This window comes from Zea mays, chromosome 1, assembly GCF_902167145.1.
Source record: "Zea mays cultivar B73 chromosome 1, Zm-B73-REFERENCE-NAM-5.0, whole genome shotgun sequence".
Taxonomy (NCBI): Eukaryota; Viridiplantae; Streptophyta; class Magnoliopsida; order Poales; family Poaceae; genus Zea; species Zea mays.
In genome coordinates, this window is record NC_050096.1 from 230,132,382 (window position 1) to 230,204,470 (window position 72,089).

At 47.9% G+C, this 72,089-nt stretch overlaps 2 pseudogenes; both read left to right on the forward strand.

Moving 5' to 3' along the window:
- Positions 1-25,897: 25,897 nt before the first annotated feature.
- On the forward strand, positions 25,898-39,229 carry LOC109942125 (TORTIFOLIA1-like protein 3; annotated as a pseudogene).
- A 175-nt stretch (positions 39,230-39,404) lies between these two features.
- On the forward strand, positions 39,405-56,982 carry LOC109942126 (aspartate aminotransferase, chloroplastic-like; annotated as a pseudogene).
- Positions 56,983-72,089: the final 15,107 nt, after the last annotated feature.

The window sequence follows — 72,089 nt, forward strand, 5'->3', positions numbered from 1 at the left end:
AACTTTTTAGGAAAGCCTAATATGGTACTTAGAACCCTTGGGTGAAGTTTGGTATGTTTTGAACATTGTTTGATCCCAAAACCCCAAAACCCTAGTTCCTTAGAATAAAACTACCTAACCCTACTGGGGTGTTGACCTAGAAGACCCTAGTTTCCCTAGTGCACCGTGAAGGAAAGTTGTATTCAAGATACAACTTGATGTATCCCTATTATCATTGCATTTTCATAAGCATCACATGAGCATTCATAGTTATATATGGCTATGTATAGAAAACGAGGAAGAAGTAACCATTGAAGAAGAAGAGACTGCACCACCAACTGAGAATCCACCTGCCGGGAACTATTTTTATTTTGATATCTGTGGAACAGAGCCCGACTCCCCTACAACACAAGGCAAGCCCCGGTGCATTTACCTTTTCTTGTAATTTTAAACTCTTTATCACTTGAATGATGCATTAGGTGATCGGAGTTGGGTGTTAAGCCAATTGCTGCATTTCCTTCCTTAGAACTGTTTATTCTTCCTTGATCACCTGTTTTATTAAAAGGTTTTCTGATGCTTAGTCTGGCTTTAGAAAACAAAAAGGTTTTGTTTTTCACAAAAGATGATGCTTCAGATGGAATGGGAGGTTTTCAAAAATAAAACTTGATGGTGGATCCATCATGGTCGTGATGGGTTCAACATCGGACAAGATGTACCTCTGCCAGGTACTAAACTTTGGGTTTTTAAATGATGAAGCTGAGACCGGGCGGGTGACTTGCACGAGAAGAGAGTCTCGGTGTAGTGTCTCTGTCTGAGTCGATTAAGGACCGTACCGATGTAGGCTTGATGATCGAGGACCCTTTAATTGGTCACATGCCTCGTCATGGGTAAGCTTTGCCTTGGGCAAACTAATACTAGAAAGGCCAACACACAATGGGAGTGGAGAGATGGCGAGAGCAGTGTATACCCTCCGTGGCAAGAGGCTGGACGGTGGTGTATCTGTAATCTCGGTTGGCGTGAACCCGGTCTGGTCTTAAGAAACTTGGTGGCGAGTTGACATATGCAAGGGTTAAATGCTACATATGTCGTGTGATTAGAGATCCTCAGCTGAGTATTAATCGATTCGGATCGCCGTTACTTCTCGGATATAAAGACTTGGTCACTGACTTACACATAGCATTCTAGTAAACTGAAAGGGGTGATAAAAGACGGCTAGTATAGGCCAAGTGCTTGAACTAGGGTAGAAAGAACTCTAGTTACAGGTAATGACTTAACATGTTAATAAAACTAGATTTAAGGATCCACTATTGGTAAGCACTTCTGCAAAAAGAGTCTTTGATATTCGATCAGCCTTACCTTGACTCCCTCTAGCCAGCATATCCTTGAGAGTCTTCTTTTGACGGGTAAGACTTGTGTCGGGGACCATAATTAGGGGTACCCTCAAGACGCCTAATTCTCAGCTGGTAACCCCCATCAGCATAAAGCTGCAAAGGCCTGATGGGTACGATTAAGTCAGGGATCAGTCCACACGAGTGACTCGATCACGCTTCACCCAGCCTAGCCTCGGCCAAGGGCAGCCGACCTCGAGAGACTTCCGTCTCGCCCGAGGCCCCCTTTTTATGGCGGACACATCACCGGCTCGCCCGAGGCCTTGGCTTCGCTCAGAAGCAACCTTGACTAAATCGCCGCACCGACTGACCAAATTGCAGGGGCATTTAACGCAAAGGTGGCCTGACACCTTTATCCTGACACGCGCCCCCGGCAGAGCCGAAGTGACCGTCGTCACTCCACCGCTCCACTGGCCAGTCTGACAGAAGGACAGCGCCGCCTGCGCCACTCCGACTGTAGTGCCACTCGACAGAGTGAGTCTGACAGGCAGTCAGGCCTTGCCAAAGGCGCCACGGCGAACTCCGCCCCGCCCGACCCCAGGGCTCGGACTCGGGCTAAGACCCGGAAGACGGCGAACTCCGCTCCGCCCGACCTAAGGGCTCGGACTCGGGCTAAGACCCGGAAGACGGCGAACTCCGCTCCGCCCGACCCCAGGGCTCGGACTCGGGCTAAGACCCGGAAGACGGCGAACTCCGCTCCGCCCGACCCCAGGGCTCGGACTCGGGCTAAGACCCGGAAGACGGCGAACTCCGCTCCGCCCGACCCCAGGGCTCGGACTCGGGCTAAGACCCGGAAGACGGCGAACTCCGCTCCGCCCGACCCTAGGGCTCGGACTCGGGCTAAGACCCGGAAGACGACGAAACACCGCCTCGCCCGACCCCAGGGCTCGGACTCCGCCCTGGCCTCGGCCGAACGACTTCCGCCTCGCCCGACCCCATGGCTCGGGCTCGGCCACGGCAACGGAAGGCAGACTCAACCTCGGCTTCGGAGGAATCCCCACGTCGCCCTGCCTAGGGCACAGACCGCCACGTCAACAGGAAGCGCCATCATCATCCTACCCCGAATCGACTCGGGTCACGGAGAACAAGACCGGCGTCCCATCCGGCCAGCTCCGCCGGAGGGGCAATGATGGCGCTCCACAAGCTCTATGACGACGGCGGCCCCCAGCTCTCTTACGGAAGCAGGACGACGTCAGCAGGGACTCGACCGCTCCAACAGCTGTCCCTCCGCCAGGCTCCGCCGCACCTCCGACAGCCACGACATCACGCCAGCAGGGTGCCCAGATCTCTCCGGCTGCCACATTGGCATGTACCTAGGGCGCTAGCTCTCCCTCCGCTAGACACGTAGCACTCTGCTACACCCCCCATTGTACACCTGGATCCTCTCCTTACGACTATAAAAGGGAGGACCAGGGCCTTCTTAGAAAAGGTTGGCCGCGCGGGACCGAGGACGGGACAAGCGCTCTCTTGGGGCCGCTCGCTTCCCTCACCCGCGTGGACGCTTGTAACCCCCCTACTGCAAGCGCACCTGACCTGGGCGCGGGACGAACACGAAGGCCGCAGGACTTCCACCTCTCTCACGCTCGACTCCAGCCACCTCGCCTCTCCCCCCTTCACGCTCGCCCACGCGCTCGACCCATCTGGGCTAGGGCACGCAGCACACTCACTCGTCGGCTTAGGGACCCCCCTGTCTCGAAACGCCGACAGTTGGCGCGCCAGGTAGGGGCCTGCTGCGTGCTGACGAACAGCTCCCCGTCAAGCTCCAGATGGGCAGTCTCCAGCAACCTCTCCGGCCCGGGACGGTGCTTCGTTTCGGGACTCTTGAGTTCATGTCCTTCGACGGCAGCTACGACATGATACTTCTTCCACCGCCGCGCGACTACGACAATGGCAGCCGACAACCCGCCCGCCGGCGGCGGAATCGACGACGTCTTCCCCGCGTGGCGGAAGGGCAACATTCGGGCTCGCTCCGTTCTCTCCCCCGCCAACGGAGGAGGAGGCGGGGCCGTCAAGGCCAGGTGGGAGGCCGCGCTTCGTCGGCCGTCGAGCGAATCGACGCCCCCGACGCCCCGACGGAAGGCACGCCGGACGTCGACCTCGCGTTCAAGACGGAGGCAAGCGCCGTCCCCCCGCGGCACGCTGACCCCGAGCAAGAAGACGACGCCGGCGCGCTCGCGGAAAGCCTGCAGGACGTCGCCCTCGAACCAGAGATGACGGTGCAACCGGTCCCCGATGTGACTACGTCGCTCCTCGTCGACCAAAAGGTACCGACTAACTCCCATCTTGCGTCATTTCGACTCGGCCTCAACCCGCCAAACGACCTCGTTTTGGCGGGCGCCCTCATTGAGGCGAGTGCAACCCCACTGAGGTTCCGTATGCGGTCGCCTTGGGGCCGACTAACGGACGTCTCGACCTACGGGCCCTCTGGGTCCGAGGAAGATGACGATCCCAGCATCGGTTGGGATTCCTCCGGACTTGGCAACCCCAGTGCCGTGCGGGACTTCATGACCGCATGTGACTACTGCCTATCCGACTGTTCCGATGGAAGCCGCAACCTTGGCGACGAGAGCTGCGGCCCAAGCCGCGAATGTTTCCACATCGAGCTAGGGGATCCCTCCGAAGGCAACCATCTTGGCATGCCGGAGGACGGTGATCTCCCTAGGCCGGTGCCTCGCGCCGACATCCCACGGGAGCTAGCTGTGGTCCCCGCTCCGGCGGGGGGTTACGACCCACAACTCGAGCAAGTCCGCGAGGCGCAGGCCAGGCTCAACGAGGGAACAGGAGCGCTTGAGCCGATCCGTCGGGACGTCGGACAAGCATGGGTGGGCCAACCCCTGGCCGGAGAAATACGTCACCTGCCCCAAGGCCTCCAGCACCGCGTCGCCAACGATGTCAGGATCAGGCCGCCGCCCGCATCCAGCGGGGTTGGTCAGAACCTGGCAACCGCAGCAATGCTCATCCGCGCGATGCCGGAGCCGTCAACCACCGAGGGTCGGCGAATCCAGGGAGAACTCAAGAATCTCCTGGAAGGCGCTGCGGCCCGGCGGGCCGAGAGCACTGCCTCCCGAAGGCAAGGTTATCCCTCGGAACCTCATGCCGCGACTTCCCGATTCATGCGGGAAGCCTCGGTCTACACCGGGCGCACGCGCAACACCGCGCCTGCGGCCCCGGGCCACCTCGGCAACGAGCACCATCGACGCGACCGTCGGGCTCACCTCGATGAAAGGGTGCGCCGAGGCTACCACCCCAGGCGTGGGGGGCGCTACGACAGCGGGGAGGATCGGAGTCCCTCGCCCGAACCACCTGGTCCGCAGGCCTTCAGTCGGGCCATCCGACGGGCGCCATTCCCGACCTGGTTCCGACCCCCGACTACTATCACGAAGTACTCGGGGGAAACGAGACCGGAACTGTGGCTCGCGGACTACCGCCTCGCCTGCCAACTGGGTGGAACGGACGACGACAACCTCATCATCCGTAACCTCCCCCTGTTCCTCTCCGACACTGCTCGCGCCTGGTTGGAGCACCTGCCTCCGGGGCAGATCTCCAACTGAGACGACTTGGTCCAAGCCTTCGCTGGCAATTTCCAGGGCACATACGTGCGCCCCGGGAATTCCTGGGACCTTCGAAGCTGCCGGCAACAGCCGGGGGAGTCGCTCCGGGACTACATCCGGCGATTCTCGAAGCAGCGCACCGAGCTGCCCAACATCACCGACTCGGATGTCATCGGCGCGTTCCTCGCCGGCACCACTTGCCGCGACCTGGTGAGCAAGCTGGGTCGCAAAACCCCCACCAGGGCGAGCGAGCTGATGGACATCGCCACCAAGTTCGCCTCTGGCCAGGAGGCGGTCGAGGCTATCTTCCGAAAGGACAAGCAGCCCCAGGGCCGCCCATCGGAAGAAGCTCCCGAGGCGTCTGCTCCGCGCGGCGCCAAGAAGAAAGGCAAGAAGAAGTCGCAATCGAAACGCGACGCCGCTGACGCGGACCTTGTCGCCGCCGCCGAGTATAAGAACCCTCGGAAGCCCCCCGGAGGTGCAAACCTCTTCGACAAGATGCTCAAGGAGCCGTGCCCCTACCATCAGGGGCCCGTCAAGCACACCCTCGAGGAGTGCGTTATGCTTCGGCGTCACTTCCACAGGGCCGGGCCACCCGCCGAGGGTGGCAGGGCCCGCGACGACGACAAGAACGAAGATCACCTAGCAGGAGAATTCCCCGAGGTCCGCGACTGCTTCATGATCTATGGAGGGCATGCGGCGAATACCTCGGCTCGGCACCGCAAGCAAGAGCGCCGGGAGGTCTGCTCGGTGAAGGTGGCGGCGCCAGTCTACCTAGACTGGTCCGACAAGCCCATCACTTTCGACCAGGCCGACCACCCCGATCATGTGCCGAGCCCGGGGAAATACCCGCTCGTCGTCGACCCCGTTGTCGGCGATGTCAGGCTCACCAAGGTCCTGATGGATGGGGGCAGCTGCCTCAACATCATCTACGCCGAGACCCTCAAGCTCCTGCGCGTCGATCTGTCCTCCGTCCGAGCAGGCGCTGCGCCCTTCCACGGGATCATCCCTGGGAAGCGCGTCCAGCCCCTCGGGCGACTCGACCTCCCCGTCTGCTTCGGGACACCCTCCAACTTCCGAAGGGAGACCCTGACGTTCGAAGTGGTCGGGTTCCGAGGAACCTACCACGCCGTGCTAGGGAGGCCATGCTACGCGAAGTTCATGGCCGTCCCCAACTACACCTACCTGAAGCTCAAGATGCCGGGCCCCAACGGGGTCATCACCATCGGCCCCACGTACAAACACGCGTTCGAATGCGACGTGGAGTGCGTGGAGTACGCCGAGGCACTCGCCGAGTCCGAGGCCCTCATCGCCGACCTGGAGAACCTCTCCAAGGAGGTGCCAGACGTGAAGCGCCACGCCGGCAACTTCGAGCCAGCGGAGACGGTCAAGGCCGTCCCTCTCGACCCCAGTGGCGACACCACCAAGCAGGTCCGGATCGGTTCCGGGCTCGACCCCAAATAGGAAGCAGTGCTCGTCGACTTTCTCCGCGCAAACGCCGACGTCTTTGCGTGGAGTCCCTCGGACATGCCCGACATACCGAGGGATGTCGCCGAGCACTCGCTGGATATTCGGGCCGGAGCCCGACCCGTCAGGCAGCCTCTGCGCCGATTTGACGAGGAGAAGCGCAGAGTGATTGGCGAAGAGATCCACAAGCTAATGGCAGCAGGGTTCATCAAAGAGGTATTCCATCCCGAATGGCTTGCCAACCCTGTGCTTGTGAGGAAGAAAGGGGGGAAATGGCGGATGTGTGTAGACTACACTGGTCTCAACAAAGCATGTCCGAAGGTTCCCTACCCTCTGCCTCGCATCGACCAAATCGTGGATTCCACCGCTGGGTGCGAAACCCTGTCCTTCCTCGATGCCTACTCAGGGTATCACCAGATCCGGATGAAAGAGTCCGACCAGCTCGCGACTTCTTTCATCACGCCGTTCGGCATGTACTGCTATGTCACCATGCCGTTCGGTTTGAGGAATGCGGGCGCGACGTACCAGCGGTGCATGAACCATGTGTTCGGCGAACACATCGGTCGCACAGTCGAGGCCTACGTCGATGACATCGTAGTCAAGACAAGGAAGGCTTCCGACCTCCTCTCCGACCTTGAAGTGACATTCCGGTGTCTCAAGGCGAAGGGAGTCAAGCTTAATCCTGAGAAGTGTGTCTTCGGGGTGCCCCGAGGCATGCTCCTAGGGTTCATCGTCTCCGAGCGAGGCATCGAAGCCAACCCGGAGAAGATCGCGGCCATCACCAGCATGGGACCCATCAAGGACTTAAAAGGGGTACAGAGGGTCATGGGATGCCTCACGGCCCTGAGCCGCTTCATCTCACGCCTCGGCGAAAGAGGTCTGCCTCTGTACCGCCTCTTAAGGAAGGCCGAGTGTTTCGCTTGGACCCCTGAGGCCAAGGAAGCCCTCGGCAACCTGAAGGCGCTCCTTACAAAGGCGCCTGTCTTGGTGCCCCCGGCGGACGCAGAAGCCCTCTTGGTCTACGTCGCCGCGACCACTCAGGTGGTTAGCGCCGCGATTGTGGTCGAAAGGCAAGAGGAAGGGCATGCATTGCCCGTTCAGAGGCCGGTCTACTTCATCAGCGAAGTGCTGTCCGAGACTAAGATCCGCTACCCACAAGTTCAAAAGCTGCTGTATGCTGTGATCCTGACAAGGCGGAAGCTGCGACACTACTTCGAGTCTCATCCGGTAACTGTGGTGTCATCCTTCCCCCTGGGGGAGATCATCCAGTGCCGAGAGGCCTCGGGCAGGATCGCAAAGTGGGCGGTGGAAATCATGGGCGAAACGATCTCGTTCGCCCCTCGGAAGGCCATCAAGTCCCAGGTGTTGGCGGATTTCGTGGCCGAATGGGTCGACACCCAGCTGCCAACGACTCCGATCCAACCGGAGCTCTGGACCATGTTTTTCGACGGGTCGCTGATGAAGACGGGGGCCGGCGCGGGCCTGCTCTTCATCTCGCCCCTCGGAAAGCACTTACGCTACGTGCTGCGCCTCCATTTCCCGGCGTCCAACAATGTGGCCGAGTACGAAGCTCTGGTCAACGGATTGCGGATCGCCATCGAGCTAGGGGTCAGACGCCTCGACGCCCGCGGTGATTCGCAGCTCGTCATCAACCAAGTCATGAAGAACTCCCACTGCCGCGACCCGAAGATGGAGGCCTACTGCGACGAGGTTCGGCGCCTGGAAGACAAGTTCTTCGGGCTCGAGCTCAACCACATCGCTCGGCGCTACAACGAAACCGCAGACGAGCTGGCTAAGATAGCCTCGGGGCGAACGACAGTCCCCCCGGACGTCTTCTCCCGGGATCTGCATCAACCCTCCGTCAAGCTCGACGACGCGCCCGAGCCCGAGGTACCCTCGGCTCAACCCGAGGTACCCTCGGCACAGCCCGAGGTACCCTCGGCCCGCGAGGGCGGGGCACTGAACGTCGAGGAAGGGCAGAGCGGGGCCACGCCAGATCAAGATTGGCAGGCCCCGTACCTGCAATATCTCCGCCGAGGAGAGCTACCCCTCGACCAAGTCGAGGCTCGGCGGGTAGCGCGACGCGCCAAGTCATTCGTCTTACTGGGTGACGAAGAGGAGCTCTACCATCGCAGCCCCTCGGGCATCCTCCAGCGATGCATCTCCATCGCCGAAGGTCGGGAACTGCTGCAAGAAATACACTCGGGGGCTTGCGGCCACCACGCAGCACCCCGAGCCCTTGTTGGAAATGCTTTCCGGCAAGGCTTCTACTGGCCAACGGCGGTGGCTGACGCCACTAGAATCGTCCGCACCTGCGAAGGGTGCCAATTCTATGCGAAGCGGACGCACCTGCCCGCTCAGGCTCTGCAGACAATACCCATCACCTGGCCCTTCGCTGTATGGGGTCTGGACCTCGTCGGTCCCTTGCAGAAGGCGCCCGGGGGCTACACGCACCTGCTGGTCGCCATCGACAAATTCTCCAAGTGGATCGAGGTCCGACCTCTGAACAGCATCAGGTCCGAGCAGGCGGTGGCGTTCTTCACCAACATCATCCATCGCTTCGGGGTCCCGAACTCCATCATCACCAACAACGGCACCCAGTTCACCGGCAAAAAATTCTTGGATTTTTGCGAGGATCACCATATCCGGGTGGACTGGGCCGCCGTGGCTCATCCCATGTCGAATGGGCAAGTAGAGCGTGCCAACGGCATGATTCTACAAGGGCTCAAGCCTCGGATCTACAACGACCTCAACAAATTCGGCAAGCGATGGATGAAGGAACTCCCCTCGGTGGTCTGGAGCCTAAGGACGACGCCGAGTCGTGCCACGGGCTTCACGCCATTTTTCCTGGTCTACGGGGCTGAAGCTATCTTGCCCACTGACCTGGAATACGGCTCCCCGAGGGCGAGGGCCTACACCGAACAAAGCAACCAAGCTAGCCGAGAGGAATCGCTGGACCAGCTGGAGGAAGCTCGGGACAGGGCCTTACTACACTCGGCGCGGTACCAACAGTCCCTGCGACGCTACCACGCCCGAGGGGTCCGGTCCCGAGAACTCCAGGTGGGCGATCTGGTGCTTCGGCTGCGGCAAGACGCCCGAGGGAGGCACAAGCTCACGCCCCCCTGGGAAGGGCCATTCGTCATCGCCAAAGTTCTGAAGCCCGGAACATACAAGCTGGCCAACAATCAAGGCGAAATCTACGGCAACGCTTGGAACATCAAACAGCTACGTCGATTCTACCCTTAAGATGTTTTCAAGTTGTTCATATACCTCGCACCTACGCAAAGTTTAGTCGTCAAGGAAGGGTCGACCTAGCCTCGGCAAAGCCCGACCCTCCCTCGGGGGCTAAAAGGGGGGAGACCCCCTCTGCGTCGAATTTTTCCTCGAAAAAGGATCTCTTTTTAGCAGGATTTTTCTTTCGTGCTTCTTGACTACTTCGGAAAGCGGATCCTGGAAACGACGGAGTACACGTAAGCAGCCAAGGCTGACCGAGCCGAGGGACTCCTACGCCTCCGGGATACGGATACCTCACTCATCACCTTCTGCGATAAGTAACTTGCGCTCGGATAAAGCGACTCCGTGGACCGAACAAGTCTTCACGTTCGGAAGCTCTCCTGCCGAAGCAGTCCTTCAAGCTTTCTCGACTAAGTCGGGGACAGGGCCTCATGGACGGGTGAAAGTACGCGTAAGCGGCAAGGCCGACCGAGCCGAGGGATCCCCACGCCTCGGGGATACGGATACCTCACTCGTCCCTTCCGCGAAAAGCAACTCTCGCTCACACAAACATCCCTGTTACCGACAGAGTCCAGATGCTCGAAACAAGAGGAAAAAAGGCGCAGCTTCGCAAGCGTGGCGAGGGTGTGTTTTTTCTGGCCTCGGCGGCCGCAGAAAGCACACGCTACAAGATGATCTGATCCTGCAGGCTCGGGTCTTCACGCTGAAGGAAGCCGTAGCACCCTCGGCATCGACGACGTCTTCAGCAAAGCCCGACCCAGCCTCGGGCGGCGACGCGGCCCAGGGACTCCTCCGGGAATCCGGCCCGAGCAGGCGGCTCGACCGGTTACCCCTGGGGCCTCGGTCAACCGGCTTCCAAGGGCGCCAGCCCGACCCGAGGCCTCGATTGATCGACTTTGGCGTCGGCTCCGCTGACGGACAACACGACTAGGCTCCGGCCAACCAGGTTCCCATTCTCGAGCCAACTCCGCCTCTGTTCATACTGATATCACTACCCCTGGCCTCGGTCCACCGAAGGGCGGCCGAGGGGTCTCTTTAACTAAGCTAGAGGAGCCCCAGACAACAAGGCCGAACGGGCCGAGGGACTCCTACGCCTCCGGGATACGGATACCTCACCCGTCACCTTGACACGGGGCGACTCATGCTTAGTAAAGCGGTTCAGATAATCAACAGGCGAGACTTAGTGCTCGAAAATGAGGAAAAAACACGGCTCCGTGCCGAGATTACATACATGTTCAGGCCCCGACAGCCGCAATGAACAAAAAACACTGACATTCGAGATGCCACTACCAACAGAACTCCGGTTCCCCCCTCCGCAGGAACGAACAACCCCACTCCAAAGGGGAAGGCCTGCGGAGTAACAGAAGAACGATGAGCGGCCCGCTGCCACCCATTCCAACCGCGACGACAACCACCCCTGCCCTAGACAGCGAAGCGGCTTAGGCAGCAGCTTTGGGGCAGGTGTCACGGCAGGAGGGCTCTCCCCCGCTGAGAACGAGAACCAGCCATTCAGGCAGGGAGACGGAGACCCAGGGCCACTAGCGCCCTACCTATCCCTGCATGGCTGGAGGAAGTCTCCGTGGGGCTCAAGGACGCCCTTCACCCCCGGGCGCGGGGGGAAGAAAAGGGCAGCCGACCCACGCGGGGGCGGCCCCCCGACTCGCCTCATCTTCCATCTTGGCCTGGATGACGAAAATCCTTGAGGCCGAGGGAGGAGTAGAGGCCGCGGCCTGGCCCGCTTTCCCCACCGTCGAACTAGAGGTCACTATCTTGGGTGACCGCCGGTGGCGGGGTGTGGCCAGGCTGCGTGATGAAAATCCTTGAAGCCGAACGATGGCTGAGAGGTACCAACTCCCATGGAGTTGCGTTCCTCCAACGAGGAGGCGGAAAGGCGGCGGATACCCCCCATCCGGGGGCTTGGAAGATGGGAAGACACGACGCTTAAGGGAGGAAGAAGACATGGTTGCCTTCCGAAAGGAGTCTCCCTCCTTTTAAAGGCAACTCTCCCTACGTGCGCCCCCAGGCGCCACGGGCTGAGTCTTCTCCAACACGCTCCAAGGCCCTCCCCTGCGACTCGGGGGCTGGGTCCCGCATGTCATGCAAGCCGGCTTAGGGCAGAAGAAGCCAAACCGCCGCGCGTGGTGCGCACGACCGTCCAGCGGTTACAAGCGACCCCCCATTTTCGCCCAGACCAACGGGCAGAAGGGGCAGGCAGCCATGCAGGCGGCATGCAACCGCGCCAGATGGACGCGCTTCTCCAACTTCTGACACGCCAGCTTGGGAACCCAGGCCCACGCGTCGAGCAACCGGCGCGCCAGTTGCTGCATGCACGCAACCGCACCGCCACTTGTGCCACCATCGCGCCTCTTCGGTTGCGGAGCCAATGCCGCGACTCGAGGCGACCCAACAGCGCCAGCCTGGCGCGTCGGTCAAAGCGACCGAAAGTGGGCTGGCAGTAATAGCGGTGGCAGGCGGGCGGGCGCAGCGGTCACGTCGTCAGCCAGGCTCACGTCCCATCCTGGGACAGCAAGAGAGCCTCCTCTCACGGCGTGGAGACGGTGCACCCGTGACTCGTTCCTCGAACGGATCGCACGCGCGCAACGGCCGCCCCGCCAACCACTCGCCCCGTCACATTTACTCCGCGGCGGGACAGGTGGCGTCTCTGACGGGAGGAGCGCGCGACGCTTCACCTTCACCATAATAACCGCGTCAGAAAAGGTACGCCACGTCGTCCGATTTCGTATCTTTTTCCGTTTTCCTCTTTCTCTATCTCTTGCAACAGGGACTGGGAAAGGGGGATACCCCGAAAGGGACCCTTCTCCGCGAAGGAACCGGGCTCCGAGCCCCCCACTACTGATCAGGGGTTCGAAGGCTGGCCCTCCGAAGGGTTCAACAGTCGCCTCAGATCGCGTGGGCCCGACACCCACTACTGGTCAGGGGTTCGAAGGTCGGCCCTCCGAAGGGTTCCATGGCCGCCTCAGGCTACTCGGGCTCCGCGCCCATTACTGATCAGGGGTTCGAAGGCTGGCCCCCGAAGGGTTCACAGTCGCCTCAGACACCGAGCGAGGGATGACCAGGGGTACATTCGATACATAACCGAGGCTCGGGCTGCGCTCCCGAGGTACCCTAGGACATTTCCGAGACCAGCGGGAACGATCTTGTAACGGAATCCCATCGGAGGGAGGCATCGAGCCCTCGAACCCCGTCGCCAGGGGACCAGGTCCGGCAAATCACCCGCAGGTACTTTTGGGCGTGCCTCTGGGCCCCTAGCCGACCCCCAACGAACGGGGCACGGACGTCCACTCGGATTACCCGCTTGCAGCTCACCGGAGACACCATGTTCGGTGCCCATCGAGGGTAACATGGCGCACTCCCCCCCTCCTCCTTGCGGAAAGGCGACGTAGGGGCGTATGTAAAAAGTCGAGTCTGTCCCTGATCGTCCTCTCGCCCTGTGCAGAGGCTCGGGGGCTGCTCTCGCAAAAACCGGCTCCGGCCAAATCGTTGACAGCGTCAACATACCAGCCCGAGAGCTTGGGCCCCGACCGTGCACCCGGGCTACGGCCAGTTCGCATGAGGGAACGACCAGACCAGCCGAAGCGTTACGCAAGGTATTAAGACATCGAAGGAGTGTAACCACTCCTCCGAGGCCTCCGGGGCTACACCCGGCGGGTGCGCTCGCGCGCACCCACCGGAACGAAATGCAACCGAGAAAGGCTGGTCCCCTTGCAAAAAAGTGCGACAAAAGCCTCCAAGCGAGTGCTGACACTCCCTTCGAGGCTCGGGGGCTACTGTCGAGGACCATAATTAGGGGTACCCTCAAGACGCCTAATTCTCAGCTGGTAACCCCCATCAGCATAAAGCTGCAAAGGCCTGATGGGTACGATTAAGTCAGGGATCAGTCCACACGAGTGACTCGATCACGCTTCACCCAGCCTAGCCTCGACCAAGGGCAGCCGACCTCGAGAGACTTCCGTCTCGCCCGAGGCCCCCTTTTTATGGCGGACACATCACCGGCTCGCCCGAGGCCTTGGCTTCGCTCAGAAGCAACCTTGACTAAATCGCCGCACCGACTGACCAAATTGCAGGGGCATTTAACGCAAAGGTGGCCTGACACCTTTATCCTGACACGCGCCCCCGGCAGAGCCGAAGTGACCGCCGTCACTCCACCGCTCCACTGGCCAGTCTGACAGAAGGACAGCGCCGCCTGCGCCACTCCGACTGCAGTGCCACTCGACAGAGTGAGTCTGACAGGCAGTCAGGCCTTGCCAAAGGCGCCACGGCGAACTCTGCCCCGCCCGACCCCAGGGCTCGGACTCGGGCTAAGACCCGGAAGACGGCGAACTCCGCTCCGCCCGACCCCAGGGCTCGGACTCGGGCTAAGACCCGGAAGACGGCGAACTCCGCTCCGCCCGACCCCAGGGCTCGGACTCGGGCTAAGACCCGGAAGACGGCGAACTCCGCTCCGCCCGACCCCAGGGCTCGGACTCGGGCTAAGACCCGGAAGACGGCGAACTCCGCTCCGCCCGACCCCAGGGCTCGGACTCGGGCTAAGACCCGGAAGACGGCGAACTCCGCTCCGCCCGACCCCAGGGCTCGGACTCGGGCTAAGACCCGGAAGACGACGGAACTCCGCCTCGCCCGACCCCAGGGCTCGGACTCCGCCCTGGCCTCGGCCGAACGACTTCCGCCTCGCCCGACCCCATGGCTCGGGCTCGGCCACGGCAACGGAAGGCAGACTCAACCTCGGCTTCGGAGGAACCCCCACGTCGCCCTGCCTAGGGCATAGACCGCCACGTCAACAGGAAGCGCCATCATCATCCTACCCCGAATCGACTCGGGTCACGGAGAACAAGACCGGCGTCCCATCCGGCCAGCTCCGCCGGAGGGGCAATGATGGCGCTCCACAAGCTCTATGACGACGGCGGCCCCCAGCTCTCTTACGGAAGCAGGACGACGTCAGCAGGGACTCGACCGCTCCAACAGCTGTCCCTCCGCCAGGCTCCGCCGCACCTCCGACAGCCACGACATCACGCCAGCAGGGTGCCCAGATCTCTCCGGCTGCCACATTGGCATGTACCTAGGGCGCTAGCTCTCCCTCCGCTAGACACGTAGCACTCTGCTACACCCCCCATTGTACACCTGGATCCTCTCCTTACGACTATAAAAGGGAGGACCAGGGCCTTCTTAGAAAAGGTTGGCCGTGCGGGACCGAGGACGGGACAGGCGCTCTCTTGGGGCCGCTCGCTTCCCTCACCCGCGTGGACGCTTGTAACCCCCCTACTGCAAGCGCACCTGACCTGGGCGCGGGACGAACACGAAGGCCGCGGGACTTCCACCTCTCTCACGCTCGACTCCGGCCACCTCGCCTCTCCCCCCTTCGCGCTCGCCCACGCGCTCGACCCATCTAGGCTGGGGCACGCAGCACACTCACTCGTCGGCTTAGGGACCCCCCTGTCTCGAAACGCCGACAACTTGCGAAAGTACACTCTGTACTCAGGGTTTTCGAACCCATGTTGTTGTAGGTGAGGAAACAACAAAGTTTTGCTGTTTTTGTTCAAAGGTGGTGCCCAAGGAAGAGCCCCAACAGTGAAGGCGCGGGAGGAGGTTGGCCTCCCACTTTAAAAACAATGTACTTTTATGCGGGAGGGTGTTTTGCCTCCCAGGTCTGTAATAATAATACTTATGCACTCATAGTACCCTGGTTTTATAATAATAATAATACTCTCTCTCTATATATTGAATGAATGTAAACTAAGTTATTGTAATTCGCTTCCGCTATTCTTTCCTCTGATGTGATGTAATATCTGCGTGACGGGTGAAGCGCTCTTGGGCAAGGTAATGAGGATACAGTTACCGAACTTGTCGAGTGATTACGTGCATCTACAAGGTTGTTCAAGGTCCATAGGACAAGGACAACTGTAGGTGGGCCTAATACCTTGGGAGGTTCCGTCACAGGTTCGAGGAGTCAATAAAATACGCTATTGCGCATAAGATATCACTTGATCCAGATGGAGGCGCAAATGATTGGTTGGTGCAGCATACATCGAGATCAAAAAAATCGTGTGGGGGCAACACCAATTCAGAGTGATGGCGGATGTAGAGGCTGGGAAGTTTAAATGTGAATGCAAACGGTGGGAGCACATAGGTATGGCAGTGTTGTGATATAACATCATATGATGTAATGCTAATAATAAAAGGTGAATGTGAAATGTTGCCCCCTTGTTTAAATGTAGGCCTATTTTGTGTGCATCTTATACGAACATTCATGCACATTCAGCTAGAAAGGATACCTAAGGAACACGTTCTACAGCGTTACACGTACTCAGCTAGGAAAAATGTGATATTTTCAAGAGATGATAGGAAATTGAATGGAAAGGATGGAGAGACAAAATCATATAGGCAGAAAATGTTGCTTAAAAAGCAATGAAGGTGGTAAGCCATGCTAGTATGTCAAAGGCAGGGAGTGATAAGGCCTTGGACGCAATGGATGAACTATTGGAGGTGCTGTTGGAAACGATGAAGGTGAACATGTGTCACAATGTGATAATGAGGAGCATGTGCCAGTACGTTCACTACAACAGGTAATATATGGCAAAAAATAATGGCAATTTATGTATAATGCAAACACATTTGATGATTTAAACATTATTTGTAATATTTACTATAATGCACTAATGAGTAGGATGGAAGCAGAAATATGGATGCACATCATTAATCTGAGTTGCAAATGACGCTTGTTGAAAATATTGATTTTGAAGGGACACAAGATGGGGATGTTAGAAAGGTTGAAATTTTAATTTTATTAAATTGCAACTATTCTATTTATTTAATATTTGTAAATATTTATAATTTGACATCGTAACATGTGTCACATAATATATTTTTGTATGGCATGTAGAGACTGGAATTTGTTGTAGATGGCATAAGCTTAGTGCGACCAAATAACGCAAGGCCAAAGGAAAGGACGATCAAAATTAGTGAGCAAAGAGCTGTGAAACTGGGTGCGAAAGGAGAAAAGAAGAAGAATCAAAAGTGCCAAAAATGTGGCATTGCTGATGGACACAACAGTCGCACCTGCCTGTCCGTGGAGAAAAATAGGGTTAAATTGGCTAGCCTTGCTGATAGAAAAAGAGGACGCCCGCCTGGGTCTAGAAACAAGAATTCAACAATGGCCCCCAGTGGAATGAGACATCGACATCAAAGAAGAATAAAGTGGTTGATTCTGTAGACCATGGATCTGATGATGATTATTTGACATGATTGTGAAACATACATGCAAAAGTTTTATAAAGGATTATATGAAAATGTTATGATCGTGATACTATATGATGATTATTTACGTTAAAAGCTCATTGTATGGATTATATCTATTAATGCAACGTAGTTATTTCCTATGCAATATGCTAACGGTGGATTTGTTTGGCCATATAAGCTGATATTCATTCAATGGCATAAAGTATTTTTATTGAAAAAGGTAAACAACCAGCGCATTGAAGTCACTATGTATATGCTGGCGCATATCATAAAAAACTGAATAAAAAGGCATAAACCATTACAGATAAATGCATAGTCATGACAGAACAGAACTAAAAGAGTACATAACATAACATATATAAATATGTCCATACAAAACATATCCGGTACGACATAGCTAGGAGATTGCTAAGAGAGCATATGGACAAAAGTATTATCTGTATACTAATAGAAGCCAACAGACCATTATATACATAAACCCTATTCAGTGACAGTAACGTAGACTAGGCTACTACTGAGAGAACTTGAATCTTTCTAGATTTGAAAGCATGGAGCTGTTTTTGTTTAGGCGATGGAATATCATGTAATGCAGTACAAGAGAGCGAATGTCCTCTGAATTATCCTGCAAACCAATATAAGGAAAGTGTGAGTTAAACATAATTATACATACATTGTGTCATAACACAAAAAGTCTAGCTATCAATTACGTACCGGATCAATGACTGCATTGATAGCTCCATCCATGTAGTCGTAGTGCTGCATATATCTCATAACGAAGAATCCACAATCATTAAACCCCGCTTTAATTGTTGGGCAGTTCGTGGGGAGTTCAATAGGGTACTTCCAAAAAGTAGGGAGGGCTGATCTTGGTCGAACATTTTGTATGGCTAGATTGAGCCTACTCATTATTAACCTAGCCCATGGCAACTGCCTGCCACCCAGATCCATAGGTGTACAATGGTAACTCTGCTAGGTAGTCCCACCCAGTTATGGCCCATATGGGTTGGAATCTAACACATGTATGCATCCAATCTGAAAATTAACAACATACAAGGTCCAATGTCCTGCGCGTAGCATGAGTACCATTATCTGCATGTAAAAAATGAAAAAGCCAAATGTTGAATACACTATGGTTGATATGCATGAATGTGATTGAAACTTAAATGCAGCAAAATGCAGTGACAGTGTGATGGGTCAGGGAACAGAAATTTACTGATTTGTACTCATCCAGCTTCTTGAACGAAGGCAGTTTGTTCAAAAGGCAACTCTCCAAAATTGAAGGATCAAAAGGACGAGGAGAATTACTATGTTGCTCCTGCTCCTCAAAATTCAATATAGCCTAAATAAGAGAGAGTAGTATTGTGTATTTTCCATATATGCTATGCATTCAATAAAAGTGATATAAAGATATAAGTGATACCCCAACATTAACATCTAGGATGAGCTGGTGAGCATTCATTGGAGGAATATGGTTAGACGCGTCATCGCGGACACACTCAATGAAGCATTGCATAAACACATTGTCGATACACACGCCATCAACAAAAGATTGTTGTATGTCACGACAATTGCCACGATGTTGACCAAAGTCAATGATATTTCTACAATAAAAAAATTGAACATACAACAACAGAAACAACTGTTATTTGTAGATATGAGATACATAATTACATAATATATCTGCAAATACTTAACAGTGACTAGACATTGAATTTAATCTACTACATGAGAAGAATTATTTATTGCCTTCATATATTGAATAAAACTTAACAGTGTCTAGACAATTGCCACGATGCTGATCGATCAGAATACATAAGAATTAGACAATATCTCAGGTCACACAAATTTACGAGTTTCTACCTGTCCATGTCCATGGCCTTAGAACAAAAGTATGTTCGGAGAGCGTGAGCACATTCCATTTTGGATAGGAAGATGCCTGAGGCACTAACATTTCCAATAGGAGTCTTGTCAAAGACTGGGCCAGAGTCATGATGAACTATGCCACCTGGCACGGTGTGACCTAGCTGCACAAATAGAAAGTGAAGTATTCATTCAACATAATATGTAAATGTCAAATGCACTGTAAGGAAAATGGACCCCGGGCCTTTTGGCTAATTGAGTTTTGGTGTTTGATGAACAACACAATCAGTGAACTAATAAGTTTTCTAGTGGTTGTGTTTGTAGTTCACAGGATGCGAAGAGAATTGGACCAAGGCAATGAGGATGCAACACCTCAAAAGAAGACATAAAAAGATGCATAGGAGTCCAATACTCAAGAACAAAGAAGCCCGAAGAAATCAGCGAAGAAATCCAAGACGAGGGCTGTCAGCCAGCGCCTGGTGGCGCACCGGACATCGGTGTCCGGTGTGCACCGGACTGTCCGGTGAGGCACCGGACAGTCTGCGCAGAGAGGCCGCAGACAGGCGCTCTCTGGCTGTAGCACCGGACTGTCCGGTGTGCACCGGACTGTCCGGTGTGCCAACGGGCAGACGGCAACGGTCGGATCCAACGGTCGACTGCTACAGGCGCCAACGGTCGGCTGACGTGGCGTGCACCGGACACTGCACAGTAGATGTCCGGTGGTGCACCGGACTGTCCGGTGCACCCGACGACAGAAAGCTGCTGCTTTCTGTCCAACGGCTAGTTGAGGGTGTGGAGGCTATAAATACCACCCCAACCGGCCATTCTCATGTGTGAGAGCCCAAGCAACATACCAAGACACATAGTGCATATTTCCAAGAGCTCAAACACCCAAGTGCTTAATAGAATCACTCGGTGATTAGCGTAGGTGCTTTGCGAAGTGCTTAGGTTAGTTAGACCGCTTTAGCGCTTGCTCTAGGTGAACCCTAGTTAGTTGAGTGAGTTTTGTAAAACCACACAACCCCTCGGCTCTTGCGTGAGTCGTTGTAATTATACCGAGTGGGGCGAGAGTCTTGCGAGACCGTGACAACCGCGTTTGTGTCACGGCCGCCACCGTGTACCGGAGGGAACGAGGCCCGCGGCGTTTCGGCCGGAAGCTCGATAGTGGAGACGGCGGGGAGCGTCCGAGAGGAGCCGGAAGCGGAGCACCACTTGCTCGTGGAGAAGGCCCGCGGCTCTCTACGGAGTTACTCGACCGAGGTGCTTGGCCCTCGCGTGGGCTTCCCTTTGCGTAGGGGCACCAACGAGGATTAGTCGGGACCTTGCGTGGTTCCGGATACCTCGGTAAAAATACCGGCGTCATCCACGAGAGTTTGCTTCTCTACTTAGCTCTTTACATTCCGCATTTATATTAAGCATTTAAGTTTCTATCTTATTGTCATACTTATTTAGTGTAGATTGAAACTTAGCCTTTGCGGTAGAGATAGCAACACTTAGACAAAACCGAGTTTGCACATTCTAGTTTTGATTATTTGCATAGGTTTTGCTCTAGGGATTTAATTGTGGCCTAGTTTAGCGAAAGTTTTAGAAGTCCTAATTCACCCCCCCTCTTAGGCGTCACCCGTTTCCTACAAGTGGTATCAAAGCCGGTTTGGCTCAATTGAAACGCTTTAGCTTCACCGCTAAAAGAGCCGACACTTTTTAGAGGAAGGGATGGATACCCATAGGCCACCACACTTCGACGGCACTAACTTCCCATATTATAGTGCTAGAATGGCTTGTTACCTAGAGGCCGTTGATCTAGGTGTTTGGAGAGTCACTCGTGACGGGATGAAACCCCTCAAGAACCCCGAGAAACCCACCACGAGTGAAGAAAAAGAAATTCATTTAAATGCTAGAGCCAAAAATTGCTTGTATGAATCTCTTAGCATGGATATTTTCAATCAAGTATTTACCCTGAAAACTGCTAATGAGATTTGGCTAAAATTGCATGAGCTCCATGACGGCACATCCAATGTCCGTGAGCAAAAACATTGCCTAGTCTTAAATGAGTATAATTCTTTTGCTATGAAAGATGATGAGCTTGTTAGAGACATGTATTCTCGCTTGAATCTAATTATCAATGAGCTCAATTCTATTGGCATTAATAAGCTAGGTGATGCGGACATTGTGAGGAACATTATCTCCCTGCTACCACAACAAAGATATGGGAGCATCATCACCATCCTTCACAACATGGAGGACTTAAGCAACATGACCCCGACCATTGTGATTGGGAAAATCGCGGCCTTTGAGATGTCGCGAAAAATGAGTCGGGAAGAGGAGCCAACTTCCTCAAGACCATATGCTTTTGCATGTGATGAAAGGAAGGGCAAAAAGAAGGCTCCCACTCCAAGTTCGTCAAGTGAAGAAGAGGAAGAAGAAGAAAGTGATGATGATGAAGATAATCAACCATGCACATCATCCTCCGAGGACGAAGAAACGATCCGACGCGTCGGAAAGGTAATGGGGATGATCCGCAAGATTAATCTAATGGGTGTGCCCCTGCAGGTCGAGGATCTTCTCTTTAACATTGACAGGAAAAAGCAAAGGAAGAGAGGATGCTTCGCATGTGGGGAGAAGGGCCACTTCAGGGACAACTGTCCAAATATGGCCAAGCCCAAAAAGGAGAGGAGCAAAGGCAAGGCGCTAACAAGTGTTAGAACTTGGGATGATTCTTCAAGTGAAGATGAACCTCCAAGGACGCGCAGCCACCGGTCCTCGTCATGATCATCACGGTCATCACACAAATGCCTTATGGCAAGAGGTAACAAAAGCATTCCATCCTCTAGTGATGAAAGTAGTAGTGATGATGAAGGTGAGGGAAAGCCCTCTCTAGATGAGCTTGCGGAAGCCGTAGAATTTTTCCAGGATGTTTGCACTAAGCAAAAAGCTCAACTTAAAACTTTGAAAAATAAGTTGGTTAGCTCTCAAAATGATTACAAAGGTTTGCTAGAAAAATTTGAAACTTTTGCAAACTTAAATAGTGAGCTATCAACTAAAATTGAGCTATTAGAATCTAGTGCTCCATCCATTGCTACCGATGATAGCCTTATTAAAAAGAATGAAAAACTTAAGGCTAAGTTAGCTAGCTCCCAAGAAGCTATTGAAAATTTGCTAGAGAAAATGGAAATTCTTAGCATACACAACAATGAGCTAACTACTAAGCTAGAAAATATTGGTAGCACCCTAGCAGCATCTTTAGTTGAAATACCTGAAATAATTAAGAAAGATGCTTCTACTTCCTGCTTTGATTTAATTGATGATTCTAACCCCTACAACCAAGTCGTTGTTGAGAATATTGTTGTAGAGACATGTACGGATGAGGTTGCAAAGGAAAATGAACAATTAAAGCAAGAAGTGGCTCGCCTTGGCAAGGCTTTGTATGACAAGAAAGGCAAAGCCAAACAAATCCAACCTCCACAGGATAACACCACTGCGGGAGTGAACAAGCCTATGGAGGGAGAAACTGTGATTTGTAGGCTATGCCACAAGGAAGGCCACAAGTCTTTCCAATGCAAGGCGATGACCGGGGATAAACAAAGACAAAAGCTCAAGCAAAAGCCATCAAGTAAAATCTCCAACACCTACATCAAAAAGGTGAACAAAAAGGATGCTACACCATATTTGATCAAGAAGAAAAAGAACGGAAAGGTGATAGCAATCAAGGCCAACAAGCAAGCCAACAAAGGAAAGGGGGCCAAACGCATCTGGGTGCCAAAAGAGATAATTTCAACCATGAAAAGCACCAAGAAGGTTTGGATCCCGAAAGGGAAGTGAGTGGACCAAAGGTCCTCGGGAAATTTGGAGACTTGGCTAAATTGGGATGTATATCATGGGATACATCATATTGGATCAAGTTTATTGCCAAGTGGGTTAGTGAAAATTTTGGACCCAAATTTCCCACCCATGACTAAGGTAACTAGTTTTATTGTATTCTTCATTTTTAGATATGCGTATCTATTTACCTTCTATCTAGTTTACCTTTCTTGCCTAGTATTACATTTGTTATGTACTTTTGTTTAAAATCATGCATACTAGGTAAATCACATGGTAGGATTGCTTGTTTTCAATTCATATACTTAAGCAAACCTACATGGTTTAAAATGTTTATTTAAGCACGGCACATAGCTTCTATATCACTCCATAGTAAATGATGCATAAATTGAAAATTTTGATTTCTACAAAGTGTATCATTTAACTTATATGTGCCAAAGTTTGGATTATGGATAATTTGCCCCTCTTGATATCAAATCAAAGTGCATGTCTCCTACAAGTATTCAAAACTTGTATGCACACCTTTAGGGGGAGGTTACTCTATAATCTAACACTTTGAGACCAACACCTTTTCAAGTCTATTTCATGTGATAGTCTCATTGTAAGGAAAATGAAGTCCCCGGAGAAAGACAACAATCTTCCACTGCAAAATCTCCAAGAACTCTCATGTCTCTCAAGCTCGCCATTGATCTTCAATTGGTATCTTTTGAGACTACATTCAGTATCATTTACATGTCTTCTCCAATATTTGATTAGACTATATTTCATATCATATACTTCCTTGTTGCTAAAAATGCATATGTACTTAACTCATATTCTGTTACCTATGCATAAGGGAAGTTAGTCTTTTCAAATCATGTCTTGCACCTCTAATTTTCACATGCTTTTTCCTAAGTAGAGGATCTCTGTCAGGGGGAGTATTTCTTCATCTCTAAAGGGGGAGAAAAACTCTTTCTAAAGGAGAATACTCATTTAGGGGGAGTAATCTTTTGAGGAACTCCTACAAGTGGTATCATTCATAGTTTAATTTAATATCCTTCTAGTGATATCATTTGGTACAATTCTTGTTGAGGGCAAGCTTTTATTTACTTCCTACATGCTTTTAATGTCTTCCTTTTCGGTGGTTGATGCCAAAGGGGGAGAAGTTTAGGGACCAAAGCAATGAAAACTATATCAAACACCAAACACCACCAATTTAAAATTTTATATCTCCAAATGGCTTTTCAAGTGGTTTTGGTTATTTGGTCCAAAAATAGGAAGTAAGTGAATTATGGAGTTAGGGGGAGGCTTAAGTCCATAATATCACATTGTGGGGACAATCATGCATCTTAGCAAGTAGATTGCACATTTTCATTCAAATACTTGTATAATTTGCTTCCTTTGGTTGTGTTGTCATCAATCACCAAAAAGGGGGAGATTGTAAGGAAAATGGACCCCGGGCCTTTTGGCTAATTGAGTTTTGGTGTTTGATGAACAACACAATCAGTGAACTAATAAGTTTTCTAGTGGTTGTGTTTGTAGTTCACAGGATGCGAAGAGAATTGGACCAAGGCAATGAGGATGCAACACCTCAAAAGAAGACATAAAAAGATGCATAGGAGTCCAATACTCAAGAACAAAGAAGCCCGAAGAAATCAGCGAAGAAATCCAAGACGAGGGCTGTCAGCCAGCGCCTGGTGGCGCACCGGACATCGGTGTCCGGTGTGCACCGGACTGTCCGGTGAGGCACCGGACAGTCTGCGCAGAGAGGCCGCAGACAGGCGCTCTCTGGCTGTAGCACCGGACTGTCCGGTGTGCACCGGACTATCCGGTGTGCCAATGGGCAGACGGCAACGGTCGGATCCAACGGTCGACTGCTACAGGCGCCAACGGTCGGCTGACGTGGCGTGCACCGGACACTGCACAGTAGATGTCCGGTGGTGCACCAGACTGTCCGGTGCACCCGACGACAGAAAGCTGCTGCTTTCTGTCCAACGGCTAGTTGAGGGTGTGGAGGCTATAAATACCACCCCAACCGGCCATTCTCATGTGTGAGAGCCCAAGCAACATACCAAGACACATAGTGCATATTTCCAAGAGCTCAAACACCCAAGTGCTTAATAGAATCACTCGGTGATTAGCGTAGGTGCTTTGCGAAGTGCTTAGGTTAGTTAGACCGCTTTAGCGCTTGCTCTAGGTGAACCCTAGTTAGTTGAGTGAGTTTTGTAAAACCACACAACCCCTCGGCTCTTGCGTGAGTCGTTGTAATTGTACCGAGTGGGGCGAGAGTCTTGCGAGACCGTGACAACCGCGTTTGTGTCACGACCGCCACCGTGTACCGGAGGGAACGAGGCCCGCGGCGTTTCGGCCGGAAGCTCGATAGTGGAGACGGCGGGGAGCGTCCGAGAGGAGCCGGAAGCGGAGCACCACTTGCTCGTGGAGAAGGCCCGCGGCTCTCTACGGAGTTACTCGACCGAGGTGCTTGGCCCTCGCGTGGGCTTCCCTTTGCATAGGGGCACCAATGAGGATTAGTCGGGACCTTGCGTGGTTCCGGATACCTCGGTAAAAATACCGGCGTCATCCACGAGAGTTTGCTTCTCTACTTAGCTCTTTACATTCCGCATTTATATTAAGCATTTAAGTTTCTATCTTATTGTCATACTTATTTAGTGTAGATTGAAACTTAGCCTTTGCGGTAGAGATAGCAACACTTAGACAAAACTGAGTTTGCACATTCTAGTTTTGATTATTTGCATAGGTTTTGCTCTAGGGATTTAATTGTGGCCTAGTTTAGCGAAAGTTTTAGAAGTCCTAATTCACCCCCCTCTTAGGCGTCACCCGTTTCCTACATGCACAATATCAAGCCAGAAATTATATATAAGTCAAACTTAAATACTAACAGTATTAGGTGTAACAAATTCATCAGGGCAACTCTCGAAGACTCGTCGCACTTCCTGTTGTCTGAGAACTAAATTTTCCACTTGACTAGGAGTCATCTGCGACTCCATCTAGGTGGGTGTCATCAGGGGTTCAGATACAAATTGATCACCAGATTGTGTGGCTGGTTCTACACATTGAAAACTATGAATTAGTGCATCATATCTTACTACTCTATTAAGACCCTAAGGTCAGCGTTCACACATACCTTGTGCCCCCGCCCCCGCCTGTGTTTGTCCCCCCCGCCTCCCCCTCTGCGCAATGCCCCACCTGCCCCCACGCTCGTCAGCATCCTGCTGCTTGAACCATGCATGCCGCCGATTTCGCCTGCCTGAGCCCTGTCCCGAGATGGCCGCGTGCAGCCGCCCTCTCGCCTGAGATCGTGTGGAAGATCTACTCCAAATTGCTCAAAGAGATCTGCATCCTCGCTCGATGGCTGGGATCCATGCCTTCTGCCCCATCACGATTACCAAGAGATCCAGGCTCCTGGCCGCCGCGCTGTGCCGCGTCCCGGACCCGGACTCCTTCGTGCGCGCCGCGCTCATTCTCGCCGCGGCACTGGCCCTGCTCGCCGACGCCGTGCTCCACAAGCCGGACCAGTGCGCGCAGCTGGCCGCCGTGCTCGCCGCTGCCGCCACCGTCGAAGCCTTGGAGCCCACCGACGACCTTGCCTCGTACCTCTAGGGGCTCCTCCCATGCCTCTACAAGCTCCTCCGCAGCGCGGCATTCAAGGCCAAGCCCGCACTTATCTCCCTCATCGGCACTGCCTCGGCAGCCTCCGGTGGTGGAGCCGCCTCCGCCGCCTTGCCTCTCCTCCGCGACACGCTCACTGCGCCGACGATTGGGCCGCCAGGAAGGCCGCCGCCGAGTCGCTCGCTTTGTTGGCCCTCGAGCACGGAGACGACCTCGTCTCACACAAATATTCTTGCATTACCGTATTCGAAGCCAAGAGATTTGATAAGGTCGGTCGGCCACATGAGATCTTCGGCATCCTCGTTAGATCTGCTGCGGCTTCTTGACATTTCTGGCACCTTCTTAGCACAATGCAGGTGAAAACAGTGCGCGAGTCCATGAACCGGTTGATAGAAGCATGAAAGGAGATCCCAGATTTGGATGAGGAGGTCCGCTCCTTACCATCGTCCTAGTCTAGATCTTCTCTCGGAGGTGATGTAGCTATTCATGAAGGTATGTGCTTGGTTCGGGTTTGGACTGCATACCGTAATAAGCACAAATTAAAAAGGGCTATTTAACCGTAAAAGATAGAAAAATAGTCTTTGCTGGGTAGTAAAACAAGGAGAAGAAAAAAGAGCCCAGTGACAGAAGGGCTCTACATGGTTGCATCCAGGCTGCAGGGAATTTTTTCCTTCACATGGGTGTGGTCTGAGGGATAGAATAGATAGAGGCAAACACATGCAGAGGAAATGCTGCTTCGACTTTGCACGACTTGGTTAGTAAAACACAACACACTGAATAATAATAGTTCTCTGAAAATAAAACGTTTTGCAATTTTATAGCCTTTTTGCTTTTTATAGGTACGAACCACAATATGCATGATACTACATTGGCTGGATTTAGTTTTCTTGATGAGAGTTATTCAGACTACGGATATTCTTTTATAACATTGGTTGATTGGATAATTGGACAGATACTGCAAGTGATGGCCGATACCTAGCTGATTCCTCGGGCTCCACCTCTAGCCCTTCAATTACAAGGAGGAACTCATGGCCGATGTTGGGGCGAAGGCAAAGACGCCACCCTTCGCTCGAGGCCTTCGCTGCAGTCGCTGGTCCGACGGAGACAAAACGGGCAGGGACACCCTTCGCTCGATACGACATCAGACGAAGGCCTGCGACGAGGTCATCCCACCGTGCGGCCTCGTCCAGCTCGGAGGCCCACGTGCGATCCGGCCCATTGTAACGGGCCCTGCGTGGCCGCTGCGTGTTACGGGCCTAATTTGTAAAGGCATTCCTGTAATTACAGTCTGTAACCCTGCTTTATGGGAATATTCTGGGGATAACCTAGGTGTCTGAGGGCACATGCGTCCTTAACACAAGGCGTTGGGCGCTCAGATATATATAAATCCCCCCGCACAGTGCCCGTGAGAGGCCAGATTAACAGAGCTATTGCCATCTTGCGCGAGAACCCTGTTAACGTCAGTGTTCACCCTTGTTGGATCCCCTTGCAACTGAGAGCAAGTTCCAACATTTGGCGCCCACCGTTCGTGCTACGAGAAAACCACCCGCGATGGCACCCAAGAAAGCTAACCCGAAGGATGACGAGGCTGCGAAGGCAGCACTACTTGCTACAAGAAAGGGCAAGGCCCTCGCCCTCACCCAATCCACCCACCAAGAGGCCACTAAAGACGACGTTCTCCGCACCTGCGAAGACGACACTCTCCGCACCTGCGGCCCTGAAGGACAATCACAGCCACCCCAGGCTTCGCCCCACTGGGGGGGTGCAGACCTCACCGAGGACGGTGAAGTCCTCGGCGTCTCAGCGTAAGAACAGCTACAGCTGCGCGCCCTGCGCCTCAAGAACCGCAATCTCTAGAGGCAGAAAGAGATACTAGAGGCCAAGCGCCAGCGCGTGTCCGCACTAGCCAAAGTGCGGCAGATGATACGCGACGAAGAGCAGAAGGCCCAGGACCTCGAGCGGGAGATCGCGCTGATGCAGCGCGAAGGCCACCTCGGCCTGCAGCACGGGCCACCCCTGCAGCAGCGCGCACAACTCGAAGACACGCGCGAAGGCCACCTCGGCCTGCAGCATGGGCCACCCCTGCAGCAGCGCGCACAACCGGAAGACCCGCGTTTCCCCCAGCGCGACCACACCTTCCCGCACGCGGCGCCATTCCAAGGGGTCAACTACCTCGACGAGCGAAGTCCCCTGGCGCCACACCAGCAAGTGATGCCTTGGCCCGCTAACTTCCGGGCAGGGACCTATCCCAAGTACAACGACAGCACCGACCCAGCACAATACGTAATGAGTTATCAGGTCACCGTTGCATCTTCCGGAGGGGACGACGCCACAATGGCCAAGTCTTTCATCATCGCCCTCGAGGGCCCAGCTCTCACCTGGTTCACCAGGTTGCCTCCGCTGTCCATTGATTCCTGGAGAAGCCTCCGGGACAAGTTCCTGCTCAACTTCCAAGGGTACCGCCCAAATACCGACGCCTTGGCCGAACTCTCGCTCTGTAAGCAGCTGGAAAAGGAGACTCTGCGGGAGTACTACCGTAAATTTTTAACACTCAAGTCATAGCTGCCCTCAGTCGATGACCAGATCGCTATCAGTGGCCTTCGCGCCGGCGTCCTCTATAGCCACTGCATCAGAGATCCGCCCAAGAACCTCCAGGAATTATATCAGCTCTTTGAAAAATACGCCAAATCCGAAGAGCTCCACCAGCGCAAGGTTGAGTCCCAAAGGAAGCCCAAAGATGCTCCACAGTCCAGCCGCACGTGGACGAGGACTCCGCAGCCAGACTCCGGTCGAGACGGCCGCAATCAACAACAAGTGCACAACATCGCCAACCAGCACCCCGCTGCTGACGCCCCTCGTCGCCAGGAATATCCCCCCCCAGGGCCGCGGAAATGGAACTCGCGGTAGGGGTCGGGGGCGTGCGCAGCCGCCGCGCCGATTCTACTGCCTCTTCCATGGCGAAGACTGCGCCCACCAAACCAAAGACTGCCTAGAAACGAAGGCCACCCGAGACAGGATGGCACGGGCACAGCCAGCCGACAACCCCAGAGTTGTCGCACACACTTACCAGCAACCCCCTCCACCATATATCCACGCCCCCGCCCCGCATCCACCACACCACGCTTACCAACACCATCAGGAAGTACAAATCGTACCTCCCCCACCCCCACCACCACACCAGCAACATCAAAACATCCCCCACGCCCCAAAGCAGGAAGACTTCGCCGATCAGCCGTATCGCGGAGTCATTCACATGATAACTGGGGGGTCCAGCACTGACTTCGACACAAAGCGGCAGAAGCGGGACCACTACCGCAGCATCAACCACGTCGCCGTCACTAGCCCAGTCGTGCAGACAAAGTGGTCCCACATACCGCTAACCTTCGACGCACGAGACGTCGACCTGTGCAGCGCCCTCCACATCGACGCCATGGTTATCAATTGCAGCGTGGCAGGCTGGGACCTGCACAAAGTCCTAGTCGACAATGGCAGTCAGGCGGACATCATCTTCCTCCACGCCTTCGATCGCATGGGCATAAGCCACAGCTTGCTCAAGCCTTCGGACAACCCGTTGTATGGCTTCGGCGGCAAGGGCACCTTTCCTGTCGACAAAATAGAGTTGCCTCTCTCCTTCAGTGTAGCACCCAATGCCCGAAGTGAGCAAGTAACCTTTGATATTGTGGATATGATATATCCATACAATGCCATCATGGGCCGGGGCTCCATCAATAAGTTCGAAGCAGCCATTCACGGACTGTACCTATGTATGAAGATACCAGGTCCGTTAGGCGTCATTACGGTCTACGGCAACCAACAGACTGCGCGCAACATAGAGCGAGACTTCGTGCCCGGTCAGAGAAACGTGCACTGCCTCATGGCCCAGCGCGAGGTCCCCGCGCCCGCTAGCCCAACCGATAAACAGCATGATAAAGCACAGCTACAGGGCAACAACGGGACCAAGACTGTCCCCCTCGATCAGGCCACGCCCAAGCAGACAGTCACTATCAGCGAAGACCTCACTTCGCATGAAGAGGAGAAACTCCTCTGCTGCCTGACCAAGAATAAAGATGTCTTCGCCTGGTCTGCCCTCGACCTGGTCGGGGTCAGCCGATCCATAATTGAGCACAGCTTGGGAATTGACCCTTCGGTGAGACCAAAAAAGCAGCGGCTTCGCAAAATGTCCGACGAGAAGACAGAGGCCGCCAAGGCGGAGGTGCACCGCCTCCTGGAAGCCAAATTCATCAAGCCGGTGGCTTACCCGACGTGGCTCTCCAACGTTGTAATGGTACAGAAAAAGAGCGGGAAGTGGCGAATGTGCATCGACTTCACCAGTCTCAACAAAGCCTGCCCAAAGGACAACTTCCCGTTGCCGCGGATCGACAAAATAGTCGATAGCGCGGCCGGGTGTGAGGTCATGTCACTCCTCGACTGCTTCTCCGGTTACCACCAGATATACATGAAGGAGGAAGACAAGGCCAGCACCAGCTTTATAACACCCTTCGGCACTTATTGCTTCATCAGAATGCCGGAGAGACTCAAGAACGCCGGGTCCACCTTTTCCAGGCTTACCAAAACAGTGCTCGAAGGGCAAGTTGGCAGAAATATATTCACATATGTGGACGACATCGTCGTCGCCAGCAAGAGCAAGGAGGACCATCTCGCCGACCTCGCCGAGACATTCGCGAACATGCGAGACACACGACTCCGCCTAAACCCGGAAAAGTGCGTCTTCGGCGTTCGCCAGGGCAAAATATTGGGCTACCTGGTATCTCACCGCGGCATCGAGGCCAACCCAACCAAGATTTAGGCCATCATAAACATGACGCCTCCGCAGTCCACCAGAGACGTACAGCGCCTGACAGGCAGATTGGTCGCTCTCAACAGATTCATCTCCAGGTCTGCTGAGCGAAGTCTCCCCTTCCTCAAAACACTCCGTGGTGCAAAAGACTTCGCTTGGGGACCAGAGCAGGCAGCGGCCTTCGCCTCTTTAAAACAGTACCTGTCGGAGTTGGCCGTCCTTACAAGCCCCGACTCCTCGCTCCCCCTGTTGCTTTATGTTGCGGCTTCGCCGCATGCGGTCAGCGTGGCACTGGTGCAGGAGCAGATAGTTGAGGGCGTGGTCAGGCAGTGCCCAATTTATTATGTCTCCGAAGTGCTGACACCGTCCAAATGTAACATGACAGAGCTGGAGAAGATTGCCTACGCAGTCGTTATGTCTTCGCGCAAATTGCGCCACTATTTTGAAGCATTCAAGGTCCGGGTCACCTCAGACAGGGGACTCGGCGAATTGTTCAGAAACCCGGAAGCATCAGTGAGGATTGCCAAGTGGGCGGCCGAACTCTCCGGCTACCACATCAATTTCGAGCCCAGGACAGCCATCAAGTCACTAGTCCTGGCAGACTTCGTCGTCGACTAGACTGGGCCAATAGCACAGCCAGACCCGTCCGCAGAGAAGGTTTGGACAATCCACTGCGACGGCGCATGGTGCCATGCGGGGGCAGGCGCCGCGGCAGTCATCACCTCGCCAACCGGAGTCAAGCACAGATATGCGGCTCGCCTCAGCTTCGCTCTGGAATCCGACAGATGCACAAATAACATAGCAGAATACGAAGCAGTCATCCTGGGTCTCCGCAAGCTGAGGGCCCTTGGGGTCACCACCTGCATCATCAGAACAGACTCCAAGGTAGTTGCCGGCCAGGTCGAGAAAGACTATGCAGCAAAGGACCCCGCACTCATGCAATACCTCGCGGCCATCCGAAGTCTCGAGAGACAATTCAAGGGATTCACTTTGCAGCATGTGGACCGGGCCAAGAATGAAGAGGCCGACGCATTGGCCAAGGCGGCCGCCAGAGGTGAGTCCCTGCCCTCCGACGTGTTCTACCATGTCATCGGCACACCAGCCGTCCGGAGCCCCGAAGGGCTCCAAATAACCAAAGACAGCGAGGGCCACCGCATTGTCAACCTTATCATGACCGAAGACTGGCGGGAACCAATAACTCTGTTCCTACAGGGGTATTATCACCCAACCGACATCAACGAGGCCAAGCGCCTCAAGCATCGAAGCCGGGACTTCGCACTGATTGAGGGCCAACTCTACAAGAAGGGGGTCAGTCAGCCAATGCTCAAATGCGTCACCGAAACCGAAGGTGTCCAGATCCTACGCGAAGTCCACAGTGGTACCTGCGGCTCTCACGCAGGGCCAAGGGCCCTAGCTGCTAAGGTGATCCGCCAAGGTTTCTACTAGCCCGCAATGATCTGCGCCGCAAATCGGGTCACAAAGTCCTGCGAAGCCTGCCAGAAGTTTTCCCCTCGATCAGGCAGCCCTTCGCAGTTTACAAAGCTGATCGCCCACACATGGCCTCTCCAGCGCTGGGGCCTAGACATCGTCGGGCCCCTGCCCACGGCTCAGGGGAACCTTAAGTTCGCCTTCGTCGCTGTCAAATACTTCACCAAATGGATTGAGGCAAGGACTGTCTCCACAATAACATCAAAGACTGCCCAAAAATTCTTCTGGCAAAACATTGTTTGCCGCTTCGGAGTACCGTCCGAACTAACAGTCGACAACGACAAGCAGTTTGACAGCCAAGACTTCAAGGATTTTTGCTTCTCCATCGGCACCAAGCTTGCCTTCGCCTCAGTCTATCACCCGCAGTCCAACGGAGTTGTGGAACGCGCCAACGGAAAAATCTTCACAGCTGTCAAAAAGATGCTCCTCGATGAAAAAAGGGCAAGTGGGACGATTTGTTACCCGAGGCGGTCTGGGCACTAAACACGACTGAGTGCAGGGCGACCGGGTTCACTCCTTTCCGCCTTCTATACGGATCGGAGGCCATGACCCCACAAGAAATAAAGCATGGGTCCCCGCGAACAGTTCCTTCAGCCGTCCCCGACGTGGACGAGCCCACTTCAAAGGATCTCATCGATGGAGACCGAGTCTTCGCCCTACAAGCTCTAAACAAATACCAAGCCCAGACAAAAGCATGACACGACCATGCAGTCATCCCAAGGGAATTCAACGAAGGGGACCTCGTACTCGTCCGAACAGCTCGGACAGAGTCTAGGGGCAAGCTGGAACCCAGGTGGGAGGGCCCCTTCATAGTCAAGACGAAAGCTTCCCCTAGCGCTTACAGGCTCACAACGCCAAGCGGCGAAGACCTGGAGCACTCCTGGAACATCGACAACCTCCACAAATTTTTTGTTTGACTCATCAGGGCTGATTCGCCCTTTTAATTCGCAAAAACAATTTTATTCTGGCCCGCACTCTTTTCCTCCCGGGGGGTGAGGTTTTTAACGTGGCGGAGCCATGTAATACACAAGTGAAAAATCCCCCGCAAAAACATGCGTCGAAAAAAGACCGCGACGACGGTCTTCGACATTCGACCAATACGATGTCACCGCGAGGCTCAGCGCTAGCCACCCTCGCGTGCGACAACTCCGTGCAGAAGTCGCCCAAGGGTGCAGCCGGATCAGCACAATAAGTGCGAAAAATCGAAGTCCACCGCGAGGACTTACCGTGCAGAAGTCGCCTAAGGGTGCAGCCGGACTAGCACAATAAGTGCGAAAAATCGAAGTCCACCGCGAGGACTTACCGTGCAGAAGTCGCCTAAGGGTGCAGCCGGACTAGCACAATAAGTGCGAAAAATCGAAGTCCACCGCGAAGACCATCCGTGCAAAAGTCGCCTAAGGGTGCAGCCGGACCAGCACAATAAGTGCGAAAAATCGAAGTCCACCGCGAGGACTTACCGTGCAGAAGTCGCCTAAGGGTGCAGCCGGACTAGCACAATAAGTGCGAAAAACCGAAGTCTACCGCGAAGACTATCCGTGCAGAAGTCGCCTAAGGGTGCAGCCGGACTAGCACAATAAGTGCGAAAAACCGAAGTCTACCGCGAAGACTATCCGTGCAGAAGTCGCCTAAGGGTGCAGCCGGACTAGCACAGCAAGTGTGAAAAACCGAAGTCTACTGCAAAGACCATCTGCGCAGCAGTGCCCGAGGGCACAGCCGGATGAAGCATAACAAATACACCTGACCAAGTACGCAACGCCTTCGCAAGCATAGCCAAATGTGCGGGGGCACACAACTTCATCATACAAGCCTTTACACATGTACAAGCGAGGGCACCACACTCTACATCGGCTCAACCTTCGGAATAATTCCCATCTCCATATAGTTAAATAACATTATCCTAAGCTCCTCACCCTCAAAAAGACTTCGCAATTCCCCTTCACCTATACTCACGGCGGCTGGCAAGAACAACACTTCCCGCCGGCCAGCCCTACTCACACGAAGCTGACCGGCCTCCGCCCCACTCACTCTACGCTTCGCAACCGCCCTTCGCCGCCGGCGCCCGGTACTCGGACCAGGCACATCTTCTGTGTCCGCAGCGTGCGGTGAAGCCTCCGCCGCTGCCACATCCAAGGCCGCAAAGTAGTCCAAGTCCTCCTCCGACGACTCCTCAGTCCACTCAACCGAGCTCCCAGAGTCAGTAAAATCAAAAAACTCAGATGCAGACCCATCAAATTTATTACCATCATCCACGGTCGAAGCCGCCAAAAAGTTAGTAGTGGCGGTTGCGTGCGCAGGCCCAAATTCTTGAACCTGCGCAGCAACCAAAATTCAGCAACATATCCAAAATTCCCTAACTACCCACACCCACTACGCCACCTGCGAAGACCCAGCCGTCGCGGGAGCCTCCGCTGTTGCCTCCGCTGGTGCCTCCGCCGCCACCGTCGCAGGACCCTCAGCCCTCGGCGCAGCGGCTGCGGGGGCATCAGGATTGCCTTCGGCTATCTCTGAGGGCGGGCCTCCGCCGGCCGCAGCGGCTGCAGGGACGTCAGGAGCGCCTTCGGCAGTTTCCGGGGGCGGCTCCAGGGCGGCCTCGGGCACGACCTTCGCCGGGTTCGACTCCGGGTTAGGCAGCGCGCTGTTCAACGCCCCGAAATCATCCACCCTCTCGCCACGCGCCGCCTGAGACACAGCACACAAATTCAGCAAACCCATACATAGCCCACATCCAACAAATATCAAACAAAAGCCAAACGTTACCTGAGCCCTCGCCGTCTCGGCCCGCTCCCTGACCACCTCTCGACCGTGCGGACCCCACATCCGGTCGTAGATGGCTCCGGCGGATTCCTTCACTATAGGGTCCTCAACCTTGTAGATATCTCGCTCGAAATCCTCATCAGCCTGGTCGAAGACCTCATAGTGCCGGCACCCTTCGCGAGAGAGCGCGTTCATCGCCCCCTCGCAGGTAACCAGGGAAGCATAAGACATAAACCCCTCCACGATAGTGGGGAGTGCCTGCAACTCCTCCTGTACCCACTCCAGGCAGTGAAGTCCGGGCTCTCGGTCCGGCACTTCGAACTCAGTGGTCTGCGCGCCCAGCTCACGGTATGAATCCATAAGCTGTTTGCGCGTCCGCTCTGCCTCCGTGCGCGCCGCGGCCTCGGCCCTCTCCACCCGGCTCTGCAGGGCGCTGAGCCGCTCCTCCAACTGCTCGGCGCGCTCCCTGGCAAGATTGCCCTCCGCCCGCGCCAACTTTGCCTCCGCCAGCGCAGCCTGCGCCTGGGCGAGGGCCTCATTGGCCTCCCTCCTCTCCCCCGCCAGTTGGCGCCGGAGGTTAGTCTTCTCCCCCTCCAGTGCGGCCACCTTGTCCGCCAGCTTGCGGCACTTACTGTCGGCGACCGATTTTTCCCGCACAGCGTCAGCATGTTGCGTCCGAAGTCTCTCGACTTCGGCAGACACAACTGCCGTGAGCGCCCCCGACGCCGCGCGGTCTACGAAGGCAGCCGCCTGCAAAACACACGTAAGACCGCGGCCCCAACAAAGCCAAAAAAACCCGAAGTCTAGCTCAACGTACCTGACTTAGTGCCTCCTTCACCTCCTTCAGCCGGCGGGACACAGCGCCCGCCTCGTCCCTGACGGCAGCGAGTGCCGGCATCTCGCCTCCGGCACTAAGAGCGCCGCCCTTCGCCTTTGGCACTACGGCAGCCGCCGTGGTCGCCGCGGCGGGCGCAACAACAACAAGTTGGCCTTCGTCCGACCCTACGACATACCAACGAATCAAAAAAAAACCTCGGGCCAACGGCTTACCACCCAGATAGTCGTCCACACTAATATCGGTGGCGAAGTCGGCGACGTGCTTGCCCGGCGACGGCAACCCTCGGGCCGCCTTCGCGACCTCCGGCACCCTGCTGGGCGCCGGCACAGCCTTCGCAGACTTGGAGCCACCGGCGCCAGCCGCAGCCTCCGGCGCCTTGCTAGACGCAGGGACGGCCGACTTTGCCGCCAGCGGCGGCTTGCCTCCACCGGGGGCAGCAGCCTTCGCAGCCCCTCGTTGCCTCTTCGGCCTGACTTCTTGAAGCCTGACAATCGCCTGGCGCTTCTGTGCGGCTCCCTGGCAATCCTTGTCCATCACTGCCGACACAACAGCAGCAATATTCCGCCCGTAAGGAAACACCTTCCATTTATGAACCATGTGAGATGTAAAAAAGTCTTCGCCGGCCGCGCGGGGGATAGGAACATTCCTAGGCCACCAACCCCCGGTAACCCTCAGCATCCGCGCCGAAGACTCCCGGAGCTCGGGCGAAGACATCCTTCCCCCCGGGGCCGCGCATGTCCTCATCAATTCTCTAGCAAAACCATCGGAAACCCCAAGTCCTCCCATAGCAGTACCTAGTCTCCTCTTCTTAGAGGATGGGGCGGCCACCGGCGCAGGGTCGTCTCCAGACTCTACCACCGGCTTCTTCCCGCGGCGATCCACATCGTCTTGGCCGGGATAGCCGTCATACAGCAGTCGATTCAATTCAAAAACCCAGTTCAAACGGTCATTCGACCCACGGATATCCCAGCTACGCTGGCCCTCTGTCCTCGGCACGTACCGACCAACGATCCGCACCGCCCCATCCTCCGCCTCACGCACAAAGGCGGCCGGATCGCGGCCTTGCAGATCCAGTGCGAAGGCAGGACTTCGCACCAGCTTCCCACCATGGGAAGGCATCTGGCGAGGGCACACTTCGCCCAACGCCCAACCATGCGCCAAAGGCCATACCCCGTACGCCACAAATTCTTCAACCAAATCACGCCCACTGCTCAAGCCGGCGGCGCACCGAAGGGCCCCTTCTTCCGCATCCTCCTCCGCCACCTCAAAGGGCGGGTACGCTGAGTAAAAATGCGAGCACATCTCGGACACAGGGAGCCCCTCATGGTCTTTGACGGTACCCTCCGCGACATAAAACCAGAACTCATTCCAATTGCCCCACTTGTTGCGGGCGCAAGGAACCAACTCGACTACCTCCATCGTGGTCTTGCTGGTCTTCGGCGTAAACGTACAGGACCCAAACTGGGCAACTTCATCTCCAATCATCCTCTTCTGCCAGTGCAGGCAATAGTACTTCGCAAAGACTTCGACTGATGGCTGTCCGCCGTACGAAGTCGTCGCCCAGACATACTTTGACAGAGCCACCACGGCATACGGAGTTAGCTGATGGATCTGAACGTTAAATCTGCGCAGGACTTCTCCAACAAATCGATGCGCAGGCAGGCAGAGACCGGCGGCGAAGAACGCCTCAAACACAACCAACTCGCCTTCCGGCTCGGGGACTTCCTCCGTCCCCGGGACACGAGCAACTCCGCCGCCAAAGTAACCCAGACGCTGCATATCTTGCACGCAGACCGACGACATCCGCGATACACCAAAATCCACCGTATCGCCGGCACGCAACTCCTCCACCACCAAAGTACTCATCGTCTCCTCAGACGAGGCGTCGGCCAGCGGCGTAGCGGCAGCAGAAGAAGAAGAGGTCGGCATCGCTACGTACCGTCGGCGGCGGCGGGCGGTTTGCTTCACTCGAGCTAGAACTCCGGCGAACAAGAGCAAGGAGGGCAGACGGGCAGCAAGACGGTGGAAAAGGCGGCTAGGGTTTTCACGGAGCGCGGAAAGTGAAGTTCAAAAAGCGCCGACCCCCGCCCCCTTTTATAGACAGGGCGCGGCGCTTCGGGAAACCCGCAATCCAACAGGGCGCGGCGCTTCGGGAAACCCGCAATCCAACAGTACGGTGTCAATCAACGGTCATGTCAAAAACCCCCGCGGAACCACTTCGAGCGAGGGCAGCATCTCCGCCATCTAGCGACGTCTTCGGCACCAGGTGACTTTGTCGAACTGGTCCCTCGGAGGGCAAATGTTGGGGCGAAGGCAAAGACGCCACCCTTCGCTCGAGGCCTTCGCTGCAGTCGCTGGTCCGACGGAGACAAAACGGACAGGGACACCCTTCGCTCGATACGACATCAGACGAAGGCCTGCGACGAGGTCATCCCACCGTGCGGCCTCGTCCAGCTCGGAGGCCCACGTGCGATCCGGCCCATTGTAACGGGCCCTGCATGGCCGATGCGTGTTACGGGCCTAATTTGTAAAGGCATTCCTGTAATTACAGTCTGTAACCCTGCTTTATGGGAATATTCTGGGGATAACCTAGGTGTCTGAGGGCACATGCGTCCTTAACACAAGGCGCTGGGCGCTCAGATACCTATAAATACCCCCGCACAGTGCCCGTGAGAGGCCAGATTAACAGAGCTATTGCCATCTTGCGCGAGAACCCTGTTAACGTCACTGTTCACCCTTGTTGGATCCCCTTGCAACTGAGAGCAAGTTCCAACAGCCGACTAACAGACAGCCCCAACCGGATGGATCGAACAATGCCATCAATAGAAAAGGCAACCCTCCTTCAATCGTGGCTAAGAAAAATCTGCCTCCTTCATGCCACAGCACAGACCAATTCAAGAAATCTGAGGACAGGGTTGTTGTTACTACGGCTCCAGACACAACGCCAATTAAAATGGTGGCTGAGAAGAAGCTGCTGAAAGAAGGCAATGTTAGGGAGAGGCTTGAAGCGCGGCGGGTGCTGTTTCAGAAGACTGGTGGCAAAGGTTACAAGAAGGTGGTTGGACAAATCTTGCCTCCGCTACGACATATCTCGCGGACGCGACGCGACAGAGGCTCCTTGGACAAGCGAGCCCAGATCCCACGGGCAAGTGAGCGCGAGTCTGTCTTCCGGCAGTGGCGCAGGAGATGGTGACGGGGAGGTGAGCGGGCATAGCTTTACGAGTGAAGGACATCGAGGCACTGGTGCTGCTTGTCCGAATTGCAGCAACATGGATGAGTGGAGTCGAGGCCATGTATGTGTGAAGTCGAGGTCGTTGATTGATCTGGATGGAGAGGAGATAGGGAGGAGTGGCGCTCGAAATTGAGGCATGGAGGGAGAGGGTCTGGTGGGTAGGAAGGCACCGACGGACCGAGCAGCGTTGTGCCCCGAGGAAAAGAAGACGAAGAGATAGGTATGTCGTATGTTCCTTTTGTCCTTTATTTTCTTCCTTTTTCTTTATTAATTTTGGGGATAACGTTAATGAAAAAACGATAATACATGAGAATATAATGTTGGTAAATAAATTATTGAGAATGGTATACTCTAAGTCGATTCACTCGTTGGTCCGTGACTTACATTTTTTTGTATTATATTATTATATTAATTAATCTACATATATAATTATAAATACCTTACAATATTAATCGTATTTGTTAATTTGGTAACGAGAGACGGTAGTTGCGGCCAGATGGATAAAATATTAGGTAATTGGGTACATCGAAAAGAAATAGCGTAACACTAAGTGCCAAAGAAACTCATATTTAGCAGACTAGCGGTGGAAAACAAGAAAAAGGAGTATTGTTTTACTTCTCATAGTAACATAGGCAATTTGGCTACGCAGTGGCCGGATAGCGGATAATTGATATATAGCTATTGGCTGATCCAATCCCCAATCGTTGCTTATCCAAACCCAAGATTGGGGAAAACAATATGGCAAAGTATTAATACTATTTCCTTTGTGTTTTTTAAAGCTCGACATTGTTCAGTGTCTCCATATAATAGTATAGATTTATATTGTTTTACTTCTCTTTGCTACAACAGGCTTATATCTAGCAACTCGACTCTAGCATAATCGGGCTAGCTTAGCTCAAACAAGAATTGCACACTACTGGTAATCCTATTTTTGTGTCATCCATAATTTGAAACAATTTATTGTGTTTTGCAAACAACGGTGTCTGGATCTATTTGTACTGTTGGGTGAACATTTTGTATTGCATAATTTGTAAAATGGAAAGGTATAAAAGATGAATTACAGATCTAAAATGACTGAATGAAACAAATGTTGGGTGTTTAGCCTGTGCACATCCCTGATCCTAAAAAGTGTATGCTCACTGTCAACTTAAATCACTACAAAAAATCACATTGTAGATGAGTTGATATGTAAGGCTATCCGCATTGTATGTACACAGTTCTTAATTATTTAAGATTATTGTATGAAACAAAAAATGTCTTGAATCAAAACTAACTTGGAGAACAATGAACTTGGTATTCAATTTTTGGGAGTTCTGCTGAATATGATATGTAGCATGCCTCTGAAAAACAGCAATAGCAAATAAGCATGTTGTATATTGATATTAACGTGTAGTCAGGAATATTAATAATACACAATGAAATACATGATCTTGCAAATCATGAAATAAAACTGGGAATATTTTTCTTATAGACATAGCTGCATTAGGTTCATATTTTCAATTATTATATCCTTCTTTTTCCATGTTCATACTTGCTTTGTATGTACTTAAAAAAATATTGGTAATATATCTGGGATGCATCATCATACATGTACTTAAGAAAAATATTTGTAATATATTTGTGATGCGCGTTATTAGTTATTAGTGTTTCTAATTGTAAAGTGGATCTCAATGCGTCATAGATTAATTTCATTTTTATTGGTATGGTTAGAATTCTGCAGTATGATAACCTTACCATTGGAATAAAATTACTGTTTTAGGACACTATACGCTTTAATAAAATATGCAATAGAAATTGACACCTCTTTCTTTCATCAACATGGTGATTGTTCACTGTTCTGTATTCTAGCTGGCTGCTACTTGTTCATAGCAGTAAAATGGTCTAGAGAATAGCATAAATTGATGTACTATAATCATTTCAAAAGGCATGCAGAATTCTAGCTGTGCCAGTAAAAGAGTGAAACTAAATGAAAAAAGGTGATAAACGCCTACAAATCTGAGTATTGCAGTGGTTTACAGAGCACAAACTTGTGTTGTTATTTCTTGTATTATGAACCAAGACTGTTGGGTTGGATTTTGAGGGAATGATAGCTAACATTTAGGTACTTGGATGTTCTTATTTGTCCCGCTGCAGCTATTTTTGCTAGGTATCTTCCATTTTATGAACTTTGTTGGGTCTGAGGAGTAATGTTTTAATAGATTATACCTAAATTCATCTAAAGACTTTTTTTGTTCTGCAAACGAATAATTTGCTTTCAAGAGATTGTTTATGCCATTATATATTCATTTCCCTTCACAATAGGCTGCTCCTGAAGGATCTTTTGTTCTGCTACATGGTTGTGCTCACAACCCAACTGGAATAAACCCAACTCTTGAACAGTGGGAGAAAATTGCATATGTCATTAAATAGAAAAGGCATATGCATTTCTTTGATGTTGCATATTAGGTGAATTGTTTTTGCTTGAGTACCTTGTCTCCTACGTATGTATCACAGTATGTCTTCCGCTGATTGGTAGGTTTTCCTTTTAGGGTTTTGCCAGTGGAAGCCTTGATGAAGATGCATTTCCTGTCAAGCTTTTTGTTAAGCGTGGCGTGAAAGTGTTTGTTGCACAATCTTACAGCAAGAATCTTGGTCTATATTCTAAAAGGATTGGTGCAATAAATGTGTGTGCTCAGCACCAGAAGTTGCAAATAGGTATTATTTTTTTACTGATTGCTTGCGTGGTACCCTCGGCCCAATGTCATTCAGTAGTTGCAAATGCTTAAGCAAGCACAATAGGCAAGCCATTTGTATTTTTCCCTTCATTAACAATCATTTTTTTCTAATAGTTGCTTCAATTATAGAATTGACAAGTAATAGTCTTCCTGTTGCTGCAATTAACTTATCTTCTTATGGCATTCCACGATGCTTCCTTTCAAGGTAAAAAGCTAGCTAAAAAGATTGACACGACCCATGTACTCGAACCCCCCCATTCATGGTGCCAGGATAGTTGTTAATGTTGTTGGTGATCCAACCATGTTTGGTGAATGGAAACAAGACATGGAGCTAATTGATATGCGAATCAAGAATGTAAGATGGAAGCTCTATGACAGTTTGTTTGCGAAGGACAAGACGGCAAGGACGGGTCTTTCATTCTAAGGTAGATTAGCATGTTCTCCTACACTGGCTTGAACAAAGCGTAGGTAACACGGCTTCCACATCTGTTGTTGCGCAGACATCACACGCTAAATTAAGTTCCAATCACCGGTTGCACACTCTTTGTTGTCTGCAGAGTACCATCATATGCGCAATTTCGTTTTTTTGTCTGCAGGGTGACAACATGATAGATAAGTGGCATGTTTACATGACAAGGATGGGCAGATCTCATAAGTTGGGCTGTCTCTGGAAAAGTGTGATTACATGAGTGCCCTGCCACTCTACAAGTTGCAGAGATTATTGCTACCCAAGGGTCGACAACACCCATCCAAATCCAATGTGACCGCTCAGGGTTACCGTGTAGTAGGAAATTTTCGTATGATCGCTGAGTGGTACTCCTCTCACCTAAACATGCACTAACTATTTATTTTATTGAAGATTTTGTATGCCCGTTGCAACGCACGGGCACCTAACTAGTATTTGCATGAATTATACATATATGATGAAAATGACAACTGACCTGGTACAGATTTATTTCAAGGTTGTATCACGTTATCTTCAATGTCTGAACTATATGACTCAGCCCAAAGAACCTCGTCAATCAACTCTCCAAATGTATCAACTAGCTTGTACTGCTTCCTACCAATCTTATTCAGACATTGCTTCATAGTGGCAACTATCTTGCAACCTCTGAGTCATAAGCAAGCAACTTAGCTTGGAACTTTGAGCGTGGATGTACAGGAAGCTACTGGATCTTAGTTGACATCAGATCTTGGATAAGATGCAGTTGGATGCTTATGTTGGGAAGTCGACCATGTTCATTTGGATCTGCCACACTTGATTCTGGCCTTAGTGTAGACTGTAGTAAACAATATATAATAAGAGAAAAAATATGTTAAGAAACAGGCACATAGAGAACAGTGTGGGTATGTAATGTAACCTCAAACTGACCAATAAATGCCGATTTTGTGACGTAACAAGTCTCACTGCTGCTCCAAAACTGATGAAACCAGATGAAAATTAATAATTATGTATATGGATTGACTTGTAGCATCAAGTGAGATCATGAGATAACTACTATAATCAATTGGATTTAAAATAGTCATAGATAAGATTGTTGTAAAAAAACAAAAAAATTCTGATGTGATACACCTAACATAGATGACACCTTATATTGTGCAACATGGAAACACTACAAAACAAATATAGTATCAAAAATTGTGCAACCTGAAAAAATGAATGAATTGGACATAAAAACTAAAATTATGATAGAAGTGAATACTCATAGGGCAATAACCAAATGGTTCGCCACCCTGTCGAGGCTTACGCTTATCAGCCATTGACAACGTCCTTATGATATTCTTGTTAAAATACTTGATGTGGGGAGTGCCACTTTTGTTGTTGGGAGCTGCGGCATGGTGCAAGTGGTCCAAATAATAAAGCTACATAACATATAGATATCATGTGTCATATGCAAATGAAGATAAGTGAACGTAAACACAGAATATATGAATGTATTTTCAGCTTGCAATTGATTAATCTAAGAAAAGATTTACCATATTAAGTATGAAACTTACAAGAACAATGATGGAACACCCGTATATCGTTGCCGAGACGTTACTAGTGCTTCTATTGTGCCATTTCTGGGCAGCTTCACATAGGCCGCTGAAAATGAGATGGCACCAATCAATGTGAGGGAACCGCTCCAATTCTTTCGTCAGTAGAACCTTGTTGTAAGATATCGATCAGCTAGCCGTTGGGAAAATCAGCCGGTTGAATAGTATTAAAAAACATCGGATTGACAGCTCATCATCGTTGTCTAGCCTCAGTCTGTCCTGTAGCTTTGAAATCACAAACTCATCCTTGCTAATACTTAGGGAGGACCGAAGGTTTGCTGCGGCATTCACTTCGTCAATATTTAGTGGCTTCCCACCACCCGAATTTGGAAGACCCAATATCAGATGGACAGTCTACTTGGTGATTTTTAGTTCTTTGTCTGGACCAATACGAAGAGTCATGTCTCTGGGGTCTAGCTTCTGCATGAGCCAACAAAGAAGTGTCCGACATCCAATTGCATCAATCGTCATGTCAAGAATGCTGGATAAACCTTTTCTGACTATAGCTTGACGTTGCCTTTCATTCATTATCTGAATGGACGCAAGAACATCTCCTGGGTTGCATCTGATGTTGAGTCTCTGTAAAAAAATGTGGATAGATTGATAAATATGTTAATAATTAAATATCATAGTATCTGCATTCTTATTTTTACATAGTTCCATGGTCTATTACTGTTTTGGATTGATATGCTAAGGTAATATAGTAAGTTGTATGTTGCAGCACAGGAAGTATGCATTGTGATTGTATGCATGATTAAAATATTGGAAAAGATAAGTTTCTGCAATGTTGTAAACTCACCTGCGTCTTGTTTGGGGCATCCATTTTGATATTACACTTCTTTTTTTGGGGCTCAAAGTCATCATCATCATCCATACTGCACATGGGGAGCTTTTTAGCATCGGCAACAACACCTCTCTTTCTATGTTGCAGAGGATCACCATCACATCGAGTATTTGGAGGGTCTCCGGTGTCTGTCGAGCGCGGGATGTCGACACTGAAGCATTCTTGACTTGACTCAATGATTAATCTCTTCGGATTGGTTGGGAGTCGATCAACCTTCCACATCATTGAAGCAGTTGCCTGCGGAGCAAACAATGTAAAACATATGTGCAACTAATAAAAATGATTAACAGTGAACAAATATACATGCTGATTTTACATTTACTTTATTGACTTACATACATCAACATATAAACAAATGACTATATGAAATAATTGTACACTCTACACACTCGTCCACATTAGAATACCTTAATTATGTTATATGGCCCTAGAAACATAGTAGATAAGTGAACAAAACAACATAAACAAAGCACTTATGTGGCATCTATCATAAAAAAAGAAAAAGAAACATAATGAAAAAGAAATATATCATAAGACTATTTGCATAACCAACTAAAATGACATATTTGATCTACAGCATAGACATGCCTTCATGAATCATTGCATCATAGGAAAAAATATTTTTTATCGATTCGTTTATATGCTAAATGGTGAAATAGATAGTATAATATAATGCAACCAGACTTTTATAAATTGCAAAGACATCAACAAAACAATTATACTTGAGGATGATTATATCAGTATGGTGTAAGCTATGAATGCAGTAACAAATACAACTTAGTAAAAATACATAAACATTAATATTCAGAGATACTTATGGCAATGACATATTAGGTTCTTAAATTTTAAACAAATGAGTTTCATGGATTAAACACAACAGGGCTATAATGTAAACCTATTTAATGCAGCTAGCCTTAAAGTCGTATCATTGCATTGTAAAAATTGCCATATACATTTATGCATACCGACAGAATGTTCATACAAAACAATATTTATCCAATGACTAACTAGCAAAATAAACAAATGAATGCAGTAACAAATACAACTTAGTAAAATACATAAACATTCATATTCAGAGATAATTATGGCAATGTCATATTAGGTTCTTACATTTTAAACAAATGAGTTTCATGGATTAAACACAACAGGGCTATAATGTAAACCTATTTAATGCAGCTACCCTTAAAATCGTACCATTGCAAAGTAAAATGGCCATACACATTTATGCATACCAACAGAATGTGCATAAAAACGATATTTATCCAATGACTAACCAACAAAATAAACATTTATGCATTAGTAGGTGACCTGTGATTTCCTTGTCATCGACGGCCAGAAAATCCATCAGTGGTTGAAACAGAGCAGCCTAGTCGTCGGTGACGAATTTGGGCACCTGGAATACGGCGCGGTTGTTAATGCCTCACAAATACGGCACACGAGCAGTGGATAAGAAAATGGCAGAGATGAATGGGTGAGATTGGGAAATAGCGATGAAGCGCAGAAGAATTAGTGAGGAATGCGAGCACCTTGGGAAGGCGGACGACTGTCAACGGGGCGGGTAGACGACCAATGTCACACGGTGCGCGACGATTGTCAGCGGCGGGGCGGCTCGACGAGAACTATCAACGGCGGCGCCGATTAGGGTTGAGGGCGTGCGGTGGTAGAGGAACGAATAATCGCCCTGGCGACGCCCGATGAATCGCGGCGAGTCATCCAGGTAAATTGACCGCGACAGGAGTTAGGGTATAGAAGTAGTTGGCCACGTGGAAAGTGGGCCTAAGCTGGTTTTTCTGGAACGTGGGTTCAGATGAGGTGCTCTATTTACGCCAAATCAATTTTGTTGCATAAACATTGAACGGAATTGGCATTAACATGTTTTGACTATGGCATGGGTAGTTCACCGCGTGGAAAGTGGGCCTAACCCGGTTTTCTGGAACGTGGGTTCGGAGGTGGTGCTCTGTTTACGCTAAATTGGTTTGGTTGCATAAATAGTGAACGTAAGTGGTCTTAACCGGGTTTGTTGTGTGGCTGGTGAAAGGAAATTAGGCTTACACCTATTTCCTAAATGATTTTGGTGGTTGAATTGCCCAACACAAATAATTGGACTAACTAGTTTGCTCCAGTCTATAAGTTATACAGGTGCCAAAGGTTCACACTTAGCCAATAAAAAGACCAAGAAAAGGGTTCAACAAAGAGAGCAATGGACAACCGAAGTGTGCCCTGGTCTGGCGCACCGGACTGTCCGGTGTGCCACCGGACAGTGTCCGGTGCACCAGGGAACTCGATGCCCAACTCTTCACCTTCGGGAATTTTCAGAGGGCTCCGCTATAATTCATCGGACTATCCGGTGCACCACCGGACAGTGTCCGATGCTCCAGGGGAGAGCGACTCTGAACCCGCCAGCTTCGGAAATCCGCTCCGCTATAATTCACCGGACATGTCTGGTGCACACCGGACTGTCCGGTGAGCCAGCGGAGCAATGGCTACTTCGCGCGCAACGGTCGACTGCAACGCATTAAATGCGCGCCTGCGCGCGCAGAGAACAGAGCACGCGCGGGTGGCACACCGGACAGTCTACAGGCCTTGTCCGGTGCGCCACCGGACAGCCAGGCAGGCCCACAAGTCAGAGCTCCAACGATCGGAACCCAACGGCCTGGTGACGTGGCTGGCGCACCGGACTGTCTGGTGCGCCCATCGACAGCAGCCTTCACCAAACGGCTAGTTTGGTGGTTGGGGTTATAAATACCCCAAACCACCTCACATTCAAGTGATCCAAGTTTTCCACCTTCCAACTACTTATAAGAGCTCTAGCATTCAATTCTAGACACACCCAAGTGATCAAATCCTCTCCCAATTCTACAAAAGCTTTAGTGTTAAGTGAGAGAGATTTGTTGTGTTCTTTTGAGCTCTTGCGCTTGGATTGCTTCTTTTTCTCATTCGTTCTTGCGATCATCTCAATTGTAAACAAGGCAAGAGACACCAATTGTGTGGTGGTCCTTGCGGGAAGTTTGGTTCCCAATTGATTTGAGAAGAGAAGCTCACTCGGTCCGAGGGACCGTTTGAGAGAGGGAAAGGGTTGAAAGAGACCCGGTCTTTGTGACCACCTCAACGGGGAGTAGGTTTGCAAGAACCGAACCTCGGTAAAACAAATCCGCGTGTCACACTCTTTATTCGCTTGCGATTTGTTTTGCACCCTCTCTCTCTCGGACTCGATTATATTTCTAACGCTAACCCGACTTGTAGTTGTGATTAAGTTTGTAAATTTCATATTCGCCCTATTCACCCCCCTCGAGGCGACTTTCAATTGGTATCAGAGCCGGGTGCTTCATTAGAGCCTAACCACTCGAAGTGATGTCGGGAGATCACGCCAAGAAGGAGATGGAAACCGGCGACAAGCCCACTACAAGCCACGGGAAGGCTTCATCGGAAGAGTCCCGCAACAAAGGGAAGGGGAAGGAGAAGAAATCCTCTTCCCACAAGTCGCATCGGAGTGGCGACAAGAAAAAGAAGATAAGGAAGGTGGTCTACTACGAGACCGATACTTCATCACCCTCCACCTCCGGCTCCGACGCGCCATCCATTACTTCTAAGCGCCATGAGCGCAAGAAGTTTAGTAAGATCCCCTTACGCTATCCTCGCATTCCTAAACATACGCCTTTACTTTCCGTCCCATTAGGCAAACCACCAACTTTTGATGGTGAAGATTATGCTAGGTGGAGTGATTTGATGCGATTTCATCTAACCTCACTCCACAAAAGTATATGGGATGTAGTTGAGTTTGGTGTACATGTACCATCCTTAGGGGATGAACATTATGATGAGGACGAAGTGGCCCAAATCCAACACTTCAACTCCCAAGCCTCAACTATACTCCTCGCCTCTCTAAGTCGAGAGGAGTATAATAAGGTGCAAGGGTTGAAAAATGCTAAGGAGATTTGGGACACGCTAAAGACCGCGCACGAAGGAGACGAGGTGACCAAGATCACCAAGCGGGAAACGATCGAGGGGGAGCTCGGTCGCTTCCGACTTCGCCAAGGGGAGGAGCCACAAGACATGTACAACCGCCTCAAAACCTTCGTGAACCAAGTGCGCAACCTCGGGAGCAAAAAATGGGATGACCACGAAATGGTTAAGGTTATTTTAAGATCACTTGTTTTCCTTAACCCTACTCAAGTTCAATTAATTCGTGGCAATCCTAGATATACACTAATGACTCCTGAGGAAGTAATCGGGAATTTTGTGAGCTTTGAATTGATGATCAAAGGCTCAAAGAAGATCAACGAGCTTGACGGCCCCTCCATGTCCGAAGCACAACCGGTCGCATTCAAGGCGACGGAAGAAAAGAAGGAGGAATCTACTCCAAGTCGAACTCCCATCGACGCCTCCAAGCTCGACAACAAGGAAATGGCGCTCGTCATCAAGAGCTTCCGCCAAATCCTCAAGCAAAGGAGGGGGAAAGATTACAAGCCCCGCTCCAAGAAAGTTTGCTACAAATGTGGTAAGCCTGGTCACTTTATAGCAAAATGTCCTATTTCTAGTGATAGTGACAGGGGCGACGACAAGAAGGGGAGAAGAAAGGAGAAGAACAAGTACTACAAGAAGAAGGACGACGATGCCCATGTTTGCCGGGAACGGGACTCCGACGAGAGCTCCACCGACTCCTCCTCCGACGAGGACGCCGCAAACATCGCTGTCACCAAGGGACTTCTTTTCCCCAACGTCGGCCACAAGTGCCTCATGGCGAAGGACAGCAAAAGGAAGAAGGTAAAATCAAGATCCTCCACTAAATATGAGACCTCTAGTGATGAGGAAAATGCTAGTAATGAGGAGGATAACTTGCGCATTCTTTTTGCCAACCTCAACATGCAACAAAAGGAAAAACTGAATGAATTGATTAGTGCTATCCATGAGAAGGATGATCTCTTGGACACCCAAGAGGACTTCCTTATTAAAGAAAACAAGAAGCATGTTAAGGTGAAAAATGCTTATGCTCTAGAAGTAGAAAAATGTGAGAAATTATCTAGTGAGCTAAGCACCTGCCATGAGACTATTGACAACCTTAGAAATGAAAATGCTAGTTTAATTGCTAAGGTTGATTCAAATGCTTGTAATGTTTCAATTCCCAATCTTAGAGATGACAATGTTGATTTACTTGCTAAGATTGAAGAATTAAATGTTACTCTTGCTAGCCTTAGGGATGAAAATGAAAAATTGCTTGCTAAGGCTAAAGAACTAAATGATTGCAATGTTACAATTTCCGATCTTAGAGATAAAAATGATATATTGCGTGCTAAGATTGTTGAACTTAATTCTTGCAAACCCTCTACATCTACCACTGAGCATGTCACCATTTGCACTAGATGTAGAGATATTGATGTTAATGCTATACATGATCACCTTTCCATGATTAAACAACAAAATGATCATATAGCTAAATTAGATGCTAAAATTGCCGAGCATGAACTTGAAAATGAAAAATTTAAGTTTGCTCGCAGTATGCTCTATAGTGGGAGACGCCCTGGCATAAAGGATGGCATTGGCTTCCAAAGGGGGGACAATGTCAAACTTAATGCCCCTCCTAAAAGATTGTCTAATTTTGTTAAGGGCAAGGCTCCCATGCCTCAGGATAACGAGGGTTACATTTTGTACCCTGCCGGTTATCCCGAGAGCAAAATTAGGAGAATTCACTCTAGGAAGTCTCACTCTGGCCGTAATCATGCTTTTATGTATAAGGGTGAGACATCTAGTTCTAGGCAATCAACCCATGCTAAATTGCCTAAGAAGAAAACTCCTAGTGCATCAAATGATCATAATGTTTCATTTAAAACTTTTGATGCCTCTTATGTCTTAACTAACAAATCCGGCAAGGTAGTTGCCAAGTTTGTTGGGGGGAAACACAAGGGTTCAAAAACTTGTGTTTGGGTACCCAAAGTTCTTGTTTCTAATGCCAAAGGACCCAAAACAGTTTGGGTACCTAAAACAAAGAACTAAATTTGTTTTGTAGGTTTATGCATCCGGGGGCTCAAGTTGGGTAATCGACAGCGGTTGCACAAACCATATGACAGGGGAGAAGAAGATGTTCTCCTCCTACGAGAAAATCCTAGATCCCCAAAGAGCGATCACATTCGGGGATGGAAATCAAGGTTTGGTCAAAGGACTAGGTAAAATTGTTATTTCACCTAACCATTCCATTTCCAATGTTTTTCTTGTAGACTCTTTAGATTACAATTTGCCTTCCGTTTCTCAATTATGCAAAATGGGCTACAACTTTCTATTTACTCATGTAGGTGTCACTGTCTTTAGAAGAAGTGATGATTCAATAGCATTTAAGGGAGTGTTAGAGGGTCAGCTATACTTAGTAAATTTTGATAGAGCTGAACTCGACACTTGCTTAATTGCTAAGACTAACATGGGCTGGCTCTGGCATCGCCGACTAGCACATGTTGGGATGAAGAATCTTCATAAGCTTCTAAAGGGAGAGCACGTTTTAGGATTAACAAATATTCATTTTTAGAAAGACAGGATTTGTAGCGCATGCCAAGCAGGGAAGCAAGTTGGTACTCATCATCCACACAAGAACATCATGACGACTGACAGGCCACTGGAGCTCCTACACATGGATCTATTCGGCCCGATAGCTTACATAAGCATCGGTGGGAGTAAGTACTGTCTAGTTATTGTGGATGATTATTCTCGCTTCACTTGGGTATTCTTTTTGCAGGAAAAATATCATACCCAAGAGACTTTAAAGGGATTCTTGAGACGGGCTCAAAACGAGTTCGGCTTAAGGATCAAGAAAATTAGAAGCGACAACGGGACGGAGTTCAAGAACTCTCAAATTGAAGGCTTCCTTGAGGAGGAGGGCATCAAGCATGAGTTCTCTTCTCCCTACACCCCACAACAAAATGGTGTAGTGGAGAGGAAGAATAGAACTCTATTGGACATGGCAAGAATCATGCTTGATGAGTACAAGACTTCGGATCGGTTTTGGGCCGAGGCGGTCAACACCGCTTGCTACGCCATCAACCGGTTGTATCTACACCGAATCCTCAAGAAGACATCATACGAACTCCTAACCGGTAAAAAGCCCAATATTTCATATTTTAGAGTCTTTGGTAGCAAATGCTTTGTACTTGTTAAAAGAGGTAGAAAATCTAAATTTGCTCCTAAGACTGTAGAAGGCTTTTTACTAGGATATGAGTCAAACACAAGGGCGTATAGAGTCTTTAACAAGTCCTCTGGACAAGTTGAAGTTTCTTGTGACGTTGTGTTTGATGAGACTAACGGCTCTCAAGTAGAGCAAAGTGATCTTGATGAGATAGGTGATGAAGTGGCTCCGTGCATCGCGCTAAGGAACATGCCCATTGGGGATGTGTGTCCTAAGGAATTCAAAGAGCCTCCAAATGCACAAGATCAACCATCCTCCTCCACGCAAGCATCTCCACCAACTCAAAATGAAGATGAGGATCAAGTTGATGAAGGACAAGATCAACAAAATGAGCCACCTCAAGATGACGACAATGATCAAGGGGGAGATGCAAATGACCAAGACAAGGAGGATGAGGAACCAAGGCCGCCACACCCAAGAGTCCACCAAGCAATCCAACGAGATCACCCCGTCGACACCATCCTCGGCGACATTCATAAGGGGGTAACTACTAGATCTCGTGTTGCACATTTTTGTGAGCATTACTCTTTTGTTTCCTCTATTGAGCCACACAGGGTAGAGGAAGCACTACAAGATTCGGATTGGGTGGTGGCGATGCAAGAGGAGCTCAACAACTTCACTAGGAATGAGGTATGGCATTTAGTTCCACGTCCTAATCAAAATGTTGTAGGAACCAAGTGGGTGTTCCGCAACAAGTAAGATGAGCATGGTGTGGTGACAAGGAACAAAGTCCGACTTGTGGCCAAAGGATACTCCCAAGTCGAAGGTTTGGATTTCGGTGAAACTTATGCACCCGTAGCTAGGCTTGAGTCAATTCGCATATTATTGGCCTATGCTACTTACCATGGCTTCAAGCTTTATCAAATGGACGTGAAGAGTGCCTTCCTCAATGGACCAATCAAGGAAGAGGTCTATGTTGAGCAACCTCCCGGCTTTGAAGATAGTGAGTACCCTAACCATGTTTATAAACTCTCTAAGGCGCTTTATGGGCTCAAGCAAGCCCCAAGAGCATGGTATGAATGCCTAAGAGACTTTCTTATCACTAATGGCTTCAAAGTCGGAAAGGTCGATCCTACACTCTTTACCAAAACTCTTGAAAATGATTTGTTTGTATGCCAAATTTATGTTGATGATATTATATTTGGGACTACTAACGAATCTACATGTGAAGAGTTTAGTAGGATCATGACATAGAAATTCGAGATGTCAATGATGGGGGAGTTGAAGTACTTCTTGGGATTTCAAGTGAAGCAACTCCAAGAGGGCACCTTCCTAAGCCAAACGAAGTATACTCAAGATATTCTAAACAAGTTTGGGATGAAGGATGCCAAGCCCATCAAGACACCCATGGGAACTAATGGGCATCTCGACCTCGACACGGAAGGTAAATCCGTCGATCAAAAGGTATACCGGTCAATGATAGGTTCACTACTCTATTTATGTGCATCTCGACCGGATATTATGCTTTCCGTATGCATGTGTGCAAGATTCCAAGCCGACCCTAAGGAAGCTCACCTTTACGGCCGTAAAACGAATCTTGAGATATTTAGTTTATACTCCTGAGTTTGGGCTTTGGTATCCCAGGGGATCCACATTTGATTTAATTGGTTATTCGGATGCCGATTGGGAAGGGTGTAAAATTAATAGAAATAGCACATCGGGGACTTGCCAGTTCTTGGGAAGATCCTTGGTGTCTTGGGCTTCAAAGAAGCAAAATTCCGTAGGTCTTTCTACCGCCGAGTACATTGCCACAGGCCATTGTTGCGCGCAATTACTTTGGATGAGGCAAACCCTTAGGGACTACGGTTACAAATTAACCAAAGTTCCTCTTCTATGTGATAATGAGAGTGCAATCCGCATGGCAGATAATCCCGTTGAGCATAGCCGCACTAAACACATAGCCATTCGGTATCATTTTCTAAGGGATCACCAACAAAAGGGAGATATCGAGATTGCATATATTAACACTAAGGAACAATTAGCCGATATCTTTACCAAGCCACTAGATGAACAAACTTTTAACAAACTTAGGCATGAGCTAAATATTCTTGATTCTAGGAACTTCTTTTGATGTCTTGCATACATAGCTCATTAATATACCTTTGATCATGTCTCTTCCATATACTATGACTAATGTGTTTTCAAGTACATTTCAAAAACAAGTCATAGGTGTATTGAAAGGGAATTGGAGTCTTCGGCGAAGACAAAAGGCTTCCACTCCGTAACTCATCCTTTGCCGTCGCTCCGAGCAACTCTCCGTCTTTGGTATAATCTTCACTCATGTTTTATTTGCCAAAGGGGAGAAAGTAGTTTTACCAAGGGCTTATATTTCACTCAAAGTATCCGTTTTTGGCGATTCATGTCAAAGGGGGAGAAAGTATTAGCCCAAAGCAAAAGGACCGCACCACCACCTAATCTTAAAAAAACTAACTAATGATTTTCAATTGGTAAATTTCAAATTGGTATCTTATTGTGTTCAAAAGGGGGAGAAAGTAGTATTTTCAAAATTGATATCTTAAAACCCTCTTGAACACTAAGAGGAGGATTTCATTGAGGGGGAGTTTTATTTAGTCAAAGGAAAAGCATTTGAAACAGAGGGAGAAAATTTCAAATCTTGAAAATGCTTCGCAAAATCTTATTCATCTACCTTTGACTATTTGCAAAAGAACAAAAGAATTTGCAAAAACAAAACATGTGGTGCAAGCGTGGTCCAAAATATTAAAACTAAAGAAACAATCCATGCGTATCTTATAAGTATTTATATTGGCTCAATTCCAAGTAACCTTTGCACTTACATTATGCAAACTAGTTCAATTATGCACTTCTATACTTGCTTTGGTTTGTGTTGGCATCAATCACCAAAAAGGGGGAGATTGAAAGGGAATTAGGCTTACACCTATTTCCTAAATGATTTTGGTGGTTGAATTGCCCAACACAAATAATTGGACTAACTACTTTGCTCCAGTCTATAAGTTATACAGGTGCCAAAGGTTCACACTTAGCCAATAAAAGACCAAGAAAATGGTTCAACAAAGAGAGCAAGGGACAACCGAAGTGTGGTCTGGTCTGGCGCACCGGACTGTCCGGTGCACCAGGGAACTCGACGCCCAACTCTTCACCTTCGGGAATTTTCAGAGGGCTCCGCTATAATTCACCGGACTGTCCGGTGCACCACCGGACAGTGTCCGGTGCTCTAGGGGAGAGCGACTCTGAACCCGCCAGCTTCGGAAATCCGCTCCGCTATAATTCACCGGACATGTCCGGTGCACACCGGACTGTCCGGTGAGCCAGCGGAGCAACGACTACTTCGCGCGCAACGGTCGACTGCAACGCATTAAATGCGCGCCTGCGCGCGCAGAGAACAGAGCACGCGCGGGTGGCACACCGGACAGTCTGCAGGACTTGTCCGGTGCGCCACCGGACAGCCAGGCGGGCCCAAAAGTCAGAGCTCCAACGGTCGGAACCCAACGGCCTGGTGACGTGGCTGGCGCACCGGACAGTGTCCGGTGGCGCACCGGACTGTCCGGTGCGCCCATCGACAGCAGCCTTCACCAAACGGCTAGTTTGGTGGTTGGGGTTATAAATACCCCCAACCACCTCACATTCAAGTGATCCAAGTTTTCCACCTTCCAACTACTTACAAGAGCTCTAGCATTCAATTCTAGACACACCCAAGTGATCAAATCCTCTCCCAATTGTACAAAAGCTTTAGTGTTAAGTGAGAGAGATTTGTTGTGTTCTTTTGAGCTCTTGCACTTGGATTGCTTCTTTTTCTCATTCGTTCTTACGATCATCTCAATTGTAAACAAGGCAAGAGACACCAATTGTGTGGTGGTCCTTGCGGGAAGTTTGGTTCCCAATTGATTTGAGAAGAGAAGCTCACTCGGTCCGAGGGACCGTTTGAGAGAGGGAAAGGGTTGAAAGAGACCCGGTCTTTGTGACCACCTCAACGGGGAGTAGGTTTGCAAGAACCGAACCTCGGTAAAACAAATCCGAGTGTCACACTCTTTATTCGCTTGCGATTTGTTTTGCACCCTCTCTCTCGGACTCGATTATATTTCTAACGCTAACCCGGCTTGTAGTTGTGATTAAGTTTGTAAATTTCAGATTCGCCCTATTCACCCCCCTCTAGGCGACTTTCAGCTGGGGCTCTCTACAATTATTGAGAGCCCATGGCTCTCAGTATATAAACTATATATTTACCCATTCGTCCACGTCACCACTTGCCTTGCCAGCCACACGATCTTCATCTGATGTCAAACGAGGCAGCCTCCGGTTACAGCGTTGAGCCTTCTAGACAAAGTCGTCTTCCCTAGCCACACCAGGTGATTGGTCTCCCACCCTCGCCGCGTCAAATGAACGCCAGCAGGAGCTCCCCACCTCCCTCCCTCATCCCCCCAAAAAAATGCACCCTTGCTCTTGATGCACTCCCCCTTACTGCCCCTCCCCTGCTGTCGTTCCTTTGCCTTCGAGCAGTGATGTCACGACGCACACCGGTAGGAGCTCCTTCCTTCGCTCGTCCCCACCCCCTCCTTAGACGCAGCTCTGCGTCGTCGCCGCATCCATGCACGTCGCCATCTAGCCGCGCGTCGTGCCCGCGTGACTTTGCTGTGCACCTACACCCGCCATGCCACGATGTAAACAACACAGCCTCGCCCCGCTCCACCTCCAGCTTCGAGTCTCGCATGGCACCGGCCTACCAAGAAAGCATCACCCTCGTGTTCTCGCCCGGGTCGGTCGACTTTCTCTTCTGCTTGCGTCGTACCACAGCCGTCGCATCGCCCTTTACATCACATATATTTTCTGCATCTCCAGGCGCTCCTTCAGACCTCGCTATACCTCGCCGGAGCTTGGTTCTGATCCGTGGACAAAGGGGAAGGCGGTGAATAATGGAAAGATAGCGAAGGAGAAGCTCACGGGCGGCAATTCCCACGACAGGAAGCTAGCTTAGGCCTTGTTCGTTTCTGTCGGATTGCACCCGGAATCGTTCCAGCTAATCAAAATTTATATAAATTAGAGAAGCAATCCGGTTAGGAATCGTTTCGACCCACCAATCCGGTACAAACGAACAAGGCCTTACGTGATGTGCGGGTCAGACAGGTTCAGACCACTGACAGCCACAACCTTGCTAAGCATGTGAGTTCATCGGGTCGCTAATCGTATGCTTCCTGGCTTAAGCCAAGTTGATGGGAGGCTACTCGCTTGAATATTCACTTCCATTATTCTATTCGATAATGACAGAAAACTTTATTATATTTTATATATGTTTTAAACTGTTGCTGTGACGATAGAGGTGCCTAGTAATCTCTCTGTATCAGTCTGCCCCATATCCGTTTTGTTTTTGGCTCATCTCATACTATACACACCATGTGTTTGTTCAAATGCCTATGACGAAATCATGTTGCAGTACATGGTAATAGAGTAATAGTTTTTTTTTTCAAATGTTGTTTTGTCACAGCCTTAAACTTACTACGTCTTTGATATTCGTGGTGGCTTAGATCTTGAATGTTTTCAAAATCAACGTGCATACCAAGCAATTCGCAAGGGCAAGTAAGCCAAGTTTAATCTCTACTCGAAAGGATAGTAGTAAAATTGTTGGTTCCACAGCATTGCTAATGCAGTTTGATTATTTGTGTGTTTTTTTTCAATGTACACATTTTTGTTCGGATCTCTTTCTATAAACCACCAACTGTATAATACATTTTCCAATTTGATATTTCCTCTGATAAAACACTATTCTATAGTCAAGCCATTGTATGTTGTACAGACTCCAGAGAACATGAACTCTGAATATATAGACTAAAATTTATTCAAAAGTTAAGCTACAAATGATAAACTATGAATCTAGCACCATGGCGGCAGCGCGCAGGTGCGCGCGACAGCTACTATATATATAAGGCAGGTATAACGGGAGCTCTGGGCTTCGGATATTAAAGAGTGCCCGGGTCGGTTACAGGATCTGGTCCGCTGAACCAAGTGCGCATGAGTATAATGGAGACGAGACAGAGAGCATGGAGGACAGACGGCGCCGTGACGCAGTTGGTTAATGGAAAGGCGGTAAACATATGGTAGTGGGCGGAATTATAGGGATTAGATTCCACATGCAAACATGCTTACTCTGATACGTGGGCGTGGAATTTATGAATCTTACATGGGGTATAATGGCGGGAGTTAAAGACAATATCGAATAAGATGTTGAAAGATATGGCATAAAACAGATACGCTATAAATGTTGCATATATAGTATATACAGTTTGGCGTAAAACATTGAGTCATTTAGCGTAAGTAGTGTGTTAGGGTTATTTGTATTACATGTACATTGCTATAATATCGGTATGGTTTTGGAAATTATTGAAAATGCCCTAGAAACGTGGATGTGGTTACTTGTTTAGTATAGCATCTGTGATTTCCTTTCATTCGAAAAAAACCCATACTGCATAACTAGTTGGCGGTGGAGATGGCCGGCTCTGGACAATCGCCAGCGATGGTAGGAGATGACGTTCGTCTTGATCCAGAGACAGAGAGAGTAGTTGATGGTAACTTACTGGTTACACCACCTCCTGCTCTACTGGGGCCTGTAATCGACGAGATGAGCATAGGGGAGGAAGGAGAACAAAGGGTTCGACCTCCGATGTCCAATATTTGCTCCAGGGAGATGGATACGCCTCAAATACTGCACTGTAAGTCCAATTGTTGTATTTGATTCTTGATTGATTAGATTGTTATGATCATAATCCATGGTACAAATAAGATTGTCAATGAATTGCAGCAAAAAACATTGATCCGAATATAGTGCCAACAGTAGGGATGACTTTCAAGGATATTGATGATGCATATAAATTTTATAAAAGGTATGCATATGAAGTTGAATTTCGATTGAAGAAATACAGGGAGAAGACATTCAGTAAGTGGATAAATCGTTCACGTGAAGGTAAAAGTGCACCAAAACCAAATGATACACCTAGGATCAGGAATAGGAATTCTGGCCGTACGCAATGTAAGGCTGGAATCAAATTAAAAAAAATATGATGATGAAAAAATGTGGTAGCTGTAAAGATTGAACTGGTGAATTTGGAGCATAACCATGAGTTCATAACTGACGAAGCAGAGAAACAACATCTACGTTGCAACAAAAGTCAGGATGCAGAATTCATAAATTTTGTTGATGCAATGCATGATAGCCGAGTGCCCCAGCATTGCATAATTGATTTTATATCAGACATGCATGATGGGCCAGAGAACGTTTCGGTAACTACTCAAGATCTGAAAAACATGTAAGGAATCTTTTGTTGTTGACTATGAATATATTGAGTGCCATATATATTACTATAGTAAATGTTTGGATGTTCTTTTTTTGTACAAAAATTGTAGGAGGGCAGCAAGGAGACGAGAAAACTGCACAAATGATGTAGCTAAACTTCTGTCTTTCTTTACGGAATGCAAGAAACAGAATCCACAATTTTTTTGTGATTTTCAGCTAGACAAGGATGGGAAAATAGTGAGTATTTTATGGTCACACGCAAGTATGCAGGGGGAATATGCAGATTATGGTGATGCTGTGACATTTGATACAACACACAAGACCAATATGTATGATAAACCACTGGGCATGTTCATTGGAGCTAACAGCCATTTGTAGTGTACAGTGTTTGGATTTGTGTTGTTGGGAGATAAAACAGTTCAGACTTTTGAATGGGCTTTCCATTCATTCAAAACATGTATGGGATGCCAGGGACCGAGAGTTATGCTAACAGGTATGTGGTATGTGAATTTGTTATGCTAACACGTTAAATTATTTATTGTGATAGTCAAATAATGGTTTGTGAGCAATTGCAGATCAAGATCCTGCAATGCCAATTGCTCTAAGAATTGTATTTACAAAAACAATTCACAGACTGTGTTTATGGCATGTTTAGAACCAATTTATGCCATTCTTAAATGAATTATATGCAAGGTTTGCTGATAAGGATTTTAAAACAAAATTCCAATCTATTATACATCATCCTTTAACTCCTCGTGAGTTTGAATGTGCCTTGGAAATGATGCTTGAAGAATACAATCTGCATGAAGATATGACTCTACGCAAGTTATATGAAATAAGGAAAGAATGGATACCATCATTTTTTAAAAATGACTTCTGTGGGGTAATGGTGTCTACACAACGCAGTGAGAGCATGAACAGATTAGTGAAGAAATCACATGTAGATGCGAACACCCCTCTGCATGAGTTTGCTAAACAAATGATGAAAATGTTGCATATCAGGAAAATGAAAGAATCAAAGGAGGAATTGATGAGCAAGGTATATCGTGTTTGTTATCAATAATCAATGGCATACATATTTATGTAAATACATTATTTAATTATGATGTTAACGTTTTATAGGGACCAAGGACAACCGATACGTTGTATAGGTTTGAAGTGAGAGTCTCTAGGGCATACACCAGAGCTGTTATGAATAGATTTGAGGAATCAATGAAATACGCCACTGCATACAGAATATTGAAGGACACAGACGGTTGTGATAAAGATTGGATCGTACAACATACAAAAAGATCTAATAAAATTGTGTGGGGACAACATCAAATCAAGATAAAGCGGACATAGAAGCTGGAGAGTATACATGCTAGTGCAAACAGTGGGAACATACATGTTTGCAGTGGCGGACACATGACATAAATTTACGTGGGGCCAAACAAAATCGTAAAACAACTAGACAAGATTGTAAGGCACATGTAATATTGCATATAGAAACTAGTGACCGTACGATAAAAGCTAGAATTTGAATGTACACCTTTCTCGCTTCATCTTGAACATTTTTATCATACTCATCAATTTGTCTTTTTAATGTTGGATTTAAAACTATTTCATCTAGATTAGATATTCTTCCAATATTTAATTGTTAAAACTCTTGTTTGCGCAATGGTCGATTGAGTAGGGTGACGCACTAAAAGTAGGTTGTTTTAGACTCTCTCCAACAGATGTACTATGACGTTTTATATCCTAAATTTTAAAAGAGATTCTCGTCCTCTACACGTCAACAGTGTCCTCTAAATTTAGGGGACACTGTTGGATCATTGATATATGTAGTTTCTCTCCTCTATTCATTTTAATACTTTAAACAACAAATTTAGCAAAACTAAAATATGTACAATACATTTGAGATACATTTGAGAGTATGACAAATACATATGTACAGAAAATTAAAGTAAAATGTGTCTAATATAGGTATTTATTTATAGAGGACGAAATTTAGAGGACGATGCAGGAGAAAGATTAGATATACAAGAGGGAATATTTTATAGGAGATCGTAAAGGATGAATATAGAGAATGGATATAAAGGACATTGCTGGAGATTGTATTAGCAAACTGTGAAGTTGGATGGTAGACTGGAACGATGGAAGTGGCATGTTCAGTGTAGTTTTGGTCTCGTATACTTGCTATTTTTTACAGTATATTCAACGTGTATATATAAGGAGACAAGAAATTGAGGCGGGGCCATGACCTACTTTGCCCCACTATTGGATCCGCCCCTGCATGTTTGAACAAATTGTCTTGATTATACGACTAAAAGTGCATATTAGATTTTTTTTATTGTTATACAAAATAATATATATCATTAATAATATAATGATTGGTCTTCATGATTTCAGGTCTATTATGTGTTCATCTTTTAAGAGACTTCATGCATCTACAAGTTGAAAAGATACCTTCAAAGTATATATTGCAAAGGTACACTGTCTCATCAAGACAAGATGTACCGTTCGAAAGAATTGATAAGAGCTTCAGGGGAAAGGATGGAGTTACTAAATCATACAGACATAAAATGTTGCTAACGAAAACAATGAAAGTTGTTCGCCAGGCGTGTATGTCAAAAGCAGGGTACGATAAGGCAATGAATGTGTTGGATGAGCTTGATGGCGTTCTATGCCGATTGGAGCCAGACATTGGATGTAATGAGTCATGTGATGTTAGTGATGATGAGGAAAAACAGGTAATAAAATTCAATTTTTTAATGTTAAACTATTTGGAACATATGAGTATGTATGGTCATATATTTTTTGTAACAGGAAGGAGAAATAATAATAATGCTGGGGAGGGAATGGATGAAGATGACAATTCAATTACATGCCACAAAATAGTATGTAAAAGATAAATATATAATCTTGCATGAAGTAGTGTATGTAATGAATATATGAAATCAATGTACTAAAAAATATTTTATTATGTAGGATGATCATAACATTATGACTGGATGTGGACCTGCGTTAAAATTAATAACAGCTGGTAACCATGTAAATATTCAACATTTGGTGTTCATTTTGTATATAATGCAATAGATGTTTAAGGTACATTGAAATGATGATTTATTTGGTTTATGCTATATAGGTGGACAACATGAAAATACAACATGTGGTGTGTGATACCAGTTCTCTGTTACACGTATCACACGACCAAATGGAACAGATGGGTGCATCCTCAGAAGCTAAGAAGGTTAGCATTGATAACTGATTTTTTCATAGTGGTACATATATACTTTATATTTATATGTGTATACTAATTAATATCAAATTTGTATTATACAGAGGTTGAATTTTAATGTGGATGTTATAAATCTGAGTATGCCGGATCGTGCAAGACCAAAAGGACGGACAATAAAAAATACGGAAGAAAGGATTATGAAACTAGGTGCCAAAGGAGAAAAAAGAAGAATATGAGATGCCAATTGTGTGGAATTGCAGATGGACATAACAGCAGAACGTGTCTGTATGTGGAAGAGAACAAGGCGAGACTAGCAAGACTGGCTAATTGAAAGAGAGGACGACCGGCCGGATCAAGACTCAATACTAAAACAACTGCTCCACAATGGAATGAAACCTCGACTGCTAAAAAACAGCGTATTGATAAAGAAGTAGACAATGAATCAACCACTGAATATATGAGTTTGGATGAAGAATTAGATGTGTGAAAATAGAGAGGTTGATGTATTAAAAATTTGTAATAGCACAATGACCTCTGTTTATTTGAGGTAATAAATATTTTGCATTAATGGATTATATAATGCTTTGATATAAAACTATAATATGTTGCATAAAACTTGAACATTACGGAAAATATGAAACTAGATATATGCCAACAATAGGTCTGGAACGATTAACAATCTGACAATCTGGACATGAATGGCATAGACACTCAGCACCATTAACAGAATTAAACCTTCAGGTACCACTTTGATTCTACACACCTGATATAAGACTAATATGAAGTAGCATAAACACTAGCCACATTAAACATAAAGTACCATGGGAAGTAGGAAAAATGAACATAAATGTATCTAATATATGAAACTATAATATGTTGCATAAAACTTGAACATTACGGAAAATATGAAACTAGACATATGCCAGCAAATGGTATGGAACGATTAACAATCTGACAATCTGGACATGAATGGTATAGACACTCAGCACCGTTAACATAAATAAACATTCATGTACCACTTAGGTTTTACACATTTGATATAAGATTGATATGAAGTAGCACAAACACTGGTCACAATAAACATAAGTGCCATGGGAAGTAGCATACAAATGTGCGACACTTGGCATAAGAGCCTTAGGAAGTAACACAAGTAGTTTGGGGATCCCATACGGAATATTGTTCAGCTATGATATCTAAGTCTTGGCTTTTAAACAACGTCGTTTCCTTGGAACATACTTGAAAGGCAGCAGTTCTGCAGGGAAGGGGAAAACCCTATTGTTGCGATGAAAGGTCATGTAATGCAGAACAAACGCACGTTGGTCCAATGGTTCATCCTGTAATAGTCGTAATAGTTGAATTAATGATAAGAATATGTATGAAAAAGTATTTTATGCATTAACAAAAAGTAATTTAGTAACGTACCGGTACAACAAATTCTGAGATGTCGCCATCATCAAAGTCATAGCATCGGAAGAAGTTAGCGACAAAAAAACCACAATCATTGGAGCCTGGTAACATGATTGGACAGTTGGGAAGAAGCCCAATCTTGTAGATGCCAAACCTGGGTAGACTAGAATCTGGTCGAGCTTCATGTAAGGCAATGCTAAGTCTTCTCATTATTAATCTGGACCATGGTATTTTCGTTCCATTTATCAACGATTGATCATTGTGGATTTGTTTCCAGGAAGTACCACCAAGCAATGGCCCATAAGGATTTGAATCTAAAATATCTATTCGACGAAGCTGGAAGTTGATTGCATAAAGGGTCCACTGACTACGACGTAGCATAGGAACCATGATCTGTTAACATATATGTATAAGGTTATGAATTAACAATAATATGGCTATGGAAACATAAAGATATAGTAAAATATAACTTATAAGCAAATGAACATTAAAATATCCTTAGAAATAATACTGATTGGGGCTCACCAGTTAATTTGGTTTAGAACTTCATCTGGAGGAAGGTTCGAGACTATTAAATCTTTAAGAACTGATGTTGAGAAGGGCTGTGGATTTGTACTGTGTTGTTCGAGCTCCTCGATATTCAAAGCAGTCTGCACAAAAACATATTGATTATTTTTATATATTTATACACTAAGAATTGAAACATGATAAATATTTGAAGAGTAAAATACAAAAAATTTACCCCAACATTGACATTTAATATGAGTGTGTTGCTTATGGTATCTGAATTGTATAATATATCATCATCACGAATACAGTCAATGAATCCCTGCATGAAAAAGTTCTCAAGGCATTTATTAGAGCCAAAAGATTGGACAACATCCAAGACAGAACCACCATATCCTCCAAAATCAATGATAGACCTGAAAAAATTGCAACTTGAAATTCAAATAACAAATTATACTTAATTTAAGGTAGAATAATGAAAGCATACATGCTCGGGTCTAGTTGTCCTGAACAAATGAACTTATATAATTGGCGAGCACATTCTTCATGTGATACATGGGGAGGTTCAGCAACTGCAGATTTAGTGGAAATATTCCTTGTTAGTAATGAATGGCATAAATGATTATGTATTGTAGTGTTCATGTATAAGAAAGATAAGAACATGACACGACATGACTAACTTCTGTCAGGGGGTTCTATCAATCTTTGGTGCACTATCTGTGGGAGGATCCTGTAGAACAGGATTTTGTCCTTCCTGAAATAGAATAAAAGTATAAAAATATACACAATCAAACATAGGTTATGATTAATATTCACATAATATGATGAAGAATAAAAACTGACAGTATTTAGGGAGGGTTACTTCTGAGATAGCATCCTGTAGAACAAGATTTTGTCCTTCCTGAAACACAATAAAAGTATAAAAATATACACAATCAAACATATGTTATGACTAATATTAACATAATATGATGAAGAATAAATACTGACAGTATTTAAGGGGGGAGTTACTTCTGAGACAACCCGCTTGTCGGTTATGGGAGCCTCGTGAAAAAATAAAAACATTTAGATATATTAGGGTTAATATCACATATTATAATTAAAAGTATAATCATTGGGAATAAAATAAAACAAACATTTGATTTTAGAGTCTTTTCAAATATTGGGACATCCATGACCGAATCTTTTTCACAAACGTTTCCACTGAATACCTGTATTGGAAACATACGAAGTTGGTGTACATGTGAACTTGTATGCAATATTTTATATATGCTTCATACTTAAAGTTTGTATGAAAAACTTACCTGTTCCGATACTTTATTATCATCTGTACGAACATGGGTTGGCTGATCGTGATGCTGAAGATCAGGGGTTCGAACAGGAGGAGTGGATACAGGGTCATTTGTCGGGGGCGATGAGGTAGTGGGTGGGTTATCTACATTTGGACAATAAAATGATAAAATAGTTGATGCTGATATGAACCAGAAATAAAAATGTTCCATAATAAAATAATGGTTATACATACATATTGGAACAAACTACATCCACATAATATCATGGTGCGTAAAACAAAATGAGAGGGTGCATCTAAAATCAAATGAAAGGTATTGGTGATGTAGTAATGCAAATGAATGCATAAGTAATATATAATATGTTGCATAAATAATGTATTTAAAATCGTATACCTAAATACAACTTTAGTTTGAATTATCCGTGAGCTGAATATTTTTTTAAAAAAATAAACATAACTATTAATACCTTCTGGCTGAGTATCACGCTGCGTGGCAGCCCTTAGAACTTCGTCGATCATTTCACCAAATGTCTCAGATAGTTCAATCTGCTTAGCAACAAGCATCTGATGGCTCTGCTGAAGAGAATCATAGTACTTATCCACCTCTTTGTCATGCGCATCAAACATTGATTCGAACATGAGGCGATGCTGGGAGGGCGGACATTTCAGCTTGTTGCCAATCAAATGCTTTATGTGTGGCACATATATGTTGAATACTTCAGAAACCGGACGTTCTGGTGCAATGACATAACATGCCTCTGTGCAGCTATGAAATTGTTTAAATCCAAGTTATAACTGTTAGCATGTATTGGAATTTTACCATCTGCATGAACAAGAAAAATATGTTTATGGCTAACCTCTGCATGACCAAATGGTTCCCCAGTTTGACAGGGGGCCACGTCTGTCACCCCTAGCCAAATCTCTTATTGTCTCGTTATCAAAATACTTGATGCGGGGAGTACCATACTTGTTTTCAGATGATGCAGGGTGGTGTAAGTGGTTAAGTTAATATATCTGAACCAAATAGAAAAACAATAATAGATATTTAGTATGAATGTTATAAATGATTATGTATGTAAGTATAAAACAAATTTTTGTATAACATATATATACTTGGTAAACAGATAGTTACTTATAAGAACAATGAGTGAACATCCATATACTGTTGCAGTAATGTTTGTTCTGTTCCTCTTATGCCAACGACTGGCAGCATCACACAAATCAGTATATACTAGTTGACACCAATCAATCTCAGCCATCTGGTCCATGTTTGTTGTCATTAGGACCTCGTTGTCCGTAATACCCCATGAAGCAGATGGGAATAGAAGTTGATTGAATAAAATCAGAAAAAACATCTAATGGATAACTCATCATCATTCCCAATAACTAGCTTGTCCTATAGCTTAACAACATCAAACTCTTCTTTACAAATGTTGAGATCCTGTCTCAGTTTTGAAGCAGCGTCAACTTCACCATACCAATCAGTGAACTCCCTGCCACCTCCAGCACTTGGCAATCCCAATATAAGACGGACCGTCTCTTTTGTTATCTTGAGTTCTTTACCAGCCCCTGGGCGTATTGTCATGTCGTCTGGATCCAGCTTATCCATCAACCACCTTATGAGAGACCTGCTCTCTAACACATCGGTACACAAATCAAATATACTTTGAAATCCCAACCTAGCAATAGCATCACACTGTCGATCACTCATTATCCAAGTTGACACAATGACATCATACGGGATGCAACGAATATTCAATTTCTGCAGGAATAAATGAATATGTATTAATACACAATGTATATATATTGTTATAACTAAGGATAATATAGATATACATATGATATTTATTAGATGGTTGTAAATAACTTTAGTCTAAAACACTAACAAAATAAAAAGCATACCAAAATAATAATATATAAAATATAACATTGGGGTAGTACAGCATTGATTGTGCACCAAAATTAACACATAAACAAACATAAATATATACATAGTACCTGGGATTTTCTAGATGTCCTCTGTTTGAGTGAGCTTGTTTTCATAGTGATCTTTGACTTGACATCAATATCACTCTTTGATCTGCTTGACACAATCGGGACTTGTGGGGAAGGGACTTTTATCTTCTTTGAACGGTTATTTTCTGAAGTTGATGGTGCAGCTGATCTGAAATTGCGCTTCAATGATGGAGCATCCATGAAATCATCGTCAGACAATGCGGATGGAGCTGTAGGAGGATTTTTTTGACACGACAAGCTAGTGCCTTTCTACGGACACGAGTAACTGGAGCTGGCTGATGATCAATCTGCTGCTGGTTATGGGGATTATCAGCATGTTGAGCTGAGCTGCTAGATCGTGTTCGTCTTGAAATGTCAGCAAAAAACACCTCCTGACTTGACTCAATCGTTAATCTTTTTGCATTAGATGGTGGGCGATCAACAGACCTCATGGTTTAACAAGCAATTAAACTGTTGAAAAAATTATTGTATGTAAGTAAAATGATTTATGCATAAATATATGCCAAAAATAGAATGTTGTATATAACTGTCTACAATGCATACTACATAATACGAAATGGAGTTACGTATCTTAAACTACCTTTTCCATTTATATGACATAATATTAATGAACCATATTTATATACAAGCATAAATATTAATTGACTATTTCATATTATTGTAACTGGTGCATGATAAAAAATACATATTTTGCATCAACTAACTATACAACATAGTTAAATAACTAGTTCATATTAATATACACAATTTGATGATATTCAAACATGAATATTTAAATAACTATTGCATATATAATAGTACCTGTGTGCATTTATATATAATACAACGAGTGTGTAAACTAATGTTTCAGGTTGCGGGAAAAATACAATTGTGCATAACTATAATGACCGATGTTCATATATAGTTGTACCAATGTGCATAAACAACAATGCCGATGTGCATATATATCAGTACCAATATGCATATATATATTACTAATGATATGTAAAAATAATCTCTGCAAACTCAGGAAGAAATACCTGAACCGGTGACGTTGCCGAGGTCTTTGAAGGCCGAGCGATACAGCGGATCTAAAATAACTGCAGATGCTCTTCAATCGGGGGTCCAAAACCAGCGAGATATGCAATGAGAGGTATTTTTGTAAGATAAAGCACTCGATTGGAGAAATGTAGAAACGAATTCAAATCATACACTGATAATAACTAAGGGAAACAATCAAACTGACTTCAAATCGACAAAAATAACTCAAAGATCGATGGAAACCTCGATGTATTTCAAGTTGGAGCGATTACCTGGAACTACACGGGAAAGCAATGGCTCTTCAATCGGGGCTCCAAAGTTCGCAGGTTGAAGGAGCGGAGGTAGATTAAAGCGGCGGAAGACACCTGGCAAGTCGCCTCGGCCACCGGGATGAAGGGGTTTCCTTCCTGTTCGGCGGATGCAGAAGATAGAAACCCCTATGACTCATGCGGGTTTATCTCTGTTGATTGCGCGAAGACGGTTTTGGAAACCGGGAAATGGGGAGACGTGTGACGCTAACTGAGACAGAGGCTGACGGCGACCGTGAGTGCGTATATGCTGACCAGGTCTGGTTCAACCAATAGTGCATATTGACTGACCTGGGCTTCCTCTATTATTGGAAGCTCAGGGCTCTTAATATTTATATATATAGTATATGTATATGGAGCCCTGGGCTCTATTTAGCTACAGGAAGCCCTAGCCAAATCTGACCGCACGTGAACTGACATCCGACCAAACTATTCACATACCATATATAATAACGTACTAGCCGTCATTAGCTCCTCTTTCTTCTCCCAGTCTCAGTTTCCATAACCGCCTATACCACCGCAAAACCCCATCCCTCTCCACCGACTCCTAGACTCTCGACCGACTCCGCCCTCCCCGACGATTCTGCACCTTCCGCCGCTCGCTGTCGATCCAGTCGTAATCGGCAGTAGAGCGACGCCCCCTGGTTGACCCCAATCCAAGGTCCATATCGTCGCTGCTGTAATAGGAGACGGGACCCTAGTCCGAAGAAAATCCCATTTTCTTCGGTGTCGCGACTGCTTCCCCATTCTACGCCGTCGTTCCACATTTCTGTGGCAGAAGACTGGTCCAACCCGCCGTCAACGGGTCCCGCTCCTGCACCAGTCCGCCTGTAGCCCTCCCCCAACCATCTACGGTGGCTTCATCATCGACCTCCCCCAACCAACCTCCTCGAGGTTCTTTCGAACCCTAGCGAGCCGCATTACCCGGGATCATCGTCGACCGTGAACAAAGGTAGCAAAACCCTAAAAAGGTAAATCGATCACCTGATGTACACATGTACTGTTTTTTTGTTCATACTGCATTTTAAGGATTATGACCGGTTACAACTATTTATGCAGTTGCAGTAAGACATTTACACACATTTACATAGATGGTTATGCAAATTAGAATAAATTTTTATGCATCTCGATTATAGTTTTTTTACATGGATGATTGTAACACCCTGGGATCCACAAACACCACAGAATGATACTAAACTACACATCTAACATTCATATATAAAATTTCGACAGCATCTCCTTTGAAAATTGCATAAACGGGGAAGCAACAAAATATAAATAGATATCATGATAAGAAAACATAATAGACACTAATAATCTGCTAGCATTGGGAAGACAACCATAACGATATGAACTGAATTAACCAGTGCGCACAACTAGTTAAAAACAAACATCCTTTGATAAGAAGTTTCTAATTAAATCATGACTGCGCCTGGGCTGCGTTATTATGAGAGTAAAGGTGGATGTGCTGCTACTTCCCACTCCCCTTGATGAGTAACAAGCACCTGCATTGAGTAATGCAAGAGTGAGATGAAACATCTCAGCAAGCAAATTGTTTTGACGAGATAATTAAACCACAAATTGAATTAATCAACATTTTAAAAGAATCACAATTAAGATAAAAAATACTTGTAGATATAGAACTCAGCAGTCCCAATATAACCAATACTATCTCATTTCCTCGAACAACCACAATAGGTTGTTTAACACTTCCCTGCGTCAACAATACCTGTAAATATCACTTCAATGTATGTATAGGAATGTAATATGTAGGTCCTCTGTCTTCATACCTCTGAGGGTATAAAACCACATCATCTGCAAATATCACTTCAACAAATGCATATATGAATGCAATGCATATGTCCTCTGCCTCCATACCTCTAAGGGTATGAAGCCGCATCGTACCCCTCCTCGGGCAACGTACGATGCTAAGTTGTACCGGTACGGTCAGACCATAGGTCACGACAAAACTTCAGATGTAAATGAGTCATTCAATGTATATGGCATGTTGCATTTATCAATAAACTTCACTTCCTTCAAATACAATACAAACCTCAAATAATACTTTATCTGCCTTCAGATACAATACAAACCTCAAATAATACTTCATCTGCCTTCAGGGGTGTGAATTAATCCCATGGGTCATACTCGAACCATAATCATCATCAATATATGATAAAGCATCAATATAATACAATCAAGTAAAACATCATCATAGAGTTCAATTATAAAAGAATCCAATAATTCTGAATATTAGAGTGTAGGCGGTAGAAATAACAGGTAAAACGGTAGCAACCACCGCTGCATTCACTTGCCTTCATCGAAGAACAAAAATGTAGTACACATTATCTGGAGTGTAGCTACCTACTAGCAGGCATAAAACTTAGTACAAATATTTCACAAACATTTGCCAACAATCAACAAATCGCTCCTACACTTGAAACCAAGACCTGGTAGAAAGACTCCCACCCTAAACCACATGCCATATAGCAGCAGCGCTGTTTGTTAATTTTGTATATTTAAAATTGTAACAGTGGTGATATCAAACAAATACTCTAGGAGTATCTACACAAAATACTCTACAACTTCGGTATTCAATGGATAATTAAATTTTGCTATCTATAAGCTCTAAAACATCTGACAAGATAACTGACTGAATTTGTTTCAGACAGCAGCATAGTTAACTTCAAAATTTGATATCTCCCAAGCTGTTCAACCAAAAATTATGAAATTCTACTGGCAGTAAGAACTTTTATCCCTCTACAAAAGTCTCCATAGTTGGAAGAGCCAATTTGGCCGTTTACTAGATCAAATCTACCAGTGAACATACCCGCTCTTTTTTGTCAGGCAAACAGGAACAGCCACGGTAAAACAAACATAACTGAAGTTTCAAAATTCATATGAATGCACTCTTTAACAATCTAGGAAGATTATGAAATTATCTACAACTTATTTTACCAACCTAAAGTTTAATTCTGTTTATAAAATTGCCTAAATCTTAAGATAACAGATTCTACACAGAATTATG